A 72089-nucleotide genomic window follows, 5' to 3' on the forward strand; every position below is an offset into this window, starting at 1 on the left:
TGGACGAAACAATCAGGTATAAGTTAATAGATCTCGGATTTTAACGCGAAAGCCTTTCATTCATTTGGCTAAATAAACTCCTGGCATTATAGCTGATATCAGTTCGTGATGAAAACCCCATATATAATCCCTAAATAAGGCAAATTATGATAATTATTGCGAACTGGATAATAAAAGCACCAGTAACACTGGCTGCAACTAGGGACTACAATATATACGGATGATTGGAGAGCATACAGACTTCTACATAGGCTTGGTTATGTGCGTCGTGTCATTATCCACAAGTAGCATTTTGTGGACTCAAAAATCGGAGTGCACATAAACAATATTGAAGCTATGTGGTCGAGGCTGAAAAAGTTTTTCAGACTTTATCATGACTCCAGAGGCTGACTATTTTGTAGCCGTATGGATGATTTCCTCTACTGTATGCATTACGGTTATAGAACCCCTGAACCTCTTTCTAATCATGACAAGTTTTTGAACCACGTTAAAGAAATGTATCCACTTTATTTGCTTGGTTTTGTATAACATCTTTTTACTCTATACTGACTGTTTGCTGACTGGCTAATATTTCTCAAGGTCGATTAAGATTCGTTCAAAGGTCGTCCATAAATTAGAGTCTCGCCGCTTATTCTTTCAGGATGATAATACTTACAATAATAGTGATAATGAACTTTTGTTAGACATGATGACAGTAAAGTAGAATATCAAAAGTATCTTAAAAAATTTTAAACAGAGTTCGAATTGCTGAGGAGTCCCACAATAGGACGAAACAGCTATCCAGTGATTCCAGATTTTCAATAGTGATCTAGCTTCAATTGATTAATAAATTCAACTATTAAATGATTGAATTGTTTGTGCTAGTCTTCCCAAATTGTTTAATGAAATTATTCTGATCACGTATTGTAATGAACGAGAACACAAGTGGGGACAATCGAATATATTTGAATGTAATAATACAGAATTTCTTAGTCAAATCTTAGGACTATACATTAAATACTTCATTTGCAAAATATCCATCGATTGTCTCAGAATTTGTTGTTCATTCGCTTCCACAACAATCATTCTGTGTTCTCATTCTCTTCTATTCAATCTTTTTAACCTTCTGCCTCCAGGTAATTCACTTTTGGTTGATGATACATACTACTTATGTTTATCGACATCATTAGCACACACTACTATGTCACTATGAATCAAAATTTACATTAAAGAATATTTTATTTCGATTATATAGATTTGTAATTCAGTCACTTTCTATCGGATGATCTTACAACAGGAGATCAGATTCAGTATGTTTACATTTTATAGTCGGTTTGGTGCCATTGAAATAGAATTCGTCCTTCTAATTTAATACACTTAGTATGTGATACTTATAGTATTTAATATTACTTACTAAAAGTTACTTACGCCTGTTAGTCCTCGTGAAGGAGCATAGGCCGACCACCAGCATTCTCTATCTAACTCTGTCCTAGGTAATCCTTTCCAGCTCCTTCCAGTTTTTATTCATCCTTTTCATATCTACTTCTATTTCCCGACGTAATGTGTTCTTTGGCCTTCCTCTTTTCCGCCTTCCTTCAGGATCCCAAATTAGGGCTTGTCTCGTGATGCGGTTTGATGATTTCCGTAATATATGTCCTATCCACTTCCAACGTCTTTTCCTAATTTCTTCTCCAGCTGGAAGCTTGTTTGTTCTCTCCCACAGTGGGTTGTTGCTGATGGTATCCGGCCAATGGATGTTGAGTATCTTGCGTAGGCAGCTATTTATAAATACTTATACCTTCTTGATGGTGGTTGTATTCAATATAATTGACAAAGAACTGTCTCATTACAAATATGGTTGAACTCTTCTGATCTAAGTCTTCTGATACAATCATAAGTAATCTACCTTGAGACTAGTTGTTGATGAGATCTGTCTTCATCAACAACTGATGTTAACTCAAAAAACTATTTGTATCCAATAAGAATTGTATAACTATTTCATTATGGTTGTATAACTCTTCAATAATATTTACATTGATAACCTTATAAACTGGAATTAATCCAAAATTATTGATCATTTAAATGACAAACACAATCCTTCTAAGTCAAATCAAAGTTCTATTTATTTATTTGAACACATAAATACATAAGCGCCGCACAACTCACTTGATTTGTGTGTGTTGTATGTGATACTGCTCATGTGCCCAGATCGAAGAACGTGATTTTCTTAGGAGGCCACTACCGGAGTCTTCGATCTAAAGATCTGATCCACAAAGCAGTGGAGCAACGTCCGGAGATGTAGTGCCATGGTAGCTGGTAACTAACAATTAATTAATACGTCATTTATTCCCTTAGAATACTGGAGCCCATCAAGATTTTCCAACTGTTCTAGGTAAACCCTCTATGTTCACCAACCCGGTTAAAGCACCGGACATTCGACTTTTGTACTCTCAATTTTGTAAACAACAATAATGCCGCGAGAGGGCAGTGAATAAGACTTCCCTGATAGCGGTTGTATACGTGTGGCCATGTGAAAGCATTTTGAGAAGGAGATCTGACTCTCCCCCTCCCCCTCGGCCGTATCACAGTATTTGAGGGCCAATTCAAGTTCGAATGGGTTTTAATGATTTCCTTTTTTTTCGAAACTCAGAGTATATAGAATTCTACTTAAAATTAGTCAATTTTCATTAGAAAATGATTAACTCTTGAATATTTCACATATGATTTTGACATAAGTATCCATTGTAAGTGATTAATTTAATGTTAGACATATACAAATAAGGATGTGAATAACAATAATAATAATAATAATCGGTAATGAGTTGGATGGAGAATCTTAGTAAGTGGTCTATTGCCCCCCCATGAGGGGGTAATACGCATAATATATAAGAAGAATTCAATAAAGCTTTCAATAGAATACATTGAAAAGAACATTTCTACAATGAAACTCTTCATAATCTAATTATCACTTGAATTATAAATCATCTTCAGAATTCATGATTTTAACAAGTTGTATGAACAATATGAAGAAGAAGAAGAAAAAAGCAACATAAGTGTTCATTTGATTCATTGTGAATAACAAACAAACAGTCGAACACAAATAAACAATTTAGTCAATTTAAAAAAATATATTTCATGAATTCAAGTGGATAAATTGTAAAAGAAGCGTTCATGAGTGAGACTAAATGCTTTGGATTCGAATCCTGTTAGCGGGATCGTGAATACGCACTGCTGAGGAGTCTGATAATAAGACAAAACAACTGTCCAGTAATTCCAAGTTTTCAATGATGGTCTAACATCAATCGGTTCATGATCTCAATCAAAAACTTAATAATCTCCACAACCCCTATATTGATAATTAACATGTGCTCACTAATGCCTAGCTTCGTGAAGGAATTCTTGGAGTTCTTGTGCGAAGTCGTGACCAGTGGAGCTAATCCGTGTCGGGTAGAGACAGATATCTACCTCAGTACAATGGAAGATGGTTGTGCAATTTCGTGGATTGGTTGAAGCTAGATATTAACACCACTAGATGCCAGCTCAGTGGTTCAGTGAGTATAGCATTCGTTCCCAAGACCGAAGACCCTGGGTTCGAATCCCGCGGGTGAGATCGTGGGTGCGCACTGCTGAGGAGTCTCATGATAGGACGAAACGGCTATCCAGTAATTCAAAGTTTTCAATGGTGGCCTGACATCAGTCGGTTCATGATCTCAATCAAAAAGAAAAAGAACATTTTATAAGTAAGATAAGCATTAAACGGCCATTTCATCTTAGTATGGAACATTTCAATGATGCATATCTATGATTCCACACACAGAACTTGAACCTATGACTTTCTATTTTGTATGTGAATACTTAACATTTAGACCACTGAATCGGTATTCGATGGTATTATTGATGTTTAACTTCAATCGATCTATGATTTTGAACAATCTTTTATCCATTCTCTCAGATGGATAACTGTCTGAAACTCAACACAGATTGAACTCCACGGATGACGGCTTCTCACTAGAACTCCAAGAAATTCATGTTGAAGCTAGTCACTAGTGAGTACATGTTTATTATCAATATGGAAATTTGTGGAGATTGTCTCATACTAAGATGAAATGGCCGTCTAGCGCTTCCAGGTTTTTAATAATAGACTCGTCAATTCAATTGTTAAAATACTACAATCTTCACAAATCCCTATATTGATTCTATGATTTTCTTCGTAAATGTTGTTTGAAAATCTAACCGTCTATTCGGCAAGACTCTAATTTATGGACGACATTCAAACAAATCCTAAGTGATCTTGTGAAATATTAGCCAATCAGGAAACAGTTAGTATGGAGTAAAAATACATTATACAAAACTAAAGAATCCAAATGGATACATTTCTTTTACATGGTTCAAAAACTTGTCAAGGTTAGAAAGAGGTTCAGAAGTTCTAAAATCGTAATGAATACAGTAGAGGAAATCATCCATATTGACTCCATAATAATAGGCTTCTGAAGCCATGATGAGATCGGAGAAATTCTTCCAGCCTCTATCACATAGTTGCAATATTGTTTGTATGCACTACGATTGTGTAAGCTTGTCATTTTTATTTCGCATATATCTCTGTTGGAGACGTCAGATCCTCAGAACTCATTTGAGAAAGGACCTAATTTTGTAATTTTGTTTAGAAAATTTGAATTTCTTTGTTTTCGCGCCAAACGCGCTCTTGTCACCTTCATGTCGTATTTCCCACTGGGAAATATCTCAAATGCTATCGGTCCGTCTCGTCTTTTAGTATACTATTTGGTAGCTCTCCTCAAGGACAGTTTTGTACTGTATATATACGTTTTGAATTACGTTTGTTGTGATCGCTCGTTTCTGGCTGTTTGCAGAATATACTTCCCATTCCAAACTTGGACTTCTCCCTCTAGTTAGCGGGGGGGGACGCATCAATAGCTAACTTACTGGTTTTTGGTTATCGAGTTTTGTTTCCCGTTCGCAGATTAAGTGAACTCGTGATAGCTTCAAACCTAGCAAGCCTATCGAGTCTCTGAAACCTTGATTCTTCGTTCCGTTCCGAGTAAGACGAAACAATAGTAGCATTCAAGTTAACGAACATAACATCAAGATATATTTCTTTGATTTAAAATAGGCTGTTTTATTTATTGAAAGAATGTAATAGAAAACTACAACAGGGTCGGTTTTATCTTTTATTTTGAGCCATATTTAAAAATATCTCAACCCATTAAATTGCATGATCTCTGTTACCTCAACCGAGCAATCTTGATAAGTCAATAGATACTCTTCTTATACATCCATCTTTCATCTCATGGTACCATGTCCTCAACTCTTCTTAACTAGGGTATTCTGTTAAAAAGAATACTCGTTATGGAATCCTCTGATTCGATATTCGTCAAATATGTCACAGTTAACCAGGCTGTTCCTTCATGATTATGACGTCAAGTGAAATATCATCATCACATTCCAATATAGACACGATTTAAATGGTATCCTCCCTTATATTTAAGGAGCACTTTAAGAAACAAGTGATTGAACATAGATAAACATCGAATACCTTTCACATGGAGAAACCAAATATAGAACAAAAGTGTCCTGGCTGGCAACGTCTAAAAGTTCTCACAAACCCATTTAGGCAGTGATAAAAGTAATTCTCTTGAAGTAGATAGTTCAGTAGATAATCAACACTGACTTAGTTCATTTAAATGAACTTCACCAGCTAGATAAACACAGTCAATCACTCATGTCATTTCGTTCGTACTACTCAGTAAATGTGAGATGATTTATCAACCTACCCTACACCCAGAGTTATTAGTCTCACACCTTTTCATCTCTGCACATAACCAAGTATGCTATTCTATTCTAACAATATATTGTCTGTTTCTTGATTCACCGTTTAGTGTGTTAATGTGTATTATCTGACTATATAAAAGGTTACTATCAGTATCATCAGCTTCTACTGTATTTAGTAATTTAAATACATGCACTACTGAACATCAACGATAAATTAAGTATACATTACATCACTCGTTAGTTTTAGTTACATAACCACTAAAAACCATGGAGCATTGGATAGTTGTGTTCCCCCTAGTCTATGAATCCCCAGCAGTGCGCATATACGAATCTGACCACGAGCATTCGATTTCTTTAGTGAGTACTCAACCTCTGGACCAGAATCCAGTGATTTACACATCTGACTTCAATCAATTCACGAAACTAGGCGATGATCTTCCATAATTCAATCTTCGGGCTGTTGAACTGTTTCCTAGATATTGAATGCTAGACAAAAAGTTTATAAAACATTCGTCCTGAACGTTTTGCTACTTATAAGTAGCCTAACTGTTAGTTACGAAAAACTTCCTGAACTGACAACTATAAATGTATGACTATACAAGAATTGACAACCTACACAATAAAACCATGCTTACTTACTTACTTACGCCTGTTACTCCTCATAAAGGAGCATAGGCCGACCACCAGCATTCTCCATCCAACCCTGTCCTGGACAATCCTCTCCAGCTCCTTCCAGTTGTTATTCATCCTTTCCATATCTGATTCTATTTTCCTAGGTAATGTGTTCTTTGGCCTTCCTCTTTTACACTTCACTTCAGGATTCCAAGTTAGAGCTTGTCTCGTGATGCACTTTGGTGATTCCCACAATGTATGTCCTATCCATTTCCATCGTCTTTTCTTAATTTCTTCTTCAGCTGGAAGTTGGTTTGTTCTCTCCCACAAAAGGCTGTTGCTGATAGTATCCGGCCAGTGGATGTTGAGTATCTTGCGTAGACAGCTATTTATAAATACTTGTACCTTCTTGATGATGGTTGTTGTGGTTCTCCAATTTTCAGCTCCGTACAGTAGAACTGCCTTGACGTTCGTATTGAAGATCCTCACATTGGTATTGGTTGAAAGTTGTTTTGAGTTCCACACGTTCTTCAATTGTAGGAATGAGGCCCCTGCTTTGCCAATCCTCGCCTTTACGTCTGCATTTGAACCTCCTTGTTCATCGATGATGCTTCCCATGTATGTGAAGGATTCTACATCTTCCAGAGTTTCGCCATCAAGAGTGATTGGATTGCTGTTCTCCGTTTTGAATTTGAGGACCTTGGTTTTCCCCTTGTGTATTTTGAGGCCTACTGATGTAGAGACTGCTGCTAAACTGGCTGTCTTGATCTGCATTTGTTCATATGTAAGTGATAGGAGGGCAAGGTCATCTACGAAGTCCGAATCGTCTAATTGATTCTGAGATGTCCATTGTATTCCGTGTTTTCCCCCAGATGTCAAGGTCTTCATAATCCAGTCGACCACCAGAAGAAAGAGGAAGGGAGAGAGTAAACAGCCTTGTCTGACTCCGGTCCTTACTTGGAATGCATCTGTCAGCTGTCCTCCATGCACAACCTTGCACTGTAGTCCGTCATATGAGTTCCGGATAATATTGACAATCTTCTCAGGAACTCTGTAGTGTCGAAGAAGTTTCCATAACGTCCTCCTATCTACACTGTTAAATGCCTTTTCGTAGTCAATGAAGTTGATGTATAGTGACGAGTTCCACTCAATTGATTGTTCGACGATGAACCGTAGTGTCGCAATTTGGTCTGTGCACGACCGATCCTTACGGAATCCAGCTTGTTGATCTGGAAGTTGGGCGTCTACTGCATCTTTCGTCCGGTTCAGCAAAACTCTGTTAAAGACTTTTCCTGGTACTGACAGTAGTGTGATGCCTCTATAGTTTTCACATTTGCTCAGATCTCCTTTCTTTGGAATCTTGATGAGGTGTCCTTCTTTCTAGTCCATCGGCACTTGTTCCTCCTCTCAAATCTTTTTAAATAGAAGGTGAAGCATGTTTGTAGTTACTTCGATGTCTGACTTCAGTGCTTCAGCTGGTATATTGTCGGGTCCTGCTGCTTTCCCGCTCTTGATTTGTCTGATGGCCATTCTGATTTCTTTCGCCGTTGGTGGATTGTCAAGTATAGGAAGATCTGTGTGTGCTGCTTCGATGTCCGGTAGATTCATTGGAGCCGGCCTATTCAGGAGTTCCTCGAAGTACTCTACCCATCTGTTACGCTGTTGTTGAATTTCAGTGATTGGCTTGCCTTCTTTGTCTTTTACCGGTCTCTCTGGTTTACTATATTTCCTTGCTAGTTTCTTCGTTGTATCGTAAAGCTGTTTCACATTTCCTTCTCTAGCGGCTTTTTCCGCCATCGTTACTAGTTCTTCCACGTATTTCTTCTTGTCAGCTCTAATGCTCCTCTTCACTTGCTTGTTTGCTTCTATGTATCCAGCTTGTGCTTGGACTTTCTCCGCTCATGTTCAGCTGTTGTTAATTGATGTCTTCTTGTTCTTCCTTTCTTTGGTCTTGTCCAGTGTTTCTACAGAGATCCATTCCTCATGATGGTGCTTCTTGAGACCCAGAACCTCTTGACACGTTAAAATTAACGCTTCTTTGATACCTTTCCAGTTGTCTTTCATGGCAGTTTCTTCTTCTTTCAGTAGATCCTGTAAGGCTTGGAACCTGTTGTTGAGAGCTATCTTGAATTCACTGAGTTTGTCAGTATCTCAAAGGAAGGCTGTATTGAACCTTTTTGTAGTGCTGTTTGTCCAGTTGTCCAGTTCTTCTTTAGCTTCAGTTTTAAATTGGCTACAACTAGGTGGTGATCTGAAGCTATGCTAACACCTCTCCTGGTTCTCACATCTTCCATTGTCCTTCAGAACTTTTTATTTATGCAAATATGATCTATCTGGTTCTCTGTAGTGTGGTCCGGTGAGATCCATGTAGCCTTGTGTATACGCTTGTGTAGAAATATTGTGCCTCCTATGACGAATTTGTTGAATGCACACAAAATTGCAAATCTTTCTCCATTTTCGTTTCTTTCCCCCAGTCCATGTCGCCCCATGATATCTTCATATCCAGTGTTGTCTATCCCGACTTTGGCATTTAGATCTCCCATCAGAATGGTTAGGTCCTTTCTTGTGCATTTCTTTATGATTGACTGCAGCCGCTCGTAGAATTGATCTTTAATGTTGTTGTTGCTATCATTGGTGGGTGCTTAACATTGGATAATATTCATTGTGATCCCCTCCTTCTTTGTTTTGAATGATGCTTTGATGATTCTGGATCCACGAGATTCCCATCCTACAAGTGCATTTCGTGCTACTTTGGACAGCATTGGAGCGACTCCCTGGGTGTGCGGAGCATATTCCTCTTCGTGGCAGGAGTATAGCAGCATCTCTCCCGTATTTAGCCTTTTCTGTCCAGCTTGGGTCCAGTGGGTTTCGCTGATTCCCAGTACTTCCAATTTGTATCTCCTCATTTCCGTTGCTATTTGACTGGTCTTCCCGGTCTCCCACATTGTTCGGACGTTCCATGTACCTATAAAAATTGTTGCTCTGGTTGTTAGAAGGGGCATCGGTCTCGTAACTTCCGAAGGAGATCGGCTTTCACCATGAAGCGTCATAATTCTTCTAAATGAAGACCTTCTATCAGGGTAGAGTTAAAATGGTTTGAATTATTTTTTCTGGTTAACGTTTTTTTAGCGAGTTAGTTTCCTACGAGATGGGGACGCTAACCCCATGCCCAACCCTCCTCCTTTACCCGGGCTTGGGACCGGCAGTAACTCTAGAAGAGCTATAGGTGGAGTTCAAGATGGTGACACCAATTGGATTATCGTCTCTGCGCCCGAACACACTATGCCAAACCTCTGCATTACTAACATGGTGTTGCCACTGAATGTCAGCAATCCTTCGAAAACAACGATGATCAAACACTGAGTCGTCTAACATTCTTAACTCGAAGAGGCCAGATTTCACAAGCATATAGCAAAACTGCTCTCACCGACGCATTGTAGATCCGACCTTTTACAGCCAGACTAATATCACAAAGGCGCCAAAGATGGTCCAGATTGGCATAATCCGCTCTGGCTTTCACTATGTTGAAATATGTTTGAAATACATGATTCATATCGCGGAGCCTGGGATTGGTGTTCTGGACTCTAACAGGCAGGAAGAATCGATAGACTCTAGACTGCTCGTACAGGTTTACGCGTCATTGCTCCGGTCGACAAATCACTGTTCTCTAATTGGCGGTATCATCACGTCATATTATTAATACGGTTACACGATATAACAGTAACCTAATAGTATTTGTTAATAAAGCTTATTTTTCTTAATGCTTTCCAATTTGTTGTATCAGACCAGTCTTATTTCCAAAGGTGACAATTGGTATTGATAAGTTCATTCACTACTAACTAAATCCACAACTTCATATCCTATTTGAATTTCGCTAAGCAGCAATACAGGCAAACTGCTAAACTAAGGAATGTTTATAAATCCAAATTATTTGGTTAGTATCCTCATGATTACTGAAATCAGTGATTGCAGATATTGAGTGATATCGCTCGCAACTAGTCACAATGGTATATATATACATTCCCTCTTTATTTCTCTCCTAGTTTCTTTAGCACCAATATTCCTTCATACATCCATTCTTCTCACTTCGTCTTTTTAAACTATATGATTAATAAACTTTCTCACTATTATTGTTATTATGAGATTATTTCGACTCATTTTGTCTATTTCGTCATTCCAAGCAGGTACCAAATACATACGCGCCACATAAGTCACTTGATTTGTGTGTGGGCTGTGATACTGCCCGGGTGCCCAGACCGAAGCAGGTGGTTTTCTTACGGTATCACACTCGGAGCCTTCGACCTAAATGTCTGATCCACAAGGCAGTGGAGCAACGGTAGGAGGTGCAGTCTTATGGTAGTCGATCACCAATAATTGATTCATACGCCTTTTGTTGTTTCAGGATGACGGAGCCCATGTGCACCATCGATTTGGAACCCGAGTTTTCCAACAGCCCTAAGTAGATCCTCCATATTCACCAACCCGACTAACGCATCGGACATTCTCTTTTCATCCTCTCAATTTCGTAAACAGCACCCCCACTGCGAGAAGGCAGTGAGTAGGGCTTCCCTGACAGAGGCTATATACGCGTGACCAAGTGAGAGCATTTCGAGGGAGAGCGGACTCTCCCCACTCTCGGCCATACCAGGGCATTTGGGGGCAATTAATTAGTAAATTATAGTAACTTGTAGGTTAACATATATTTGTACCACGTCCGACGTTCATTAGGACTACTGACAGTCAGATGTATGGTAGAATGTAACAAATATCCAGGTGCATTATTATCATTATCATTATGTAATCAATGTCGAGCCCCCAAATGCCCTGGTACGGCCGAGAGTGGAGAGAGTCCGCTCTCCCTCTTGAAATACTCTCACATGGCCACGCGTATATAGCCTCTGCCAGGCAAGTCCTACTCACTTCCTTCACGTGGAAGGGTGTTGTTTACGAAAATGAGGGGACGAAAAGCGAATGTCCAGCGCTTTAACCGGATTCCAAACCAATGGTGCACATGGGCTCCAGTATCCTGCGGGAACAAATGGCGTATGAACCAATCGTTGGTCACCGGCCTCCATGTGACTACATCTCCTTACGATGCTCCACCGCCTTGTGGATCAGACCTTCAGGTCGAAGGCTCTGGGGTGGCCGCCCCTAAGAAAACCACCTGCTTCGGTTTGGGCACCTGGGCAGTATCACAGCCCTCACACATATCGAATGAGATTTGTGTAGAGATAGAAGAATAGGAGATTCATAATACATTTTATATTCCACAACAACAACAACAATCAAAAAATAACCAATAATGTTACTATTTACAATAAATAGTCAAAAATTGAGCTAATTATCTTTTACACAGCTAAATGTAAATTAATCCAATCACATCATATAGGATGTTTTTTTCCTTTTCTTCTTTTTTAAACTATCCGATTTTATATCCTCTAATAGTATACTGGATTCAGAAGCGGATCGTTTACGTTTAGATAATATTGATGTTTCTATTGTTTCTACACAAATATGATCACCATTTGTTAACATTGAATTTTCAACAAGATCAATCGATTCTGAATGATGACGTTTTTTCTTTTTCTTCATTGTTGTACTTTTCTCTCCTTTGTTATCATTTAATAGTTGATATTGATTCATTTCGGTTGTTTGTTGTTGTTGTTGTTGTTGTTGTTGATCTAATTCTCCTTCATCATGATTCACTATTTCATTCTGATCATTAGAAACACCATCCACAACAGTAGTAGTGGTGATGTTCCCATTTATTAAATTACGCTTTTTCTTACGTTTCTTTTTACTGTCTAATATAGGTGTTTCAAGTGTTGTGACAGCTGCTTCTTTTTCTTCTTGACTATCTGAATCTCTTTTATTCAGTGTTTTGATAGCTTTTTTCTTCATTCGTTGAATATATTTATTCACCTTGATAAAAAAAATATCCAAAGGAAAAAGTGGATAGGGACTGAATCATCTGAATATTAATTTTAAGCATAGAATATAAAATTGTTCAACAAAGCACTAATGAACATCAGATCCTACACATTATTATTGATAGACAATAGATGATTATTAGAATCAAAGTTATGCAATAATGTTGGAACGTTGACATTAACGTTCATTAAGGACATAAAAAGTCAATGAGACAACTATTGATAACTATATAGTGTGAAAAAGCTATCTTTTTTTTCAATTTCGAGAGTTCTCAACATTTCCGGTAATCCAGAATCTCCGAGTTCCACGATGAGTATGATGCTTATAGATGTCTGAATTGAAACACCACGAGGTTTACAGTTTCAGCTTTAATCAGTTAGTAACAGAATGCAACTATCATGCCAGTTCGTTGATGAAAGCTGTCTCACACTTCTTATATAGTATTACTCTACCGCCGTTAACTCTCACTATAACTTTAGGGGGCTCTTTATAAAGATAGTCACAAATGAGCATAGAGTCACTATTGCTTACTTTAAAGAGTCTTGTGGAGATTGATTTAATTTGTAGGTTGTATTCGTCACAGATTGATCTCAGTTGGAAAACCATTGAAAACCAACAAATAAATGACAGTTGTTTCGTCCCAACGAGAGACTCCTCAGAGGTGCGCACCTACAATGAAGATATTTGTGACCAGTCTACTCTGATTTTCTGGTGGATTTGGAGAAGTGGGAATTCAAGTTGAGTGTCAGTTGACAACGTGATAAATGTACGGAAAAAAGTCAGTAAATTCAGGTCTTGTAGTGAAAGCGAAAACACAACAACTATGACCTAAGGAGTTGTAATGATTCAGTTTTTCTTGTTTTCAGCACATTTTAAGACTGGTTCTGTACGAGGGGCATCCACTGAACTGATAGGTGCAAAGAAACGTATCCCTTCTGACTCTAGGCGCAATGAGAAGTGAATACAGCTTAAACGTATGGTAATAAAAAGCCTACGCAATGATCGTGAGCAGTGGTGGGTAGCGAAAGCGGAGGTGAAAAAGGTAGAAGCGATAGGTAGCAGTAGACAACTGTTCTGACTTATCAAGGAGAGGGGTATTAAAAATCCGGTTGTTAGTGAAACTATCTCGGGAAAAGATGGGACTATTATTCACTCTCAATCCTAGAGATTCAACTGAGGGGGAGAACTTTTTAGGGAACAGTTCGACAGGCTTTCAGCCACACCTCAGTTACTGTCATCAGAATTGGTTAATTCAAGTGTTCGTCAGGATTGTTCGTTTCCCTCATTTAACTTTGCCATAGACATGCTTATTGTCTAACTCTTCACGGATTGATCTTCTACTAGAAGATTCAATTGTTGGCTTAGGATACACAGAGAGCATAGTTTAGTCTGGTGAAAACGCTAACAAAATGTTGTGTTATGACTACTTTAAGCAAAAATGCAAGCATGTTTGGGATGTAGTTCTCTCTTTCCAAGTGTAAAATAGTTTTCGGATTGACTTTTGTCAGGGCCTGAAATAATGATCGAGAGTAAAGTAGTTGAGTGTATCAATAGTCTCAATTATATTGGAAATCTCATTAGTTCTGACGAAATCTTGGCACGGATTCAAAGGGACCAATTGGCTTGTGTTGACTTAGGCCACTTGTAGCCTGAGCGAGATATCCGCCAAGTAGGAACTGACAAATATGTGGACCGGTTCAAGCTGCAACACCATATCAACAGGAAAAATGCCAGAGAAGTAGTGACAGTATAAGTGGTTGGTAATATCTTTCAAGAATGAATCCGTGGGATAAGAAACAAGCCCCCAAATGCCCTGGTACGGCCGAGAGTGGAGAGAGTCCGCTCTCCCTCTTGAAATACTCTCACATGGCCACGCGTATATAGCCTCTGCCAGGCAAGTCCTACTCACTTCCTTCACGTGGAAGGGGTGTTGTTTACGAAAATGAGGGGACGAAAAGCGAATGTCCAGCGCTTTAACCGGATTCCAAACCAATGGTGCACATGGGCTCCAGTATCCTGCGGGAGCAAATGGCGTATGAACCAGTTGTTGGTCACCGGCCTCCATGTGACTACATCTCCTTACTTTGCTCCACTGCCTTGTGTATCAGACCTTCAGGTCGAAGGCTCTGGGGGTGGCCGCCCCCTAAGAAAACCACCTGCTTCGGTTTGGGCACCCGGGCAGTATCACAGCCTCCACACATATCGAATGATATTTGTGTGGCGCATATGTATTTGGTGCCTCTTTGTATCATTATCTATGTGTTGAAATAAATAAATAAATAAAACAAGAAACAAGAACTATAAGATAATTTTAAAACTTGAAATCTAATAGAAGACACATACTGAACTATTCTGACCCACTTTCACCGATTCTGAGCCACGTCAACTTTTAAAAGTTACGTTTCACAACAGAAAAGTAGAACAGAACGAATTGCTGAGGAGTATAGTTGTTTTTTAATATGCAGACAGACAACTTGCCTACACCATAAGTGATACAGGTTGGTAGAAGCTAACCAAACTTTTAGAGTTGGACAGTTATTCCGGCAACTGTAGAAAGAAACACGTCGAGCAAAATGGATTATTCAGCAGTACGGACATTTTCGTTTTGTTGATTATTCTTAGAATTTTTTATGGATTAATGCGTGAAACTAAAAGTTTATATTCTACGAAATTTAGTAAGTAAATAAATGAGTAACGCTTGATCAACGTGCTCAAAGTAAACTTTCTGTTTGCTACATCAACGGAGGTCAGATTAACTAACAGTTGAATAAATAATTAAAGACTAGTACACTAACCTCAGCAATTGCGCGCGCCATAGCTTCAGCATTTGTAGGGGGCGTAGTGCCAGTCTCAAAATAATTCAGTCTATCCTCAATTTGTTGCTTCAAATGTTTTCCATAGATATCACAAAGCACTTCACTAAAGCAGTCGATTCGAGAGGCTATAGCACATTTGGCAGCCAAAAATCTAGAGATCTTCCCCTTATTTTCTCGCGCAGCACGAGTGATAAATTGACTATGATAAATCAATCCATACTTTGGTGTAGCACCACGAGTTCGTAATGCTCTGAATAACGCTTTTTCCGCCCCCAATATCTGAATTGTCGAGGCAGGGAATTTAGCCAAGTTCGTAAGGGATCCCGCATGAGCAATTAGCCTTGCACTTACTCTGTCCCCAATCATTGTGCTCAAGTTTGGGGCAACACCAGCAAGTTTCTTTGCTAAATACTCTTGTGTTAGTCTTCTACGTTCAATTAATGCATTAATTTTTTCAGTGAATGTTGCCAAATTCTCAGCATCATCATCCGTAATATCAAAGCCTACATGCAATTAAAATCAGAAACACAATGTCAACATACCAACGGATGATTTAGCAGATTCAATGATATCTGAAGCAACTTGACTATTAGTTAAAGCCTCCAATGCTTCAAGATTTTCTTCTGTTGCACCAGCTCGGGTACGAATAAGACCGATTACTTTAACAAAAGTTGGATTGTCAGGAACAATTTTTGACAATTCCGGGAAATGATAAGAGAACCATTCTTTGACACGCATGCAAAAGTTATTCACATCTTTATCTAATTGGTCTAGTAAATTTATGGACTGAATAATCATATTGTCGTTTCTAAACAAATAGATAAGTAAAGGATAAAAATAAACAAACCTGTATATATTAAATTTCACTTTGGCTCTAGAGTAACTATGACCCAAACCTATTTGAGCTTTTGATTCATCGAAATGCGAAAATTCTTTGATGTATTTAGGAAAGTAAAATCGGAGAGCCCGAAAGACTTCGTGAAGAATGGATTCAGATGAACATGCAATAGTTTCAGGCAATCCAACTTCAGGCGCTTTAAGAGATTCAGCAAGTTTCCGGTCTGAGATGCACAGCAAAACATCGGAAGCCGGTAAATTCTCCTCTATGAACGTTTTAAGTTCCTGTGGAACAACACCTTCTGATATCCCATTACAATTTTGTAGAGCACTAGCTGAGGAGGAGAAAGGCACAAATGCGTGCAGTTTAAAACATTTCATAAACTCTTCTTCATCGTTTAACAGATCTGCAGCTAACTGTTGTAACGCAGCAACGGCATCTGAAGTTTCTAATGATTTGACTTTAACTCGGAACAGTGCATATCCTAACGCGTGCTCATACAGAATATAGACCTTCTGCAAAGAAAAAAGGCATCATAAAAATGTATACTACGAGATGAAATATTTTTAGTGAAAACATTACAATCAAATCAACGGATCAAAAGTATATTTATCCTGTGTGATTTACTTACCTACTTTGGGAAATATCCCAGCCCTCACACGAATCGAATGATGTGTGGCGTATATATATTTGGTGCCTCCTTGTACCAGTATCCGCGTTTAAATAAAAATAAAACTTGCCATGAGTGGTGCTTTCGTAACATAAAAACTTATTTCCGATTGATAAATTAGTTACGTTATCATTGGATTTTTAACTTTATTTTGACTGTTATACTGAATGGTGTTCTTTGCATTTAGTTAATAAATTCAAACAACCAGTTCATGTGATCTAACTGGAATCAGTTAGAGTTAGACACGCAAAATTTAATATTGCGTTTTATAATGAATGGAATAATATACCACCCCTTTGGTTGTATAATATGGAGTTTTTCGAAGTGTTTATAAACGTTAAGTGTATTGAGTTTCAAGAAACAATCACGAGACTTTGGTCTGACAGTCGACGAGTAAAAAGAAAACCGACTTGCCAGTAAAATCGGACGAAAAGTAGCTGCTAACACGAAATGAAAAACCCTTGCAAAATACAGATAAATGAAAACGTTGACTTCATGAGTTGTATATCGTTTGAGAAAATACCATAATTACCATGGCGATTTACTTTTGCAAAATACTAATGAGTAATCTTAACTTCCATGATAATTTAAATTACCTGACATTTAACAGACATATTAAAGAAATACTATTACTGTGCCATATGTTATCCCACTACATACAGTAGTGATGTGTGATTTACTTACCAAGTTGAGTGATGTACCTGAAATCAGATCACTATTTGTTAGAACTAGTCTTCACTGAACTGTGAAAATCGAAGACGGACAGTGGTTGAATGTGTAGATTAGCAAATTGTCTTTCAATTAATTTTGTGATTTTGCAAGTTAAAATAGGCAGAGACGGTAAGGCAAGAAATGGCCATGATGGACCTAGTAATAACTGAAACTTACACCATTCTGTGTGAACGCAATTGTATTACGCAAAGACTAATATAGGACATACTGTTAGGTACTTAGAACAAACAGCCTTAACAATATCAGGTCAGTACATTTTGAATCCGATGGTCGATAACACTCAACAAAGCGATATGCTGCTTAGACATTTTTGTGAAGTAGCAAGGCTCTCCCTCTACAAAAACCTTGGAATTTGTGATAAAGAGGCCACAAACTGTAATACTGGAATAAAATTGACGGGGCTAGACTCCAAAGTACATTGGATGAAAAACATTAAACTGGAATGTTTCACTAACATTCTACTGTTGTCAGAGGCTCCTGGAGTTCAACAGGACTGAAGTATTAATTTATATTTTTACAGAGTATGAAAAACCTCCATAATACCAAAAGATGTAGTTTTTCATCACGAGTTCGAACTTCCTGCACTAACCTTCGGTAAAACGTTTTTATTATTGACAAGGTCTCATTCTGTATCGCTACAATGACAAATAAATCGCTCATTTTAAATATTAAAACACGATAGCATCTTGGAGTCTTTCGGTACAGAACACAAAAACCACTTAGTGCTATTCATACGTTATGTAATGCACTACTTTTCTATAGATACGTACTCAAACTCCACCGATGGACATTACCATCTAATTGGAATAATCCTAGTTACTCCAATTAATAAACAAGATTTAAATCATGAGAATCGGATGGACCGTTTAGCTTCATAAGTACGACTTTCAGGATTCAAAGATATTTACACAAGTATGCAGACCGAAATGTTAGAAAATAGCCAAAGCCATCGCATAGCGTGCACGTACCGTCATGATCTCAAATCATCGCGCGTATGACCTACAAATTCCGATCTGGATTAAATATTTCAGTCTTCAGTAATGAGGATAGGAGGTCTATCAACCTATATTATTCCTTGCAGTTTGTAACACTGTGGAGGTTCAAACTCGTTTTGAATATATCAACAGAAGATGCCATGAGCCATGCTCAAGTGTATGCGTTTCTCCTGGTTCGCTTGTTTTTAAGGTGTTCAAATGGTTCAAAATGGTTCAAATTTCTAGATTAAGTAATATACCTCTATAAATAAGTGATCGAAAAAATATTCATAACCAGTTAGAACAGTTGGTACCAGTCATTCTGATACCACTAAGTGGGAACGGTTAGTCAGTCAGCATAGATAGTTGTGTTCTGGGAGAGAATTTCAGTAATTCACTACTTGCAGATTTTCACGATACGACGGGTCAGAATAGACAATGATGTGACTTCCACGCAAGGTCTTATAAAACAAACAGTCACATCATGACAAATCTACAAGTGTGGGTTTAGGCTTATTATTATAGTAACAAAGATAAACGTACGAATACCGATTTAGACCGCAATTATACCTACTCATGGAATAAGCTATCCTCATTTACGGAGTAAATGACTTTTGCCTCGTATTTTGCGTTTAAAGTTTTCTGGGACCCAGTTCATTGGAAAGCTGGAGAACTAAAGGTGGGTTAGATCAAAAACCGTTGCAAGTAATTTCGGCTGTGTTCAAATTATCTCTTTCCCTTTTGACATATGATTAGTTTGTATTCGTTTAGGATGTATGTACCAGTTATCGCATGGCCTTGATTATACCAAGCGTTTAGACACCAAACAGGCTTGGAAGTAAATTTGTACAGGTATTTTATGAGTTTTAAGCATCACTGCTATTACCGGATCGTCGCTCAACTTGTTGGTTCACAATACGTAGGGTTTATGAGCACGAAATTCCAGCAATCTGGATACCATAACTTTATTTGATCGTATCAAACCGTTTCTGTAGCTATTCACTTGTTGTACTAACCGCGAATTTCCGTTGAAAAAAATCAGGAACGCCCAATTCCATCGTCTGTATGAATGTTTTATAGAGAGCAAGTTGAGAAACAAGTAGTTGTGGTTGACAAACACGTGAGTCGCGTATTAATCAGAAGACGAAAGTAGGAAGTTCACTGTTTACATGAAATAAAACAGTAAACAACCAGTTTCAGTACTTTATCAGTACCTTTATCAGTAATTTTATCAGTTTCAGTACTTTTATCTTAACAGCAAGCTATGTAAAATGGTTCTTCCATTTGGTAGCATATAAGTGGTTACTGCAAACTAGACTAGATCCATGATTTTGGCTCCTTCATAATAGCGCAAACTGATTGTTCGAAATTTAACGTGCAAAAACATGTTTTTCGACGCCTCAATACGCTATCTTTTGCGGTTGATATGTGAACGGCTAATACTAGTCTGTAAACATATTCACTAAATTCTGAAACTAAAAAACAAACAAACGCGCTTGTGGTTTCAATATTCCTGATTCCCAAATAATTGAACAGATAAATGGTTGTGTTGATCACGTCGGGCTTACCAACGAAGGTCTCCAACGTAGGCGATCTGTAATCATGGTCTGGATGCCTACTTGCGTTGAACGGAACAGGCGAGACCAACCAGCTTACCTTACAGTTACACTTTCAGATTACTGCCCAACGTGGACCACCTTTTCATTGTAACCAAGTACTATGACTACTTTAGTGACCGTACGATACCAACAACGTTACTACAGAAATATATTGATGTGCGTACAAGAAGAAAAGGGTAACCACCTGCTAATGCCCGCCAGTCCACGGCGTGCAACTAATAATACGCGCTGATTTTCCTCAGTCTTGACGAGGATCGGTGAACTGTTCGATATTCAGCAACCCGACTGCCAGATGACTTGGCTAGGTCACAGTGACAGTTCACCGACCTTACAGCTTTCATTATCTAATACGTTATAGAGAAGTTCGCGAGTTAATTAAACTGATAAACATCACCAACACTTATTGTTTGCACGCACCTAACGCTCGCTACTTTGGGGACGATAAACATATCCGCATGTCAGCCGGAAACAAAACTGAGGGATCGACTGAAATGGTTGGACAAGCGTTACACAATCCAACCTCGGCATGAGCAGACAAACGTCAACCGTCCCAATACACCAACTTCATTGACAATGTTAGTCCACTCATTAGCCTAGGATGGAATTCACAAGGTGCTGTTAATTTTTTCAATAACAGAACCATTTAGTCGTTTGAAGACAGGACGTTCATAGGACAGAGCATCAGTCGGACGTTGACAAGGATTATCTGACTATTTCTGCAAGAAAAGCATCTCCATTGTGTCCCATTTGTTGAAATAATCAGGAAATAACTCATTTTTGTCTGGGTTACCATCCGATAGTGATGACCTGGGACCATTCTCACATAATTCTTGAAACATATACATCATGTTTAAATTCTAGTTCTCAAAAACGAACCGAAACATCTTTTGTGAAGTTTGTATCTCCAATCGCTTTGACTTGTAGTAGGCGTCGAGTCGCGATTGACTATGATCACCACTATAGGAAGATTACGTGCCAGATATTGGGCTTGACCCCTTCGTAGACCAAAAACTAAAAGACAAATGAGTGTCGTAATACAATATATTTTTAGCAATTTCGTGGTATCGAAATAATACCGAGATCGTGCCAAATAGTACAAGCGGGACTACGTAGCGTAAACGAAAGCGTGCGAGGTCACAGTTAACGAAAGAAGGTATGGTTTTAGTACAGTTAAACAAACAGGTACAGTAAAACAATCACTGGTACAATTGGTTTTAACAATAATTGTTCCCATTACACCAATCACGTTCTCTTCATAAAAGCAGGTCACTACAGTATCCTCTCGCTAGAAAGGGTTTACACTTTCGATACGTAGCGGTTTCGTTCGTGGGACTGATCAGCGAACGTGCGATTGTAGGACGAAAGGGTTGGCGGAACAGGAAGCGATCGTTGATCCTCGAGTTGCCTCTGAAATTCTTTCACGTAAAACAGTACCAAGAGAAACGTACTGTATTTGTTACTCGAGTTAGCATACCACACCAGAGTGGTTTATATCCAAGGTCTGAAGATTGCGTCCGTAGGGGTTCGGACCAGAAACGCAGCAGACGTAGGACGAAACCACGTTGAGTCAATAAACCAGAAGCGACCATAACAACCAAGTGCGAGTCCAAATGTATTCCAGACAATATTCGGAACAAGAAAATCGACTGACTGCGTTGACAGGAGCGTGAGTGATCAGGCCAGCTTTCGCCAAGGTTGACTGAAGTCGACGGTACCGAACGGGCGATGGTCAGAGGCGTGGGGTCAGGATTAAAAAAATCAAGGAAAAAGAAAAGGTGTAGCATGCATGTAGTATAGGTTGAGAGTTCTATATCGTATTCGTTGTTGATTAGGTGGTTAGCGCGAAAGCGTACGGGTAGGCGTACTCGGCGACTGGAACGTGAGACGCTAGTCTCGTTCGTACTTCATGAGCCTGCGATCGCACCCGAAGTCAAGGGCGGCGTGGTCTGCTGACCTGAACGTGAGATTGAAGTCTCGTCCATAGATGGTGCAGATGACACGCGCTATTGACTGGGACGTGAGAATGAGGTCTCTGATGTATCTGGCGTGGAATCTGAAATAGATGTAGAGATTTCGCTAGTAATTTTGACGGGTCTAACAATGAGTCTCAAGTTATCAGGTAGGTCACTGTCATCAATGTGTGCTGGTTTGAGACGATCAATGCTGACGATCTTGATGCGGCCATGTCGATCAACCTTGAAGGTCGTTTCGTGACGAGAAGTCATGTGAAAAGGGCCTTCGTAACGCTACCGCAAAGGTTTGCGTACCAAATCTACTTGAATGAAAACGTGTGAACAGTTAGATAACTCTCGAGGGAGAGCGACCTGTCGATGTTGTATTCTAGTTGACACCGAAGGCAGTGTTCGCATAATTCAGACAGTCGTCAGACGTAGTCTGATTTACCAAAGTCGTTACTGCTCCGTGATGTGAAGAATTCCACAGGCAGACGCAATGTCGTGCCGTATACAAGTTCAGCGGCGGAACATTGAATATCCGCCTTTAAGGACGAGCGGTAAGGTTTCGTACTAATTGATGGTTTCGTGTGCTCGAAGAGCACCTTTAAGTTGACGATGAGACCGTTCAACTAAACCAAGTGATGCTGGGTGGTGAGCGGCAGTGTGTATGTGTTCCGTGCCAAACAGTCAGGTCAGCGAGAAGAACGATCCGGACTCGAATTGTTGTCCTCGGTCGGTCGTGACAGTCGAAGTACAACCGTAAGGCGCTATCCATCGTTCTATGAAGCGGCGACCAACTGTCTTCGCCGTGATAGACGTGATGGGAATAGCTTCCGGCCATCTTGTAAAACGATCGATGAGTGTAAGTATGTGATTATACCCATGCGATGGTGGCAATGGTCCCACAATGTCTATATGAATGTGATCGAAGCGAACATCAGGCGTATCGAACGTGTGAATGGGGGCAACTACTTGCCTGTGCAATTTGATCGTTGACACTGTAAGTATTGCTTTACCCACATACGGACATCTTTATTCATGGACGGCCAGACGTAACGTGCAGCCAGGAGGTGTAATGTGGCTGTGATACCTGGATGAGAGAGTCCATGCAGGGCATCGAAGATGAGACGACGGTAAGCGGAGGGTATGATAAGTTGGGGAAAACCAGTAGAAGTATCACAAAGTATAGTAGCTGAGCTAGTAGCTAGGGCTACTTCCAGGCACTGACGAGATGTAGAATGTTGTGCTTCTGCGCAAGAGGGATCGCCTGCTTGGGCGGCTGCCATAGCAGGAAGATCGAGCACCGGTAAAGTAACTGCATTCACTTGAGTACGTGACAGAGCATCAGCAGCATGGTTGGACTCCCCTTTGATGTGACGAAGGTCTGTCGTGAAGTGAGATATATAGTCCAAATGTCTGCACTCTCGTGGTGAGTAGTGGTCAGACTTGGTATGCAGAGCATACGTTAAAGACCTATGGCCAGTGAACAAGACGAAACCGCGGCCTTCTACTGCCGGAAATGTTTGATGGCACAGTAGGCTGCTAGCAGTTCTCAACCTAAAGCGCTATATATCGTCTCCGTGGAATTGAGGCGTCGTGAGAAAAATTCGAGAGGTTTACAGCTTCCAGAGATTTTCTGTTGCATAACAGCTCCTATAGCAAAATCCGATGCATCAACCGCTATACTAGGCGTGGTTGATGGGTCAGGATGAGCGAGGAGTGTGACTTCAGCCAGGGCCGTTTTGATCTCTGAAAACGAAGTACGTGCAACATCGTTCAATTCTAATTTCCGTGGATCACCGCGAAGTAAGTCGGTTAATGGTCGTAACCGTTCTGCCGCGTGTGGGATGAAACGACGGTAGAAGTTAACCGAACCAAGCAATTCCTTCAGTTTTTTGGGTGTGGACGGTACGGTGTACTCCATTATTGTACGTACTTTGTCCTCACATGGTAAAATACCCTCTTACTTAATAATGTGACCTATGAATTTTAATCCCGTTTTGCCCAGTTCACACTTGTCCGGGTTGACTATTATTCCATTATCCGAAAGGCGCTGGAATAGGAGTGTTAGGTGCTGATAATGTTCATCTACGTTTGATGATGTGATTAACAGGTCATCAATAAAGACGTGAACAAAATCTAAGTCTCGTACTATGCTACCGATAAACCTTTGAAAAGTTTAAGCAGTATTCCGTAATCCAAATGGCATTCGTAGAAACTCAAACAAACAGAAAGGAGTCGTCATAGCAGTTTTCTCGATGTCTTCAAAGGCGACTAGGATCTGATGATATGCTCGTACCAGATTGACCTTAGAAAAGATAATCGTGCCCTTGAGCGATGCCGTGATGTCGTGTATGTGGGGGATGGAGTAGCTATCAAAGTGCGTAACTACGTTTAAAGCTCGGTAGTCGCCGCACGGTCTCCAACTAACCCCATGTTTTTTGCGCACCATATGAAGAGGAGAGGCCCATGGACTGTGAGAGGGACGAATAATACCAGTAGCTAGTAAACTGTCAAACTCATGTTTAGTGAAGGCTAATTTGTCCGGTGCCAGTCGGCGAGGTCGTGCCGTGACCGGCGGTCCGCGGGTGACTATGTGGTGTACCACACGACTGGTCACCGATAGAAGCTCCTCGAGTGGTTTAGTTAGTGTGGAGAATTTCTCGAATAGAGCGTGGAATTTGTCGTCACGCGAGTAAAAAGTGACGAGGATTCGGTCCGCGTTCATGTGGGCTTTGCAGCCCATGAATTTACTGCCTGACGAAATGTCGATTAGCTGCAGCTTACGTGAATCGGCAAGAAATTCGTAGTGCTGTAGGAAATCGATACCTAGTATGGCTGTGGGAACATCAGCAATGATGAACGTCCACAGATACCGTCGTCGGTTTCCCAGGTTGACCACGAGTTGTCACGTAACGTAGGTAGGATGGCTGAGTCATTCGCAGCGCGTAGTCGAAGCACCTTAGCTTGTGAATTACTGTTACCAATAGGTACGACAGAAACTTGAGCACTTGTATCCACTAGGTACCTAGCGTTAGTGCGATAATCGTGAACATAAAATAAACGCCCAACCTGGAGTAAGAGGCCGACGAGTGCGGCGGCTTTTACTCGTCGGCTCGGGAGTTTTCCGCGTCGTACGAGCAGGGAGCTCGACAACGGAGGGCACTGGACCCGAAAACACGGTGGAACCATCACCAACCCGCACTAGCTTCCGAAGCCACTTTTGGCGTGGCTTGGAAGATGCCTGCATTGTGCGAGTGGTTACGGCTTTACGAGAGCGTGATCTAGCTTTAGGGACGTGGGTTTCTGGTACATCGGAACGATCTCGAAAATCGAGACGTGTGTGAATACAGCCGCCCCTATCACCATGAGCGGGAAAGTGACGTCTAAGTTTGAACGTGATGTTGAGGCAACTATATAGCTGTCTCGGGTGCTGATCCGTGCCAATATTTTATCTGCATTGAGGGCCGCCTGCCTAAGCGGGGTGTACTCGAACAGAGCCGTAACTGTGGGTTGTATATTCACAGGTAGGGATGCGAACCACAGTTCTTTAGCTATTTCAGAGTCTACTGTCGTGTGTCCCATGAGAGATTGCGGGCGCATGAAGTGGTGGCTCGGCTTAGTGTCACCCAGGGAGTGACGTGATAAAAGCGCCCCCAAGCGTTCCTCCATCGACGGGAGGAATTGTCTAAAAATCGCCTCCTTGAGACGGTCGCTTATTCCTAGTTTAAAATGGCTCTAAAAAAATTCATACTTATCATTTGGTGTTAACTCAATAGCCTCCTGAAACTGAGAGATCACCATTTCTAAGACTAACACAGGCTACCCAGCCTCCTATCGTTCTGCTAACTGGCTTTTTGTCTGTACCGTTGATGAAGGTTGTGTTCTCATGCGCCTTTTGAACCTTCCGATTTTTCTCGTCTTGGGGTCGCTGTCTGGTCATAAAAATTCACTGAACACTGTTTTTTCTAATATCGGCAGAAGGATGTCGTCAGAAGTAGAAAAAGCCAGGACTTCTGTGCGTACTCAAGGACCTACAATTTTTTCAAAAATTATTGACAAAGAAATCCCAGCTGATATAATTTATGAAGATGATGATTGTCTTGCTTTTAGAGATATCAGTCCTCAAGCGCCAACACATTTCCTAGTTATTCCGAAAAAACAAATTCCGACACTTGATTCAGCGAGTTCAGAACACGAAAAGGTATTCCCGTTTCTCCGTTTTCATATGACTATATATGTTAAGCTCTTAGGCCACTTAATGCTTGTATGCAGTCAAGTTGCTCAAAAAGAAGGATTAGCTTCTGGTTATCGTGTTGTTGTGAATAACGGTCCTGATGGTGCACAATCTGTATATCACTTACATCTTCATGTCCTTGGAGGTCGACAAATGCAATGGCCACCTGGTTAGATCGCTATGGAATATATTGTTTATTACCATTGGAATTAAATACATTTTGACTTCCTATAGATATGGTTTTTGGGTCTTTTTTAACTTGTTCTTCAGTAATGAGAATGGTAGGTTGGTTAACCTTTGGTAATCTTCACAGTAAATGTAGATGTCAAGTTTCTTCCTAATATTCACTGATAAGGGTTGATAATACTTTTTGGATAGTGTCCCAGTTTTTGATTACTCAATAGAAAAACACAGAATCCAGACTGGAACCTTAAGGTTCGAAATTTCTGTGATAACTTATGGGATTATTAGTCTTCAAAAGAACAAAGAAGATAAGATAACGCTTAAATCATTACTTAAAACATAGGATCGCAGTAAGAAGTCACCTCTTTCTATAGCAAACTAATGGAAGACGATTTAGACGTTTCAATCGCTCCTCATGAGGGCGATTGCAGAGGTGTGTTGTAAACTTGATACCCGTTAATCAGCAACTTCGATTAGATATGGACTACCTAGTCGGGTGCAATACTCTTATTGGAATATCAGATAGAATTAAAATTCATGAACAACCGTAAACTACTTTTTGGTCTATGAAAAGACTTTAATTATGAAGCGATTTATGGTGAAGAAGTCATACAATTATAACTGATAAACAGTTTTAACATGAATAACGAACCTTTATGTATGAGTTGTAAGGTTTTCATCACAAGATAACATCGACCGTATTGTAGGAATAACGCTGAAATCCTATTGGTTCGTCCACGTAATTGACTTGTATTAGTTATCATGTAGGTGAGATATAAAATTTAAAACTCCGTCGAAACATCGAAGGGTCTGAGAAGTGTACAGGCGTTATTAAGTTATCGTTTACAATTATACCAGGAATTTTTTGATAGTGGACTTGTGGGAGCATTGTCTCCTTGTTAGCTTAATTGTAACTGTTATCGTGACCGATGTTCATTTCTTCACCCTTTCTGGAGTTTTCTAATCCAGATCGCAATTTCAGACAATCTAATTTTACTTAATCAACTTGAGGCTCAAGTTAATTGGGTTACTGCTTATTATTCTTCGAACTTTTATGTCATTTACAGATAGGAGTGCCAACCATTAAAATAGTTCGTTGCTCATTGATATAGAGTGGAAATAATAGAGGACTTCAGATCGTACCTTGCTGTATATCACTTTTTTAAAAAGCTTCGGTATGCTTTACGCTTAAAAAAATTCTGTTGTCTTCAAAACATAGTCCTGAATGAATAGAACAATTTCGAACTCTCAACTTGACTGCCTACTGTTCAACTTTAACGCGGTGCTCTTTTCTTAAGACTATCTTAATCATTTTTCCTGGTCTGATTATTATGTATGGGATGCCATGATTTCAGAAATAAAATGTCCTCTCCCTTAAGTATGTCAGAGGAACTCAACCGATACACCAGACAAATCCAAAAGGCAAGAACAAACTGTGCTTCCATGTAGTACAGGCTCTCTTATCTTTTAATCCATTAGAAGAATGTCTTTTATCTGTTGACTTGATTTAGTTTCTTTTCAAGAACGTTCGCCAGTCAGGAGGGCCTTATACTTGTTCAGGTGAACGTTTCCTGTTGTCGACTTCTACGTCAATAACAGAAGTTCTACGGATAATCATACTGGTTTTCAGTGAGGTATGCCTTATATATGTGATTCATTTGATAAATATTTCCGCTAATGACATATATATATATATATATATGCTGAAAACATAGCCAAGGAAATTAATGAAAACAAAGGTATTAAATTTCACTCATCCGTTATTCGTAGCAAGAAATGCAAAATTCCCCACTTCTAGGGTTACGTTGTAAGATTCATTGTCCCTTCAATGGAATGATTTCTGTGTTATTATTAAAAACATATTAAATATTTATCCTCTTCCCACTATTTTTGTGTTTTATTAATTTGATCTTTTGGGGTTGTTATCATGTGTTACAAATTGCGATGATTCATTAAGTCTAGTTTGTTGTAAGCTACAAATATTTTAAGTGAGGCTAACTATTTCATCCAATTAGTTGGAAACTGAAGTAAATAACTAGTTAAACCCTAAATCAAGTGTTTTTAGTTAGGTTAAGAGGCATTAAACATAGATTCGGGCATTTTCTGTGCAAATCAAACATAAATTACAGAAAATGTTGCAAGATTGGAGCCTACATCGGTTAACTTGGAAGAATGCATTGGTACGGCCGAAAGTGGGGAGAGTTAGCTCTACCTATCCAAATTCTCTCACATTACCACGCGTATACAACCACTGCCAGAGAAGTCCTACTCAGTGCTTTCTTGTGGAAGGGGTGTTGTTTGCGAAATTGAGAGGACGAAGGACGAATATCCAGCGCTTTAATCGGGTTGGTGAACACGAAGACTCCACTTAAAGAAATTGGAAAACCCTAATTCCAAACCAATGGTGCACACGGGCTCCAGGAACCTGAAGCGACAAATGGAGTATGGACCAATTATTGGTGACCGGCTACCATGGGACTGCATCTCCTGACGTTGCTCTATTGCCTTGTGGACCAGACATTTAGGTCGAAGGCTCCCTAAGAAAATCACCTGCTTCGGTTTGGGCACCCAAGCAGTATCACAGCCCACACAAATCAAGTGGTGCATATGTATTCAGTGCCCCTTTCTACCAATATCTGTGTGTTCAAATAAATAAATTCTAATCTGCACACTCAATTCAAGCGGACAATACGTCATTAATCCACCGGTAATGTTACCGGAATCTCTTAAGTTGATAGATTTCAAGAAATATCTATTAGACTCTTAGCTGTCGCCTTCAGAAAATCTTTCAAAACCAGAAGAACTAGAAATTTCAACTAGTTGAAATTTCTAAAATCTCCACAAAACTCCTTCGAATATTAGTTCGTCGGATTACTACGATCGCTTGTGTACGTGGTGAATATTGATACATGAATCCTGTAGTCGTACACACCATGCATGACCTGGATTTGTCTAACTTGTAGAAAATAATGATATGTTCAGAATTAATTATTTTCGTTCTCTCTTTGACCACTCAACATTCAATTCAAGATCGTCAAACAATCAACTAGTTGAAAACAATGAAATATCATCTTGAAACCTTATAACTATCCACAACCCTACATCACCCTCAAAACTATCAAGTCTTGCGATGAGTATACTACCCTTTTGTACATATTTACGACCCAACTATACAAAAAATCTTTACAAAGCCATTTAATGTAATGGTTCATTCATTCTTCAGTTTGTTGATGCCTTCCAACTAGCGTGAAATATCGATCACACAAGGTTTCCTACTAGCTACCTTCAATTACCTAACATCTGTCTCATATTCGACATATTCTAAACCTTAAATAAGTCTCAGTTCCTCCCTAATATTTCTAAGATTTCATTTCATCTAAACCATAAGGTTAATGATTGAATAAGAATTGAAAATCAACTAACATAAAGCCATAGATGGTCATGAAGAAGAACAATTAGATCTAGATATGTATTCATAAATAAGAAATGAATCAATAAACGATTGCATTTAGTGTACTCTGTGTTTGATCATTGTTGTCTCCGAAGGATTGCTGACATCCAGTGGCAACACTATGTTAGTAATGCAGATGTTCGGCATCGTGTGTTCCGGCGCAGAGACAATAATTCAATTGGTGTCACCATCTTGAAACATCGACTTCGGTGGCTTTGACATGTTCTATGAACGTCGTCCCAGAGAATTCCACGTCGTGCATTATTTGCCGACTTTGGGACTGGTTGGAAAAAGCGGAGAGGTGGTCAGTGTATGACATGGTGTCGTGCTATGAAAGAAAGCTGCAAAGGGCTGGCTTCTGTTAGTCCTTCACGACTCCTTGGCTAGGGTCCGAGAGATGGTACAACACAGTGGCTATAGACGTTATCAGATATGGCTCAGAATAGAAGCCAGTGGCGATCATGCTGAAACCTTCTTTTACTTTCTTCATAAAAAGTGTTTGTATCTTCCTTAACTAAAAGAATTCTTTCTCGTTGTACCTTTCCGTTTCCTCCACTATTATTATTATTTCATTACGATACACTAATCTATGGTCGTTATTATTCTTCTTTTTCTTACACGCACCCTACCTCCCTCCATATATATGGCACCCCCTTGTACCAATATTTACGTGTTCAAGTAAATAAATAATAAATAAATTGTATTTAGTGTAATATACATAATAAACTAAATAAAAATTTTATAAATTAACAAATGATTGTTTGTTTATTTTCTTAAAAAAAAAACGGAACTGTTAGCAACTACATTTCCATTGTATACAATGGAGTGTGTATATGAGGAGGGGTGTCTTATGTTTTTTTTCTTTTCTGTACAAGACGAACAAAAAAAACAGGATAGTGAAATAAGAATAAAATAAATGAAGATAATCATACATATTTAGACTGATGTATAAATGTACCTGGTCCTATGTTGTAACTGACTGTCTACATGGATACTTTCAAATGGATATATTCAAAGGATCCATGTTATTAAATGTCTATGATAGACATCTTGAATGTTAGAATCATACATCATTCAACCAATGCATGCATAGATGTGCCTAGTCCTATATATTTGTAGTTGACTGACGAACTTTCTACATAGATATTCTGTATGTTAAAATTAAATAATGATTCATTTGAATAAGATGTTACTTGCTGTATGGGGATGATTGATCTACAACATAGTCGTTCCATCATGAATGTTGTAATTGGCTTATGTATATTCATTTGAAGTCATGAATATATCATTCTGATGTTGATGATGATTATTATCATTCATTTGACTAGAGGTTCCAGATGAAATGGTATCATGTTCATGTATCATTTCAGGAACTTTATAAGGATCTATATTCAAATATTTTATAGATTCTTTATTTTGATTATTATTATTATTATCATTATTATTATTACTATTATTATATTGTAAATAAGATGTATTTGTAAAATAATTATTATTCTGTTGTTGTATTTCAGTAGTATAATCATAATCAATTAAATTTGTTTTTGTATTATAATATTGTAATGTATCTGTTAATTGTGATGTTAAATAATCATTTGTTGAATAAAATTCTAAATAATACGTTGAACAACATGGATAGGATGAATGAATCTCTTGTTGAATAGATTCATTATCTAACCATAAATGATGTAATGTATTAGTAGTAGTATTGAATTCAGAATAATTTCTTCTATCTATAGGAGGATATAATGAATCTTTTGTTATATGAAGTGAATCTATTGTAGAGTTAATTGATGAAGTGGGCGTTCTGTTAAATAAAAAAGGTAAACATGAAAAAAGAAAGTGATATGATTGTTAATATGTTTAAACTATCTATTGAAAATTTACGTACTTACGCCTGTTACTCCTCGTGAAGGAGCATTGACCGCCCACCAACACTTTCCATCCAACTCTGTCCTGGATAATCCTTTCCAGTTGTTATTCATCTTTTTCATATTTGGTTCTATTTCCCGACGTAATGTGTTCTTTGGCTTTCCTCTTTTCTTCTTCCTTTTACGATTCCATGTTAAGGCTTGCTTTGTGATAAACTTTGATGATTTGCGTAATGTATATCCTATCCACTACCGATGTCTTTTCCTAATTTCCTCCTTAGCTGGAAGTTGGTTTGTCCTCTCCTATAGTAGGCTGTTGCTGATGGTATACGGCCAATGGATGTTGAGTATGTTGCATAGACAACTATTTATAAATATCAGTATAGGGGTTGTGGAGATTGTTAAGTCTTTTGATTGAGATCATGAATCAATTGATGTTAGACCACCCTTGGAAACCTGGAAGCACTGGAAGGCCGTTTCGTCCTAGTGTGGGACTCCTCAGCAGTGTGCATCCACGATCCCGCAACCCGCGAGATTCGAACCCAGGACCTATTGGTCTCGCGTCAGGCGCTTAACCAACTAGACCACTGAGCCGGCATCCAATAGTGTTAGTGTCTGACATCAACCAATCCACGAAATTGCGCGACCAATTTCCATTGTACGAAGATAGATACCTGTCTCTACCCGACACGGATTAGTTCCACTGGTCACGACGCGAGACCGATAGGTCCTGGGTTCGAATCTCGCGGGGAGCGGGATCGTGGATGCACACTGCTGAGGAGTCCCATACTAGGACGAAACGGCCCTCCAGTGCATCCAGGTTTCCCACGGTGGTCTAACATTAATTGATTCATGATCTCAATCAGAAAAATATTTATAAATACTTGTACCTTCTTGATGATGATTGTAGTAGTTCATCAAGTTTCAGCTCCGTATAGTAGAACTATCTTGACGTTCATATTGAAGATTCTGACTTTGATATTGGTTAATAGTTATTTTGAGTTCCATATTAAAAACTGAGTTTCATTTTAGTTCTAGTAAGATCTATAACCACGTGTTCGCTTAACAAATTTATATTCTCATACTTATTAGGTTCTGTTATTTTCCATAAAAAATTGTCGAAATATTTATGTAAGAGGCGAATCGTTACACTGGATGATTTATAGGGATTAGGTGTATAACTCTCATCATGAATGAATGTCAATTAGAAGAATATTGCAATATTTTATTGATATTATGAACTAATTCAGAGTTAGAGAGCCATTAAAAATCTGGAAGCACTAAAGGCCATTTTGTCTTAGTACATAACTCCTCGACAGTGCATGTTTACAACTCTGAAGCCAGGAATCCAATCCATGATCGGTCTCAAGAGCGGAATTTTCACCTCTAGATCACTGATATCATACTCAACAACAATATTGTGTAAAAGTCGTGTTATATCACTGAAGTTTGTTTCATTCTGCGTTCCATGACCATCAACTCCCTTATGATTAATTGTATACCTTACTGATGAGTGTCAATCAGCACAAAATCTAATCAGAAACTGGAATTTCCCTCACCTTAATAACTAATCATTTCATCCCCCAATAAACTCAACATATATCTCATTTTATAACACTAGACCTTTTTTTTCAATTCATCAAATACTTGAGAAGTCTAAACAAAACAAAAAAGGTTATTGAAATATAACCATTTTGTTCGTCGAATAGTTATTTGTACAAATAAAATAACATCTAATTAATTTAGACAAAGATAGATAGTAGTTAGCAGTGGAATAAAGTTCGACGCGCGTTTTGTCCTATTTGGGACTCATCAACTGGATACACTTACATCCTAGAGTTGAGGATCACTATGGGACTCGAATCCAGTACCGTTCGCTTCAGACACCATCGCATTATCTACTTAGCTACCGAGTCGTGATAGCCACCTGCTTATGCAATTGGGTGTTGTTTTACTTATATCTTCTAATTGTGGATGATGCGATGGCGTTTGAAGCGAACGGTATTGAGTTCGAATCTCGGAGTGGACATCGACCCTAAGATGCAGGTACATCCAGCTGATGATTTTCAAATAGAACGAAACACACGTGAAAAAATGGATCCCACCACTGTTAGCCACTATCCATCTTTGTTCAAAAGAAAGCTTATGACTTAAGGCTATATCGAGGTAATCCTCACAGGATGCACATATACCAACATGAGACTGACCAATTGTAGTCCTAAATAACAATGGGAAGATACAAATAAAACAACAACACCAAATGAATCTAATGAATTTGCATAATAGAAAATGATGATTCAACTTACTTATCATATTTATTTGAATATTTCAATGAGAAATTTAGATCTTTTGAATTATCGTTTGAATGAATGTCAGATTCTATAGAAAATGATAGAAGAATTTATTCAATTACTTGAATAGTTAATTCTATTTAAAAAATTGAATTCACTAAAGGATACAAATAGTTGAACAAACTGTTAAGTTTGCTTGAGTATTGAGTTAACTTTAACTGTAAATGAACTGAAGGTTTTGATACTGTTGAAATGTCGTAGATAGATATCGTTAGTTATTGAATAAGAACCCTGGAGTTGACATCGTATAATTGGCCTTGTGCATACAACTACTTTCACAGAAGTCCTTTTCACTGTCTTCTCATGGCAGGGGTGTTGTTTACGAAAGTGAGAGAATGAAAAGCGAATGTTCGGCGCTTGAACCGGGTTGGTGGATATGGAGAGTCCACCTAGGGGAGTTGGAAAATCCTGATTCAAAACCAATAGTATATATGGGCTCTAGTATCCTTAGGAAACAAATGGTGTATGAACCTATTGTTGGTCACCGGTTATCATAGGACTGCATCTCCTGGCGTTGCTTTACTACCTTGTGGATCAGACCTTTAGGTTGAAGGTTCCGATTGTGGACCCCTAAGAAGATCACCAGTTTTGGTTTGGGCACCCGGGCAGTATCCCAGCCCTCACACAAATCGAATGATTTATGTAGTGCATATCTATTTGATACCTCCTTGTACCAATATTTATGTGTTTAACTAAATGAATATCAATATAACTTACATGTACGTCTGTATACATATACAATTATTACCATTCAATGTATATGGAAAAGTTTAAATTGTTCTTAGTGTTGAAAGACATCTATAGTTTCTTAAATCTACTTCCGGTCAATCAGTGCTTGTATAAATGTTTTCCTTATTCAATTGTCTATGATTATCACTATTAATTTCGGCATACTTTCTGGAAGCTTTTAGAACTTCAAGGTCACTTCTAACCCTAGAAATACCTTTTATTTCTTCTTTAACGGTGTGACTATAATTTATGGACAGCTTTTGAGCAACGCTAGACTGACCTTGATAGTGTCCACCTAATAACCAGGATCAAATGAAGGTTATAAACTTGTGTGACGAATTAGAATTATGATTTACAGTTGATGATTAAGGTTAGAAATTAGATTTAGACTTTTCATCACGAACTGAGATCAACTGAAATGCCAAAACTCTATTTAGCCGAATGAATCAATGAATTTTGCGCCAAAATTCGAGAACTGTTATCTAAAAGTAGATTTCAGGTGTGTGTGTGTGTGTATCTGTGCATGTATTTGAAGTGTTAGACGTGGTTACCTAGTACTATAACTCAAATCTCATCACTACTCATACAACCGTTTATTTACCAAAACTGTGACAACTTTGATCAGTCAGTCAGTAACAACGTGGAACTTCGTACGTACGTACATTAGTTCAGGTTGCCATATCACATTACCACAAAGATACAATTGTCGATTCAAATCCCATAGTGGTAGAGGTAGTAAAAGTATAGGCAGTAATCGAAAAGATTAGGGTTTGAAGATGTTATTCAAATAGTATAATCCAGTGAAATAAATTTGGAAAGAGAAAGAAGGGATAAGAATTCAGAAGACTAGAATTTTGACGAACACAAAGAGTGGATGCACCTGTGTCATTACAAACGATTTTGAGTCATGTCATTCAACGTCTCGAACCGTCGGTTGCTATCATCTCGCGGACCCCAACCAGGTAGTCTACACCTACCAATATTGCTCAGTCCATCTGTCAGTGACTTCATGGATTTGTTCCATGTTTTGGTCTGGCCACCCCTAGCTTTCTTCCAACCTACTCCTACACAATAAAACATCGCACATCGAGGCAGTCGGTGGTTGGGCATACTTGTAACACGTGTCCCAGACATCTGAACTGATGAAGTTTCACTATTTCATCAATTGATTTGCCATCCTTACCTAGTATCCGTTTCCTAACAACTCCCAGGATATACGAGCAATGCTTCGAAGACACCTATAATCGAATACTAGTAACCTACGAATGTCCTATACTCTTAACGGCCATGTTTCTCCTACTCCATGAATGACGCAAGTTGGCAAAAGCTAGTCGAGCTTTCTGTATCCGTGCTGAGATTTCGTCACACACCAGACCACAAGGGCTCATGAGACTTCCAAGATAAGTGAAGCGGTCGATACGCTCAACTACTTCACTCCCTATCATTAGTTCGGGTGTCAATGCAACCCAATCCTGAAGCAACACGTTGCATTTCGAGGGGGAGAATCGCATCCCGAACATGCTTGCATTGTTGCTTAGAGTGGTCAGAAGACTCTGCATTTTGTCAGCGTCTTCGCCAAATAAAACTATGTCACCAGCATATTCTAAGTCAACAAGTGAATCTCCTGGTAGAAGTTCAACCCCTGGAAATCTAGACGAGGGAAGTGGTATCTCTAAAAGTACGTCAACGACAAAGTTGAACAAGAATGGGGAGAGTGAACAGCCCTGAAGAACACAACTTGAGGTAATCAATTCTGATGACAGTTCGACATAAGCTCTCACTCGACCAGTTGTGTTCGAATAGAGAACCTTTACAAGGTTAATGTACTTCTTGGGTACTCCTTTCAGTGACAAACACTGCCATAGAACCTCACGATCAACAGAATCGAATGCCGCCTTAAGGTCGAGAAATACTACGATTGTGGGGCGTCTGAATGTGTGTCTGTGTTCTAGAACCTGACATAGTGTGAATATCTAGTCTATACAACCACGTCCAGGTCGAAAACCAGCCTGGTTTTCTCTAGTCTCTTCTTCACGATCTTTGATTAGGCGTCGAAGTATTATTGAAGCTAATATTTTAGACGCTATATTAGTCAAACTGATTCCTCTGTGATTGTCACAAGAGGACTTTTATCCTTTCTTATAGACTGGCACAATCAGTGATTGAGACCAGTTAGATGGGATTACGTCCAGTTCCCAGATTCTACCTAAGACCTCAGTCAATCTCGCTGCTAATACTGGACCACCATCCTTAAAAGTCTCAGGAGTAAACATGTCAGGGCCTTCTACTCCCCCAAGCTTCAGATTTTACATAGCTTTTTCAACTTCGTAAAGAGTTGGAGGACTTAAATCAACTTACCACTCAGGTCGACTGGAGATCGTGGGAAACCGAAGTGTGACTGAAGGCCAGTTGAACTGATCCCTAAAAAATTTCGTCACACACATACCAAACCACAAAGACTGATGAGACTTCTTACAGAATAGAACAACAATATAAACTTTAATTACAGGTTATAAAAGCAAAATTTACCATAATTTAAATCCACTAATGAATCTATTGCATAATCAACTTTCATTGACTTATTCATAGATTGTAATTGAGAATATGGATTTATACTAGAAGACTGAATAGAATTCAATTCTGTTGAATTATTCAATGTTAATAGATTACGATAAATTAGATTATTATTATTATTATTAAACTGTGAATATGGGAATGTAGTGGATTGATTCAAACTATACAATCGTTCATAATCTGATGTTGTCTTAGTAGTAGGTGTAGTTGTTGTTGTTGTCGTCGTTGTATCGATTTTATTCAAAGGAACAGTTGAATGACATAATCCATTTGATGTCATGTATTCATGTTCAAGATTTGTATCTAAGGTTTGTTGCATGTAATTACAATTATTATTATTATACATGTCATTGTTATTTGTATTATAGTTATTGTTATTATGATTAACCGGACACCATAATTCAGGGTTAACATATGAAGAATGTATTTTATGTAAATGGTAATTGTTACCGAGTATAGTAGAATTTGTTACTATTGTCGGTGTTGTTGTTGATGTCCTCATGATTGTCGTCGTCGTTGTCGTTGTCATCGTCGTTGTTGTTGTTGTCATTATAGTACGATTCATTTTAGTAGCACGACTACGTCGTTTTACTTGTGTAGCATAATTATCTCTAGCTGACCAACCAGGATATAAACGTTGATGTAATTCTTTTTCTTGTTTAGCTAATTTATAATATTTTGCTTGTGCTTCACTAGATAATGCATGCCATTTTCTACCTAATATTTGATTAATTGCAGCAGATTCTTTTAATGTACATTCAGCTATTACTTGTGAACGCATTTCTTTCATAAATAACATAAATGCATTTAATGGTTTTTTAATATGTCCATTATTATATTTCATTGTACGTTGATATGATTCTGTTTTATTATTTGTTAATTTGATACTTGCTTCTTCTGTATTCAATATTTGCTTACTACTTTTATTATTATTTAAGTAGTCAAATGATGATTTAATAAATTTATAATTCTGATGTGAATGTTGTGGTTGATTAAATAGGGTATTTTGTCGATGATTATTCTGATATTGTTTTAATTCACAATCATTAAAATGTTCTATATCATTGTTATTACTGATGGGTTTCATATTGATACATTCAATAGTGTTGGGAGAGATTGATGATGATGATTCTAATGGACTGAATATGATTCCATTTTTTGTTCCTACTGTCGATATGGTTGGTGGGATTGTTAATATCGATTCAGAATTCGTAGAATATGATCTATAATTAGGTAAAGAACACTATCAATGATTTATCTTCTTAGACGGGAGCACTTATTTTGAGATCCTAATGACAAAAGTTACAATTTTTTAATGATACTAGTCCACACTTACCTTCGAACAAAATTTCGTTTAATGAATGTTGTCATACAATTGGAAATATGGACTGATCTTAGTTATACATCTGTTGGAGACAAGGTAGAACTGAAAAGCCGTTTCGTCATCACTCAAAACCCCATCAAGCATTAAACCTAGAACCTTCATGGTATAAGTGATGGGTAATCACCTTATATACAACATGGTTGAACTCCACTGGTTATGGCTCCTCATTATAACTCTTGAAATTTCCTCTTAAAATCAGTCACTAGTAACCACGTGGTACTTAGAGGATAGAGAGTTTGTGACGATTGTTAAAATTCATAGTTCATATCACAAACTGAAGGAATACTATTCATTCACTTCTGGTTTTAAACGTGGAATAATCAAAATATCTGACTGGTAGATCAAATGGCGTCAACACCAGTCGCCATATTCAATAGCTCATGAAGATCCCTCTCAGCAGCGACAAAACCTCCTATGGTTACTTCATTTTTAGTGTAAAGTAGTGCAGATTAGTGAATGTTGTGGCTTTACATCATATTCTAGTGGGATATGTATCAGCAGTGAAAATTGAGATTTGCTACACAATATTGCGAATTGGCTGAAGTTAGACGGATTTAACTTCTACTAACATGAAACTTGGTTAGAAATAAGGGTTTATTGACTATCCCAATGGAAGGATTAAATTACCGTAACGTTCGTGTTCAACAGTGCCAAGTTTTCTTAAGTGCATTCTGACCCTGGCGGCGCCATATAATTTAACGAGGTAGACCTTGAATAAATCTCCATATTTCTTGGACCAGTATTTGAATGTGGTACCAGCCAACTCATCGAAATAAAATTTATGTATAGAATTGATAATGAAATCGGAATGCGGGCTACATGGTTCATCAGTTAGTCCTTTGTGATATGGGTTCGTTTGTTGCGTTATGATTTTCAGGATACTAACTTGGAACTGTTCATACCGTTTTTCATGACGTTCATGTAAAGATTCTATTTTTGTAAGAGTTATTAGCACTGTAATTAGTACACCTCGTCGTCACTGTCACGTCCTCTGCTTGACGACGGCAGAATACAATATACAACTATCGGTACTTGAACATGTAGAACCCCCATAGTCATGAATCAACAAACAGAAGTAGAGGAAGCGAATATTGGGTAAGAGTCAAAAACGTACAGAAAAACGGGGGTATTTATAGTTTTTAGTATTGACAATTGTATCATTCTAATCCAGCCAATGTGCAAGTAGCAAAGTTATACAATTTTCCAATCATACTATGCCACAGTGATATTCTAGTAGGCTGGACGAAATCTCTTCGACTTCTTTAGTGCCTCCGGAGACTTTGTCATGCTTTTCGGGGTCGTCCTAACAAATCTCAGTATGAATACCCACAATATTTGAACCCAGAAGCACACAGCTGATCAGCCGCTAATATGACAAAATGTAAATCCTGGATTCCAACACTAGCTGCAATCCAAATACAATCAATCACTTAACATTTATTCCAGAAGTTAATTTTTTTAACATACAAATCGATGTACGAAAAAATGATCAATAATTTCAATTTGCAATGATATAATTCTCCCTCTGTAATTGTGAATGTGTACCGCTAAAGAGTGTCATACTTGGGAGAAACAGTTACTGTTTGATTTTTAGTCTAACTTGGGTTGGAATTAAACCATGACAGGAAACATCTTAACAATGAACAATTTTCACAAAACTCTGGTCTCGTGTAAAAGCGTTTTTTTTCAGAAACTGAATGAGCCTTGAATTCATCCCAAATGTCCTGGTACGGCTGAGAGTGGGGAGAGTCCGCTCCGCCTCTCGTAATGCTCTCACATGGCCACGTGTATATAGCCTTTGCCAGGGAAGTCCTACTCACTACCTTACCGTGGCGGGGGTGTTGTTTACGAAATTGAAAGGACAAAAAGCGAATGTCAGGCTCTTTAACTGGGTTGGTGGACATGGAGAGTCTATACAGGGGGGTTGGAAATCGCTGATTCAAAACCAGTGGTGCACATCGGCTCCAGTATCCTGAAGGAACAAATGGCGTATGAACCAATCATTGGTCACCGGCTACCTTGGGACTGCATCTCCTGACGTTGTTCCACTGCCTTGTGGATCAGACATTTAGGTTGAAGGCTTCGGTTTTGGACCCCTAAGAAGATCACCTGCTTCGGTTTGGGCACCCGGGCAGTATCACAGCCTTCACACATATCAAATGGGATTTGTGTGGCGCATATGTATTCGGTGCCCTTTTGTACCAATATCTATCTGTTAAAATAAATAAATAAAATCATTTCAATGACTATTTACAAGTTCATGAACTCAATTTTGAATCCACAATCGAAAATACTACTCACAATTACATAAATATAAGTAGTAATAGATTGTTTCTCATCTTACTCCAGTAAGTATTATACTTATCATTTATATGACGGAAGATAATCGGTCTTTGAAATTGATCACTTTAATACATTAAATTCTGACGGACTATTCGTAAGAAAAGGGATAATTTATTATTTAAACTGATTAACCGGTACCCAAACAGGAAACAGTTCGAAAATTACTTTCTTATTACTAATAATTATTAAATATTTCAACATTCCCCCAAAATGTTCTTGATACGGTCGAAGGTGGGAAGAATCAGCTCTCCGTCTCCAAATGCTCTTACATGACCACGTGTATACAACCACTGCTAGAGAAGTCCTGCCTACTGCTTTCTCATGGTAGGGGGTGTTGTTTACGAAATTGAAAGGATGATGGGAGAATGTCCGATGGTTTGACCAGGTTGATGGATATGGGGGATCCCAGTTAGGGGAGTTGGATATTCACATTAAAATTTTACGAAATATCAGCACCCAAACTAACTTCAGTTCTAAGTAAAATGTTTGAGTGAATTGAATGTAACCGATTAATTCATAATTAAAGTACTTCATTTTCAACTCTTAAGTTGCATATTCCAAATTCAATTCACCAAATTAGAATTAAACAGTCAAACAACAGTATCAATAGCTTTCTTTTACACAATTACTTACTTACGCCTGTTACTCCTCGTGAAGGAGCATAGGCCGACCACCAGCATTCTCCATCCAACCCTGTCCTGAGTAATCCTTTCCAACTCCTTCCAGTTGCAATTCACCCTTTTCATATCTGCTTTTATTTCTTGACGTAATGTGTTATTTGGCCTTCCTCTTTTCGGCCTTCCTTCAAGATTCCAAGTTAGGGCTTGTCTCGTGATGCACTTTGATGATTTGCGTAGTGTATGTCCTATCCATTTCCATCGTCTTTTCCTAATTTCCTCTTCAGCTGGAAGCTGGTTTGTTCTCTCCCACAAAATGCTGTTGCTGATGGTATCCAGTCAACGGACATTGAGTATCTGGAGTAGACAACTATTTATAAATACTTGTGCCTTCTTGATGATTGTTGTTGTAGTTCTCCCAGTTTCAGCTCCGTACAGTAGAACTGCCTTGACGTTGGTATTGAAGATTCTCACTTTGATATTGGTTGAAAGTTGTTTTAAGTTCCATATGTTCTTCAATTGTAGGAATGCGGACCTTGCTATGCCAATCCTCGCCTTTACGTCTGCGTCTGAACTTCCTTGTGCATCGATGATGCTTCCCATGTATGTGAAGGATTCTACATCTTCCAGAGTTTCGCCATGCAGAGTGATTGGATTGTTGTTCTCCGTGTTGTATTTGAGGACCTTGGTTTTCCCCTTGTGTATGTTGAGACCTACTGATGCAAAGACTGCTGTTACACTGGCTGTCTTTATATTCTTTTACACAATACTTGTGAATAAACTTTAAGTAAATTAATGTGTATTTAATTACTAAAATTTACATTTCATTTTGAATGTATTACAAATTTAATTGTAGTATGATGGAAGGAGCTAGAAAGGATTGCCCAGGATAGGGTTGGATGGAGAATGCTGGTGAGCGGCCTATCCACCTTCACGAGGAGTAACAGGCGTAAGTAAGTAATTATGATCATCCCACAGCAATGAGTATCCAGAAGTTTTTACAGGAAGCCAACTAATATCAATCTGTAACGAATACAACCTATGTATAAACTAAGGATATTTAACACTATTCTATCTGATAATTATCATGTACTCACTAGTGACTAGCTTTTTCAGGGAATTCTAGTGAGAAGCCTTGACTAGTGGAGTTAATCCATGTCAGATAGAGACAGGTATCTACTTCAGTACAATAGAAGATGGTCGCACAATTTTGTGGACTAGTTAAAGTTAGACATTAACACAGTTGAACTCTGGTCGACTCAATAATCTACAGATTAATCGTTCGCACACAAGACTGAAGGCCCTGGGTTCGAATCCTACAGGTGAGATCATGAATGCACCCTATCACTGAGAAGTCCTATAATAGAACAAAATGGCCATCCAAGTTTTCCATCATGATCTAACATCAATCAGTTCATGATCTCAATCATATATAATAAGATCATTTTTTTCTAAAATCAGATCAATAACTTACCCTTTTGATGCTTTCATTGTATTACATAACAATTGTGAATTCCATCTTAGATTATCATATTCATCAAAAGGATGTTTTAACCATGCTTGTAATCTATTCAATTGATTATTAGTATTATTATATGTATCCTCATTGAATGTTTCATTAGATTGTTGCCATAGTTTATTATAATATGGTTGAGTATCATATTGATTAGATTGAAATGTATTGGTTAAATGTTTATCATTCATATTGTAATGATTAAATGATGATGATGATGATGATGTAATCATTTGATGATTGTGTTGATAAGGCTGAATGTAATCATCTGTGGTATTTATAGGATTATTATTATTACTATTAGATGAAATGGAAGGTGATATTGAATAATAACAACATGATGATGATGAAGATGACGACGACGATGACGACGATGAGGATAAAGATATCGGACATGATGTACATGGTAAACTTGTTATTGATGATTTCGTTTGTACTCTTGATGATATTGAAGGAATTAATGTAGAATATATAGAATCTTCATGATTCAATAAAGGAGATTTCATTGTGGAAGTATATGTAAAAGATAATGATGTATTAGGTGAATTAATTTTATTTGAAGGATCAATATTATTGATCTCATCCAGAGTATCATTGTTTATTATATTTTGATGATGTTGATGAACTAAAAAGTAAAAATAAAAACTACATAAACAAATGATGATTGTAATTTCCATTTGCGAGATTCGAACCCAGGGCCTTCAATCTCGCGCGAGCGAGCGATCGCTTAATCACTAGATCACTGAGCTGGTCGACATCCAACGGTGTTAATGTTTAACTTCAACTATTCCAAGAAATTGAGCGATACCTTTCTGATATTAAATTAATTATTATACGACTAATGAAAAAAAAACCTGAATTCACTTGGTATTGTTTGGCTTGTATCTTCCCATTGAGGTTTAACACTGCAATTGATCAGTCTGTTATTGGCATATGTGTATACTGTGCGTATGCTTCGATATTACCTTAATTCACAAGCTATTTGTAAGCAATGATGGATAGTGGCTAGCAGTGGAATCCTGATTTAAAGAGTCAATCAAGTTTCAATATAATCGAATGAAAATCGGTCTGTATCATGCATGAAATGATTAAAGTTTTTAAAAAAGGCAAGGAGACACATACTAAGATATGAAACTTAGATGCCATGGTAGTATGCTTCTGATGAAGTGTAATGTTAGATGAAACAGTTATTCATTGATTAGACTAATCTGTCGGGAAACATTGTTTAGTGACGATGGAATTCATATTACATAAACTGTTACTGTTATTTCAAACGATATAAGTAGTATTCACTGGTGGTGGAGAAGATTTGTAGCTCAGGTAAATGATTTTGATGGAGTTTTGTTCTCTGAGCTGGATGGTTTAGTCGTGGAGCTTTCATCGTTCTTCTGAACGACATCATCAGCACAAACTTCAGATAGAAGTCTGAGAACAAAACTCCATCAAAAGTATTCACCGGTATAATTGTATTGTATGCTACTTACATCTATCAACATAAGTTTAGTCACCTATAATTTTATTTACGAATCAAATGTTTAGAATAGGCAAAAGCTATATAATTAGCAATTGAGAAAAAAAACGGTAAGACTATAATTTATAAACGACCTTTGGGCAACACCTAATAAGTAAGATCAAATGAGGGTTAGAAATCAGTGTGTGAGGAATTAGAATTATGATTTGCAGTGGATGATTAAGGTTACAAATTCCATGTATAGGTTTCATCACGAACTCAATTTAACTAAATGGATGAATGAATTTCGCGCCAAAATTCAAGACCTTCTAACGTAAATCTGATTGGTTCGTTCATGAATTATAGTTTCGCCGAAGAAAAACTACCGTTGTTGATATATAGATATATACTGTAACCAACACCAACTTTTGATAACATATAACTTGTTGGGACCCGAGAAACATAATAAATGGTAACCATTATTATACGTTTTACCATTCTTGAGTTATACCCAGTATATGGATTACTACCTCCCTCATTCACAGCCACATCTGGCTAATTCTTGTACAAATATTGTTTCATATTTTATTGGTACGTTGTGGTCAGTTTGATTAGTATATAAATTCAGTATACTTGAAATATATAATGATTCATATCTCAGAGGCTGAGACTTGCGTTCTGGATTTAACTAGCTGGGCTAGGTGGAAAGCAGGACCAATCAAGACTATAGGTTGTTCTCACGTGTTTTACGCGTCATTGATCCAATCGATAGTTCGCTGCTAACTAATCGGCGCACAAGTTATAACATAACTAAATACGCATAGATTAGGCAATAGGACATAAATGAGTTCAAATAAAGACGTTTAAATTATTTACTTCATTATTTAATGTATCCACAAATCAATTTGATTGTTATTCATAGAACAGTTCAAGATCTTCTAAAGTGTACATCTTAGACTTCTTTAAACTCTACAACTGTTGATATAATAATTGTTTCCATTCAATTTGTTAATTAATCTTTACTCCATCTCCTTTAATCTTTACGTTCATTATAAATGTTTCGTGACACTGATGAATTACATTATGATGTAATAATGAACTGTAACCATTATTTATAGATCTTTAAAGAATCATGTATCACTATACTGAATACTACTTATACCATTATTAGTAATCAGTAATGGCTAGTAGTGGAATCCAGGACATGCGTTTCGTCCTATTTGAGACTCATCAACCGAATATATCTGCATCTCAGAGTTGATGTTCACTCTGAGATTTGAACCTAGTACCGTTCGTTTCAAACACTATGGTGGTATCCACTTAGCTACTGAGTTCTGATAACCATCTGCTTTTGTAATGGGAACGTGGATGCACACTACTGAGGAGTCCCACAATAGGACGAAACGGCCGTCCAGTGCTTTCAGGTTTCCAAAGGTGGTGATCTAACATCAATCGGTTCATGGTCTCAATCAAAAAGTTTAAATCCACTTAGTTTTGTTTAACAATATTATCCTTGTAGAGACTGGACCCACTTTCTTTTTTTTTAGTTTATCCAGTTAAAAATTCCTGAGGTTTACATTTTTAGCTTAAATAAATTTTTTATAGACAGAGAACTGTTACTAAATATTATCAATATTATTAGTATTGGAAGTTTGTGAAGATTACATGCTTTTTAAGCAAAGATGGATAGTGGCTAGTGGTGGAATCCAGTTTGACGCGCGTTTTGCCTATTTGGGACTCGTTAGCTGGATTTACCTGCATATTAGAGTTGATTTTCAATCTGGAACTCAAACCTACTACCGTTCGCTTTAAATGTCATCGTGTTATCCATTTACTTTTGTGAAGATGAATTGAATTTTTATAAATTAATTCCTTGAGTTCTAGTGAGAAGCCATGACCAGTGAAATTCATTAGTTTTTAGTGTAAACCAGCTGCTTTCATTTAGATTCAAAGTGATTACGTAGTATCATGAATTAGTCTATTTACGAATGTAAAAGATTGAATGGTGATTCAGTACTCTGAAAGTTAAACGCTTACCATGAGTTGAATTCTATCTCAAGTGGGGCAATGGATACATATCGATGAGGATGAAACAGCTATCCAATGTTTTCTCATTTTCATTGGTTGTCTAACTAGAACCAGTCCATGATTTAACAATAAGAATTTAAAGTTTGATCTTGATTATACACTTGAGATTAAGTTGAAATATTAACCTTATTCTTTTCGATATTTTGTATAAAATAGTAAAAGGTTATATACTAAGGTTTATTGAAGCCTTAGCCATACGAAAATTCAAACCCCTTTTGTGTGTTCAAAAACAGTTTGTTCTTACTTTAAACCTACCCTGGTAATATTGACTTATTATCCAGAGCGATTAGGTTTCGAATAGTGTTTACATTATTATTACTCTTATTATTGACAATACTCCTCATACTCTTATTTAGATAAAGTGTGTTTTAATGATATCTTGGTTCTATAATGAAAGAATTATGAAGGGAATGATTCCAAAAATTAAGAAAGAACCTAATGTTTTTAACATCATTGATGGTTATCATCATAAACGTTGATTATGTGAGATGATGAAGAAGATTTGTAGCTCAGTTGCATGATTCTAATGAGGTTTTGTTTTCTGAGATGGATGGTTTGATCAGGGAGCTTTCATTGTTTTTCTGAACAACATCATCAGCATAAACTTCTACCTCAAGTTGATTATCTACTCACTTAGACATATAACTCTGAATAACAAATGAAAATAACACTTAGAATCACTGAAAGTCTACCGTCTATAATTTTTCATGGTTTAGTTGGAAATGAATTACCTTTAACAAATATAGGAAACCTCAACAATGCACATCCACAATCCCGCATCGATCAGGTTTGAATCCAGGATCTATCGGTTTCGCACGCGAACGCTTAACTACTAGACCACTAAGCCGGTATCCGATGGTGTTAGGCGAAACATCAACCATTTTCTTCAGTGAGTTACTATCTCACAACAGACCCGGTTGAACTCCACGCGAGTCCGGATCATGGATGAGCACTGCTGAGGAGTTCCGCAATAGGACGAAACGGCCATCCAGTGCTTCCAGGCGGTCTAGCTTCAATTGAATCATGATCTCAATTGTTGAAATTACTATGATATCCAGAAAACCCTTCTAATACAAATATAGGAAAGTTTAGAATTGTACTATAACCAATTTCATAGACACAATTAGTCAAAGTTAATTTAATTCATTTCATTAGATTATGAAGACTAGATTCCATGTAAAGAGATAAAAGACAGATTGACAGGTATTGGAAAATTATTGAAAATCAAAGAATAATAAACAGATTTCCTATCCTAATACAAGATTATTCAATGATCCCCAATCATAACCTCATCTAGAGACAAGTCAAAGTTATTTAGGTGTTACAGTGATCATATTTTTTTCATTACCTTTCGACTATTAAGTTTCAAATCCAATTGTCTAAAGTTCTATTTTTAGTCAATTTGTTGTACAACACTACCGATAGTCAATACGATCGCTAGTGACTATTTTCCATTTCTCACATGACATCGTTTTGTAAACTATTTGTGAATTAAAATTAGTATTGCAAAAATAGACAAAAATATATTAAATAGATGAAGTATGAAAGTAATCAATTCAGATCTCTAAAGTAGAAATAAGCAAACACCTTTTATAATCAATGGGGTTACATTAAAGCGGATATTATTACATCAATTAGACTGAACACAAAATGCTTTAATTACCATATAATTTGTATTATTTATAAAATTGTCCCCAAATGCCCTGGTACAGCTGAGAGTGGGTAGAGTCCGCTCCGCCTCTCGAAATTCTCTCACATGGCCACGTGTATATAGCCTTTGCCAGGGAAGTCCTACTCACTACCTTACCGTGGCGGGGGTGTTGTTTACGAAATTGAAAGGACAAAAAGCGAATGTTCGGTGCTTTAACCGGATTCCAAACCAAACCAATGGTGCACATGGGCTCAAGTATCCTGAGGGAACAAATGGCGTATGAACCAATTGTTGGTCACCGGCTTCCATGGGACTGCATCTCCTTACGATGCTCCACTGCCTTGTGGTCAGACCTTCAGGTCGAAGGCCCCAGAGTTGGTCCCCTAAGGAAACCACCTGCTTCGGTTTGGGCACCGGAGCAGTATCACAGCCCTCACACATATCAAACGAGATTTGTGTGGCGTATATGTATTTGGTGCCTCTTTTTTTATTTATAAAATTAAGATTGTTGTATTACATTGTCAATCAGATCAATGTAACTGTGATACAGTGGTGAGACTTTAATTTATTAATGACCTTTGAGTGACGTTAAAGAGACCTTGAGAACGTCCACCTACATGCTATGGCTAAATGAGGGTTAGAAACCAGTGTGAGGAATTAGATTTAAGGTTTTCATCACGAACTGACATCAGGTATAATGCCGAATGAATGAATTTCGCGGCAAAATTCAAGACCTGTTATCTTAAATCTGTTTGATTCGTCCATAAATTATAGTCTCACCGTTTGTGTCCATGAAGTAAGATTTGAATTTCAATTTACTGAAGTTCATATTATGAAAATGTTTCTTTAGAAATTTAATTTAACTCTAAAAGAGGACTTTTATCAGACTGTTACATTTATTGTATGTTAATGATGAATCTAATTTACTTATTGTTGTATACTTTACGAATCGACATGAATTGTTGTTCACATTACAAGTGGAGCTAATCCATGTCAGGTAGAGACAGGTATCTACTTCAGTACAATGGAAGATGGTCGCGTAATTTCTTGGATTGGTTGGAGTTAGACATTAACACCTTTGGATGCCGGCCGGCTCAGTGATCTAGAGGTTAAGCGTTCGTGCGCGAGACCAAAGGTCTTGGGTTCATATCATTCGTATCACTTTCTCCTAACGTCATATCCATAAAATTTAGACAACAAGTATTCACAAAAAGATTTTGAGTACTATATGAAATTATCTATAACGTTATATAAGATTCGAATAGTCAATGATCTACATTCGATTGGATGAGTCTCTAGATTAATAATTATGTGATGTCCAAATGGAGAAAATGATTGTAAAGAGTGAAAATTTTCTAAATTAGATTATTTTTTAGTCTATTTGAAGTGTGTTTAACAATAGAATCCAAGAGTCACCTTACAGCCACTTTTAGGACCCATCGACTGGAAATACCTGTATCCCGATATTGATGTTTACACTGGAATTCTAACCTAGTACTATGCACTTTAAAGATCAACACATTATCCATTAGGTTATTAAGTGCAACTACTTACTGACTTGTGTAACTAGTATGAATTTTATTTATAATATTCAGTATTTTACTTTCTTTGATATTAGAGATTGAAATTAGTCAGTCTCTGCTGGCATACGGCGATCCCAAATAGATGATCTTAACATGTCCATATTATAACAGGCTTTAAAAATACACAAATTTCACCTAGTAGTTGAATTCAGGATACATATTTATTGCTATTTGAGATTCGTCAGCTGGATGCACCTAAACTGTAGTATTATTGATGTTTACAGTAAGATTCGAAGTTTATAACTATCTTCCCAATGTTCAACTCATTATCCACTAAGCTACATTATAAGCAATCATATATTTAAAAAGTACGAAGTTGTTTTTAAAGCTTTGTATTTCTTCATTATTGATATTTGTAAGGATTGGTTCAAATTAAATCTAGTCTTGGTCAAAAGTTAATATCAAATGGGAAATTATTGAAAACCAAGATGCAGTTAGGGTTAGTTGATATTGTGCCATATAACAGAATGCCTAGAGTTAGTACTTATATCAACTATAATAATCAGGTGATTGTGATAACAACTGTAAGTTCTCAGTTCCATCCATGATAAGAGTAGACTATGAATTACTAAAAATAATTTCCTAAGATTAGAATAAAATAGCTATACAATACTGTCTTATTTCCAATAATTGTCTATGATATGGATTACGAATTCAGAAATGTAATCACTCTTAGACTGAAGCTCCTGGATTTGACTCTTGCAAGCCGGATTTGGGATACGTACTCCTCAGGAGTCCCATACCAGGACAAAATGCCCTTTCCAATGCTTCTAGGTTTTCAATAGTGGTCAAACATCAATCGATTCATGATCTCAATCAAAAACTTAACAATCTCTACAACCTTATACTTTAAGAAAAATTGTTTGATAATAATTATAAGGTGTGATAAATCCAACAGACATTTCCATCAATGAAAGAGGAAATCCTACAGTTTATGAAATAGATTACACTTTACAGTTATTATGAATATAAACTAGTTTCTCTGGATGATAATGGAACGTCACTTACTATTTAGTGAATGAAAATAAAGTTTTTTCTTTAAATACTGAGCATCAATTAATATAATCTTTACTAGACCTCCAAATGCCCTGGTACGGCTGAGAGTGGGGTGGACCCACCCTCCTTCTCCAAATGCTCTCACATGGCTACACGTATATAGCCTCTGCCAGAGAAGTCCTACTCACTACCTTACCGTGGCGGGGGTGTTGTTTACGAAAATGAGAGGACGAAAAGCGAATGTTCGGTGCTTTAACCGGATTCCAAACCAAACCAATGGTGCACATGGGCTCAAGTATCCTGAGGGAACAAATGGCGTATGAACCAATTGTTGGTCACCGGCTTCCATGGGACTGCATCTCCTTACGATGCTCCACTGCCTTGTGGATCAGACCTTCATGTCGAAGGCTCAGGGTATAGCCTCCTAGGAAGTCCACCTGCTTTGGTTTGGGCACCCGGGTCGTATCACAGCCCACGTACACAAATATGGTGTGGCGCATATATATTTGGTACCCTCTTGTACCAATATTTATGTGTTCAAATAAATAAATAATAAAGACTCTAATATTAATTGAATTTTTAATGACTAAGTCACAGAGTAAGTCACTAGTCTAAGTAACTGGACATCATAGTGTAACGTTTTTGACGTAAGTGTTATGTAATCCTTAACCGGGAGGAGGGGATTTAGTTTCTGGATTGTATCTATCATGCAATTATATCTATGACTTTGACACAACTAAATGTATACCATGTGAGTTTCACTTACATATGGTCGTCATCAATTGAATTACCACATTTTTATTCAAAAAAAAAAGAAACAATATTTAAAAAGAGAAGAAAAGAAAAAAAATCAAACTTACCTTCTTCAGTTCTAGTTGTATTCATCATCATCATATAAAACACAGTGAAAATTTCACAGGAATAAATAAAGAAATGAAATAAATTTCCTCAATATTGTTAGCTTATACAAAATAAATGAATACAAGAAGTAAAGTTGATTATTTTGGTTTGTTTTGTATTTTTAATCACCCCCTCACCCCCCCCTCCAAAAAAACCCCCGCAAACTATCAATCTATAACAAATCTGTTAGTATAAATCAACGAAATAATTTAACCAATCAAATCTCTTAAAAATCAACATTCACTATTGAAGAGCGTCATTTAATTCTGATTGGTTGAAAGACAGAAAAATAAGAAATAATATAGACAAAGCAACAAAAACAACAACAACAATAACAGGAGCAGCAGCAGCAGCAGCAGTAAAAAGGAGAGAAGTAGAAAGGGAAGAGAAGGGAAGAAGTCAATTGAATTAATAATAGATGTTACTATCCTACCTTTCAGATAAAAATAACTAATATATGTGTATATGATGTGATGTTGTTTATGAATGAAAAGACAATTTAGATGTAATTGTTCCCCATTCTTATTTAAGTTCAGAATTAATGTTTTTGTTTCGTCAGTAGAATTATATTTGAGGGAAAGAAATGTTTGTGATGATAATGATGATGATGATGATGACTACATCTAAAATGAATGAAAGTAATATAGAAAGAATGAAAGAAAGAAAGAGTAATTTTAGACTCACAAACACATACGCACACACACACACATCCATGTTCACACTTCTATATGGTCTGAATAATTAAGTTGCTTCTAGCTTACCCAGAACTTTCTTACAGATCAATATTAATAAGAGAGCTAAATGGAACATTTCAATCATCCTTATATTCCATTTATATTTTACTTAGATGAGTTTTTTTATTTTCAATATTTTAATCATTAACATAACTAGATCTTTCAGTGAGCAGGATACTTTAGATTAAAGAGTCGGTTCATATGGTTCACTTTCATAAAATGACACTGATAAGATTTGTCTCATTCTGGAATTGATTACCTTCCAGGGAATCCATCTCTACTAGTTAGTCAACTGATGTGATCAGAATTATCATTATTTAGTTATATTAGTAATGTGAAGATAAGAAAATGTTGAGTTTAGTTATGAGTAGGGTAGTATCGTTAGTTCTTCTCAGTTATGTATCACTGTTGTAAAAATCAGAAAACTTTTAAATCTTTTTTCCATTTAGGTTAAAAAAAATTTTTATGATCAGAATAGGGTTTTCTGTGGAGATTGTAGTAATTTTAATAGTTGAATTTATGAGTTGATCTAAGTTAGACCACGGTAAAAAACCTGAAATCGCTGGACGGCCGTCTCTTCTTGGTATAGGACTCCTCTTCCTCCTCCTCCTCCTCCACGATTTCTCGAGCGAGACTCGAACCCAGGACCTTCGATGTCGTGCTCGAACGCTTAACCTCTAAACCACTGGGCCAGCATCCAATGCTTCCAGGTTTTTCATGATGGTCTAGCTTACATCGACACTTGAGTTCAACCATTTAAAAAAATCTTTAATCAGTACATAACTTTTGACTATAAGTCATCATTTTATTGAAGTGATGTATTTACTTTGGAGAGAATTCTATTCAAACCTTCTTCATTATCATCCTCGTAAAATAGGATGATATCAACCATAAATTCTCTGAGACTTATTGCAATTTTATAATTACTGGAATAAACATGTTAACTTTCTCGAGATAAGAGGTTACTTATACAGAGTTATATCGCCCAACTACTGATTTTACAGAGTACAAATAGTCTCTATTGGGAAACATGAGTCCTGAACTAATTGCTATGAAATTATTATTTTTGTAATAAATTCTTAACAATATTCCCTTGTGACTGACAATGGAAATCATGACAACCATAAAATATGAGGGATTACACAGAATTTCATACCTATCGAACAAGTTATTGGATTTTTGAACATAATGGCTTAATGGTAAACGAATTAACATTTTAAAAAATGTAAATGTTGAGTCTGAATTTCACTGTAAACACCAAATGAGGAATACTGATATATTTAGGTGGTGAATACCAATTAGAGTTAAACACACATGCATATACATTCCACTACTAGCTATAATTCAGTGTTAATAAGTATTCACACGAATATAATAAAAGTCCCACTAATAAAGATGATTTTATAGTTGAATTCATTAGTCGATTAAAGCTAAACCATCATTGAAGACTTGGAAGCATTGGATGGCCATTTTGTCTTTGTATTGGACTCCTAAGGAGTGTGCATCTATGATCCCGGACTAAGGGGACTCGAACCTAGAATGCCGGCTCAGTGATCTAGAAGTTAGGCGTTCGTGTGCGAAATTGACCGTCTTTGGTGCGAGATCGTTCATGCACATTCCTCAGGAGTCCCATATTAGAACAAGACAACCTTTCAATGCCTTCAGATTTTTCAATGGTAGTCTAGCTTAAATCAATTCATGAATTCAACTGTCAAAATACTACAATCTCCACAAACCTCCCATTCTGATAATTCATTCGTCATCTTGAATTATGTCTGTGTTATCATTATGGGTTTATGAAGGTTTTTGAAATTTATCGAGAATACTAATTGATTTAAGCTAGGTAATCATTGAAAACCTGAAAGCACTTGATAGCTATTTCGTCCTAGTATAGGGCTCCTCACTGGGAATCAGAATCTGAACTTTCTTTCTCGCAAGCGAGCTTTCAACCAGTATTCAATGGTATACAATCCTAACTTCAATGCATCCGTGAAATGAAGTGACTATCTTTCATTGTCTTCAATGGGTAACTTCCTCGCATCTGATACAGTTGGACGCCACTAGTAATGGCTTCTTACTAGAGCTTCAAAGATTTCCTCTCTAAGTTAGTCACCAGTTAGCACATAAGAATTATCAGTTTAGGTTTGTATAGATTATTAACTGACGTGAAATTCACATCCATAATGTTCAATGAAGTCGATTTTTTCAATTGATTGATTGTTTTGAGTTTTTATCATCTGTGTCATTCTAGTGCTCCATATACAATCACTTTGTATTTTAAGAACGAAATAAAGTGCTCATGAGTTAAGTTTGATGAACAGAGAGAGTGATTTAGCTTGGTGAAATTTGTTGCGAGGTCAATATTGAATGTTCAGATAAATTGTCACAAAATAAAAGACATCGATCAGCATTTCATGATTGAATAACGTTGAGAGACGGAGGTCAAATTAATTCAAGGTGATAAATATTTAATTAAAATGAGTTCAATCAACTATTTAATCACGTTCATAAATAATAGTTCGTGTATTTATCGGGTAGTCAGTCATTCAGCAACAATGTAGAACTTTGTACGTACGTACGTACGTACATCAGTTCAGGTTGCCATATCACATTACCACAAAGATACAATTGTCGATTCAAATCCCATAGTGGTAGAGGTAGTAAAAGTATAGGCAGTAATCGAAAAGATTAGGGTTTGAAGATGTTATTCAAGGAGTATAATACAGTGAAATAGATTTCGGAAGGGAAAAGAAGGGACAAGAAGAATTCAGATTAGAATTTGAACGGACACAAAGAGTGGATGCACCTGTGTCATTACAAACGATTTTGAGCCATGTCATTCAACGTCTCGAACCGTCGGTTGCTATCATCTCGGGGACCCCAACCAGGTAGTCTACACCTACCAATATTGCTCAGTCCATCTGTCAGTGACTTCATGGATTTGTTCCATGTTTTGGTCTGGCCACCCTTAGCTTTCTTCCAACCTACTCCTACACAATAAAACATCGCACATCAAGGCAGTCGGTGGTTGGGCATAAGTAACACGTGTCCCAGACATCTGAACTGATGAAGTTTCAATACTTCATCAATTGATTTGCCATCCTTACCTAGTATCCGTTTCCTAACAATGCATTACTTACTCGGTGATCCCAGGATATACGAACAATGCTTCGAAGACATCTATGATCGAATACTAGTAATATACTCAATCGTTTAACCAGTTAGTTTATATTCTAATCAATAGTTTTTCAATTATTTCATCCATTTTATTAATTTTATGAAAGAAATTGGATTTTTATAAATTGCAGTTCATCGCTCTTTAAAGAAGAAAAACGAAAACAGTAATCCAGAGTCTCTAACATGATTATCGAAAAGATTGGACTATAACGATTTAATTATTGGGATGGAAGTTTGAGTTGTTAATTAACTCCTGTTTCAACATGAACAGTATTCAGTAGTATGGGTCTGCATTTATTCATATTCGCAATTCTAATTAACCAAAAAAGATATTCCTGGCAAGACTTTATTCTAGCAAGTTTCTCTTCTAAGAAATAGGATTGCTAACCCTATCTCCAACCGTCCTCCTTTATCCGTGTTTGAGACTGACGGTAAGTCCAGAACGGCTTCAGGTGGAGTTATAATTATATGTTTACACATGATACCTCAGATTCTCCTAACAAACACCATCAGAAATAACCTACCGTAATAGACAACAGACCAGATGTTAGCTCAGCAGCAAACTAAGAAGAGACTCTGTAGATCTATAGAATGCACTATTCATGAGCCATTAGACTGCATCACAAATCAAATCCTAACTTGGAATCCTCGTGATGAAACGAAAATGGGCGGACCAAAGAATATATGGTTCTGTAAATCGGGGGTTTTGGAAGATATAAAAACCTTTACATATTTGGGCAGCATCATTGATGAACATGGTGGATCTGATGCAGATGTGAAGGCGCGGATTGGCAAAGCAAGAGCAGCATATTTACAACTGAAGAACATCTGGAACTCAAAGCAACTGTCAACCAACACCAAGGTCAGGATTTTCAATACAAATGTCAAGACAGTTCTACTGTATGGGGCAGAAACCTGGAGAACTACGAAATCCATCATCCAGAAAATACAGGTATTTATTAACAATTGTCTACGCAAACTACTTCAGATCCATTGGCCGGACACTATTAGCAACAACCAACTGTGGGAGAGAACAAACCAGATCCCAGCGGAGGAAGAAATCAGGAAGAAGCGCTGGAAGTGGATAGGACACACATTGAGGAAGGCACCCAACTGCGTCACAAGACAATCCCCCACGTGGAATCCTCCAGGTCAAAGGAAAAGAGGAAGATCAAAGAACACATTACGCCGGGAAATGAAGATAGTTATGAGAAAAATGAACAAGAATAGGATGGAATTAGAAAAGAAGGTGGAGGACAGATTGGGTTGGAGAATGCTGGTCAGCGGCCTATGCTCCATTATGAGTAACAGGAGTAAGTAAGTAAGTAAGTAAGTAAGTAAGTAAGTAAGTAAGTAAGTAAGTAAGTAAGTAAGTAAATAAGTAAGTAAGTAAGTAAGTAAGTAAGTAAGTAAGTAAGTAAATCGGAGGTAGATATCACAACCGCGAATAGTACACAGTAACATCTATAAAAAGAGGTCATGACAGAATTGTATAGCGATGCCTGATCAGTGGCCAATGCCTCAAGTGAGGTAACAGGCGTTAGTAAGTAAATGAACATATTGGCTTCTTAAGGAAACTTCAGGGAACTATTCTTTTGATGTTGCTGAATTATACTTAATATGCTGTCCTGTGAGTTCGATGGTTTAATGCATTTGAGACAAAAAATCTCATCATTAAATAAATTAACGTTAAAGTAATTTGTTTATTGGTTTCTACTGCTAGCCATAATCCATCTTTGCTTATAATACTCGTGACTTAAGGTAATATTGAGGCAATCCACACAGGATGCAGATAAATTTATTTTGTATTGTTTGTTTGAATATTTCCATTGCAGTCCTGAATATCAGTGGGAGGATTCAAACAAACAATATTAAATGAATTAAAACTTCACCTTATTGCACAAGCTAATGGTTATCTGGATTCAGTAGATAAGTGGATGTAAGTATTAATTGCGTAACCAATTATATGTCATTTAATAATCATAACTCATTTTAGTTACTATTCTACATGAGGTTGAATTTAGAATTTTTTTAGTTGTTTTTACAACTAATACAACATCTTAATAGTTGAGATCATGAGTCACCATGGAAAACCTGGAAGCACTGGATGGCCGTTTCATCCTACTGTAGGTCTCCACAGTAGTGTGTATCCACGATCCCGCCTCGTGAGATTCGAACCGAAGACCTATCTGTCTCTCACGCGAACACTTAACCTCTAAACCACAGATAGTCACACAATAGGACAAAACGACTGTTCAGTACTTTCAGACTTTATATGATGGTCTAGCTTCAATTGAATCATGATCTCAACTACTAAAATTACTATAATATTCACAAAATCTTTTCTGATGCTAATACAATATTATTCAGCTACTTGATAAATATGATCTAACTTAAGTCGTTTTGTATTCTGGTGGAACACCGTGAAATATCAGCTTCACATCAGATGAAACTAAACAATAGTTTACTGTTTAACATTTTGTTGCAAATTGAAATGGAGTTATTAAATATACATAAATCAGTAAATATAAACTTAGCTAACTAAAAAGTTGAATTCATAAAAATCTGGAAGCATTGGACAACTATTTCGTTCACTTCAGAAAATGAATTAAGGGTTGCGTAAGATCATAGATCCATTGAAGTTAGATAATAACATGGTTGAATGCCATCTCAGTAGTCTAGGGGTTAAGTGTTTACATGCAAAACTGAAGGTTATAGGTCCTAATCCTTTGTGCGGAATCGTAGATTCCCATGGCTCAGGAGTCCTAGGTGGTCTAGCTTAAATCAACTCATAAATTCAACCATTTCCATTACTATAATCTTCACAATTCTTCATTCTGATCACTGAGAGAGAAATATTAAGCCAATGATAAAATCCTTAAAGAATCCTAAATGTCCTATTCCCTTTTTTACTTATTTTAAATGTTGTTGTTTTTATTTTATTCAACTATTATCATTTCGTGATATGTATATTCTATATTGCTCTATTTCAATGCAAATTATTATTGAGTAGGTTATTTGATTAAATGAATGGTTGGATAAACTTTCTTTGATCTAAAGATGTTTTTTTTCCTTCTTCTTCTCCTTCTTCTTCTTCCCTTTCTTCTTTTTTTCTTTTTCTTCTTCCTTTACATAATGAATTATGACAAAATTATGGATAGAATTCTTATTTCTGCCTCTTTTTTTGATTGTCATCAGGATGGTAAGACAGTGAACTAGGTAACAAATAAGGAAACTAAAGTGAAACAGATAGATAGATAGATAGTGAGGGAGAGAGCGAGAGAGAGAGGGGATGGAGAGAGATAGAAAAGGAAGTAGGAAACAATTAAGGTAAAGTCTATTAGAGTTCAATGCCTTTGTAGATATGACACATTTATACATGTACATAATTATGTATGATACATGTGTATATACTTATAGGCATATTGATAACACATGCTTACTATATGGTAGAAATGCTCAAAAATTGTAGGTTTTGTAAGAATAATATTAATGTATGTATATGTATGTGTGTGTGTGCGTTCATATTATCACGGTATAATCGAATAACATGATGAAAAACTTATTTATGAATCGGAATATAATACAAAATAGACTTATATTAGATAAAATGAGAAAATTATTTAGAGTTAATGAACTTAGAATAAGTTAATTTATCAAGAATTTCAATCGTTGAAATCATGAATCAGTTGAAGTTAGACCACTATGGAATACCTGGAAGCACTAGACGGCCGTTTTGTCCTACTGTGGGACTCCTCAGCAATGTGCATCCACAATCTCACCTAGCGAGCACTTAACCATTAGACCACTGAGACTGATAAGTTCTGGGTTCAAATCTCGCGAGGCGCGGGATCAAGGGTGCGCATTGTTCAGGAGCCCCAAATTAGGACGGAACGGCCATCCAGTGCTTCTAGGTTTTCCATGGTGGTTTAGTTTCGATTGACTCATGATTTCAACTATTGAAATGACTAAAACCTCCACAAACCCCTCCTGATAATTCTTGATAATAAGATGGCTATTTTGTCCTTGTATGGGACTTTTCAATATCAGTGAGCATACACGATCTCAGACTAAAGGGACTCGAACCCATGACCTTCAGTCACGTATGTGAACGTTTAACCTCTAAACCACTGAGATGTTATTCAACAGTGTTAATATCTAACTTTAATCAATCCACGATATTGCACTACTGTTCACTATGGTCTTCAGTGAGTCACTGCCTCACAACAGACACGACTGTATTATATATTAGTCTTATATGTTACTATGTCACTATCAGTAATTTATTCTAGAATCGTTATTTATCTATTAGGTTCCTTAAGAAACAAACATTGAAATATATAAACTGCATGTATCATTTACACTAAAACAAAGGGGTATTAGAAGACTGTTAAATTTCAAATTAATTGGAAATGTAGTTTAAAAGTATTGTACTAATCTCATATAATGAAACTTGTGAGTTCGATCACATATATGATCACAGGGTTGTACTATTGAGAAGTCTCCAGATTTAAAATCAAATAGATCCTCACAATCACTTGGTATTGTTTATTTGAATTTTCCTATTAAGGACTGCAATTGATTAGTTTCCTATTACCATATGTACATACTGTGCTTAGTGTCTCGATATTGCCTTGATTCATAAGCATTCTAAGCAAAGATGGATAGTGGCTAGCAGTGGAATCCAAGATGCTTCTTACGTCTTATTTTGGGATTCGTCAGCTAAATGTACCTGCATCCCAGAGTTGATGATCACTCTAGGACTCGAACCCAGTGCCATTCACTTCAAACGCTATCGCGTTGAATTTAAACTTCACCCCGCTACACAAACAAGTGCTTATATGGGCTCAGTAGCTAAATGGATAACTCGATGGTGTTTAACGTGAACGGCATTGGGTTCGAGTCCCATAGTGAACATCAACTCTGAGATGCAAGTATATCCATCTGACAAGTCCTAAATAGAACGAAACACGGGTCCTGGATTCCACTACTAGCCATTATCCATCTTTGCTTATAATTTCCACAATCTTCTTAACTTTTAAAATGAATTTGAAAAGTCCTACATGAAAGTCTTGACTAGTTGAAAGTCGCTTATGCCATTAATAAGATAATCATCATCAATTACATTACATGAATGTCATTATATTTCATAAAATTATGTTAGAATTAGCAATTTATAGTAATTTGATTATAATTCAAAGTACTATGTTACTAGTGCATACTTTTTACTAATCTCAGATAAAGATGAAATACCTGTCTAATCTTCCCTAGTTTTAAATAGTATTGGCTCATTTACAATTGATTGATGACCAATTGAGTGATGACCAATGTCATGGATGTCAGGTCCTTTTTAGTGCAGACTGAATCCTATCAACCAAGTTGCAATGTGGCCACCAATCTAGGTGACTTGACACTGTGTGCACTATGTTGACACTAGATGGTGGTTGAAGGTAGTCAACAGGAAACCCTAGACCTAGGTTTCGTGTTAATTGCCACTTGTCAGCAAGGTGTACCTGTAATCTTAGGGGAATTGATGCTCCTTGACGGACTCGATTCTGTATCACCCAGCTTCACAGTCAGAGACGTTACCAATGAGCTATCCAGTCTGTGACTGACCTCTTGTAGGACTGAGATGTATTTATAATTGATTGACTAATGGGTGATGATCAATGTCATGAATGTCAGATCCTTCTTAATGAAGATCGGATTCTATCGACCATCATCTTATCTTATGAATAATATCAACTACCGATAGACAAACTGTTCATCAATGATGTAAGTGTTGTTACATCCTCTTGAACAAAATGAATTCCTCATAAATTCAACCATTTTAATTAGAGAATTCACTTTCAATGTTATTAATTCCTCATACTATTTCATCAGTGTTATATCTTATATAGCGTGTAAGAACTAGAAAAGAAGAGATCTTGCTTTCTTAATTAGTTATCCTATTTTAACAATATCAGTCCATTTAAAAAGTGATATGCATCAATAATTCTGTTTCATCACTAAATATACATTAACTATGTTATTTAATGGAGCATAATCCATTAATCAGGAGGCAATTCAACATTTTAATCACACGAAACATGTCAGTTTAAAAATTTCCTCTATCATAGTCTCCTAGATGAGTTGGTTAAATCTATCCAAATGAATTATATACTTGCAATTGTTTGTCTATGATGAGAATGTATTCTTACTTCAGGCTAACTGGTTATTGACTAGTGACTATTGTTACGTTTGTCTAATTCTTGTTGATGTTGTTAGAATTTCATCGATTAGGTAATAATATGGTCATAGTTCTAAGTGATTCAATACAGCGCAGTTTTTTGTTGTTGTTGTTGATTTGTTTTAAATGGTTAGATGGAGGTGAAGGAGACTTTAAACTTAATTTTCGTGATAGTTTTAACTCGTCAGTAAGTCGACTCTGTAATCTTTGAAGGATTGATATTCCCTGTATGATTCGAACCCACATAAATCTTTGTTATAGTCAGTGATTTATCAGTATAAAGATTTCAGTCTTGTAGGAGGTTAGTCATATTTCTGAATAGTCCACTGATAATATGCCAGTGGTTCAAACACTATAAGGTGAATCAGTTTCTTTAATACTGGAAACAGTCTATACTGACAAGTATTCACTAATATGAAGGTTTAGTCAAGTGGAAATTTCTACTGATTACTTTTGAACACCTTACAAATCTACCATTCAAAAATAGAAATTGCCGGTAATTCTATTATGTTTGTTTGAGTTATACAGATTATTTTCATACTCATAAACTAAATCTACACAAAGATTTAGTGTTAAGCTATTGAGCCAGATTATAATTTTATTGTATTTAAGAATAAGCTATCAAGAAGATTTGGACCTCGCAAGTGACCTGACCCTTCAATCACATACACACCACCAAATACAAATGAAGACAAGTAGTGTAGCAGAAGCCTATGTATCAGTAGGACTCAACGTACACAAGGAAAAAAGAAAAGCTCCTTAAACACAACACGGAAAATATCAACCCAATTACAATTGATGGAAAAGCTCTGGAAAAAAGTGGAAACTTTCACTTATCTGTGCAGCATCATCGATGAAAGTGGAGGATCTGATGCAGACGTAAAGGCGAGGACAACATTCCTACAATTGAAGAACATATGGAAATCAAGACAAGTGTCAACCAATATCAAAGTCACAATCTTCAATACGAAAGTCAAGACAGTTCTACTGTATGGAGTTGAAACTTGGAGAACTACTACGGTTATCATCAAAAAGATAAAAGTATTTACCAACAATTGTCTACGTAAGATGCTCAATATCGGTTGACCGGATATCATCAGCAACAGCCTTCAGTGGGAAAGAACAAAGAAGCTTCTATCTGAAGAGAAATTTAGGAGAAAACTCTGGAAGCGGATAAGGCATATATTAAAAAAACCATCAAACAGCAAACGGTAACTTAGAATTCTGAACAGAAACGGAAAGGAGGAATGCTGAAGAACACACTACGTCGGGAAATGGAAGCAGATATGAAAAGGATGATTAACAACCGGATTAACCAGAATGAGGAAATGCTAATGGGCGGCGTATCCTCCTCCATGAAGGGTAATCATACTCTAGGATATCAATATATTTCATTGAGTGTGTTGTTGTTAGATTACTAAACATACTGATTTGAATTTACATTATCCTAAGGCTGGATATAGTTAACCTTAAATACTATCAGCATGAATTTAAAGTAATTTAAGCGAAAAAATTTCTAAATCACAATATGTGACTATAGAGAATAGTCTGGAATTAATTCACACATGAATTATGAACTTGTCTATGAGTAGTATATATACAAAGGAGGGGGGGAAGGTTAAAATGGGAGTGGTCTACATGATTCACTCAACAGGCCCTCAAACTAACAATAAATCAATGAATTGACTTTCATTTATTTTGTTGTCACCTTAAAAACAAATTACATACATATATACCTACATATGTATAGTAGATAGAATATACTACTCATAATTACATCATTCAATGAATTATCTATCAACAAAAAGAAAAAAAAAAAACTAACCCCAATTAAATTTGATCCGTATCATGGATACACATAACAATGAGTTCAATGTTATCTTGTATGTAATAGGTGTTAGTAATATGTGCGTGTACACGTGTTCATATTTACTATTAAAAGTAGAAATTGTAATAAATAAAAGAAAAGAAATGAGTTAAACAGGGTTACGATTAGAAAAATAATAATAAAGAAAATAATTAGATCTAATTAACTCATTGGAAAAATCCTGATCATTTCTAACCCGAGAGAAAGAGAAAGGGGGAGAGAGAGGAAGAGAGGGGGAGGGAAGAGAGAGTACTAAAACAACAGCGGTATACACGGAATAGAATTAGTTCTTTTTATTTATTCAAATAATAACACGCAATGATGGGAATGGTTGAATGATTATTTTCCATAGGTGAAAATCCGAATTAAATTAATTACCCTATAGGGAATTTATTGATTAAAAATAAAATAACTTTATTTATTGTGTTATGATATGACTGGTAAAATTGTATGTTATAAACATATTGAATAGTAATATGCACTAAAATTACTTACTTACTCCTGTTACCCTTCGTCGAAGAGCATAGGCTGACCACCAGTCATTCAGTCAGTCAGTCAGTCAGTAACAACGTAGAACTTCGTACGTACGTACATCAGTTCGAGTTGCCACACCACATTAGCACAGAGATGCAGTGATCGATTCAAATCCCATAGTGGTAGAGGTAATAAGAGTATAAGCAGTAATCGGGAAGATTAGTGTTTGGAGATGTTACTTAAAGAGTATAATCCAGTGAAATAAATTTGAAAAGAGAAAAAAAAGAGACAAGGAGGAATAAGGAGACCAAAATTTGGGAGAACACAAAGAGTGTATGCACCTGCGCCATTGCCCACCAGTATTCTACATCGAACTCTGTCCTAGATAATCCTTTCCAAGTGTTTGCAGTTCCTATTCATCCTTTTCATGTCTGTTTCTAATTCTCAGTGCAATGTGTTCTTTAGTTTTCCTCGTCTTAGTTTCCCTTTAGAATTTAAAGTTAACGATTGCTTTGTGATGCAATTTGATAATTTTTGTAATATATATTCTATCCGCTTCCAGAGTTTTTTCCTCATATCAGTAAACACTGGATTTCTGTTTCACTCTTATATGTATGTCTTCAAAACAAACCACCTATGACTTTTGAATTAGTCAGTGAAGATAACGTTTAATGATCAGAACTTTTTTAGATTTAAACTCATCTAGTGGTATTCACTGGTATGTTGTTTTGATTTTCCACTTCTCTGACGGTAAAATTCATGATGTCACAATGATGACCTAGATGAGTTTATTAATTAAAATGTGTTTAATCCAAATGATGCCATTTGTAACAGAATTTTATATAATCAGTTTATATAGAAGACATGGTTTATGGTATCTTCAATAGTGTTTATCATTATTGTTAACTAATAAACTGTACAGAACACATAACAAGTTTTTAGTGAATTACCTAAAGGTGAGTTATAACTGAAAACCATGGAGGATTAGGAAGTTGTTTTATTTTAGTACAAGACATTTTAACAACACATATATTCAATCCATCAACAGAGATATAACGTAGGATGTTTAGGTTTGTTAACTGGTATGTTCATATATTTCCAACTTCAATCGATCTGTAGTTTAGTTCAATATTACTCGGTATCGTTACTGTGTAACTGTCTTAATTCTGACATGGTTTAAAGTTTTTCAAAACTATGGATAACACGATGTCATTTAAAGCGAACGTTACTAGGTTCGAGTCCCAAAGTAAATATCAACTCTGTGATGCAGGTATATCCGGTTGACGAGTCCTAAATAAAATAGAACACACATCCTGGATTTCACTGTTAGTCACCATCCATTTCTTCTTATAAAAGATTATAAGTTCAAAAGTTTTCCTATGGTAATCACATGTATACAACTACATGGTGAGAGGGCTAGCATCTTCTGATATTTTTTCATTAATCAGTGGTGAATACGATTGTGGGAAGACATTTTAATTTCCATCCACTTGCTGAATACCATAAGCAACAACCCACTGTGGAAAAGAGAACAAACCACATTCCAGCTGAAAAGGGAATAAGCAAAAGACGTTTGGAAGTGGATAGGATACATATTGAAGGAATCATCAAACTGCATCACGAGGCATGCGTTAACTTGGAATTCGAAGGGAAACTAAAAGAGGAAGGCCGAAGAACACATAACGTCGGGAAGTAAAATCAGATGTGAAAAGGATGATTAACAACTGGAAAGAACTTGAAGGGATTGCCGAGGACAGGGTTGGATGGAGAGTGCTAGTGGGTGGCCTATGCTCCTCCACGAGGGGTAACAAGAGTAAGTAAGTAAGTAGTTCTAATTTCCAAATAACAGCATATATTTGTTCTTATATTTAGTGATTATGTAATAATGATCTGACTAACTGTCAAGGTCTACCTTATAATTTATCACAAAAAAAACACGCTGCTGTATAATAGGTAATCATAAAAACTGTCCTTGACAATATTCAAAAGTTATCCTGCTAATAGACAGTTACTTTCAATGATTTACTGATTAGTACAATTGAATACTTCAAAAACCTGTAATTTTATCTATAGAAGTTGAAATAAGTTAGAATACCAATAGTGAATGAATGAAGTGTGCTTTGTAAGAAAATCATTTTGTGGACAACCTTCTTTATGTGTATATCCATCTAGTATTGGTGCTTGTATACATATATATTGTGTATATGTGTGTGTGAGTATCTATGACAAAAGGACAGTTAATTAACTAATAAGTTTCTAGTAATTTGAATAAGTAAAATCAATTTTTGAAACAACCCCTAGGGTGTGTTTAGTTGTGCATTCTATATATATATAGGCACAACAACCTATTTTATAATTAGAGACTAGGAACCAAGTGAAGCGTAAGAAAAAAACCGAAAGAAATCTCTCCGTTATTTATTTAAATCAATATTTGTTTCATTCATTAATTTCTAACAATCTAAGAGTTAATTGAGAGGGAGACAGAGAGAGTAAGAGACAGGGAGAGAGCGAGAGAGAGAGGGGGAGAGTAAGAGACACACACAGAGAGAGGGTAACACCATTCTTATTGATAAAAAAATTGTGTTAAAATTTTACACCCTTCCTACTAATAAGAGAAAAGCGAATTAATTACACGCGATATTCAATAAATTTTATTTTACAATGAAAAGATACAAATGTCATTGATTAACATGTAATGAGAAGCTGTGACACAATTGGAATCAAGTAAAATCAATAGTTAGATATTAGTATCCGAAGGGGTTTTTGTGGATATTATCATCATTTCGATAATTGATATTATGAGTTAATTGAAGCTAGACCATCATGGAAAAACTGGAAGTATTGGATGTATGTTTCATTCTATTGTGAGACTTGTCAGGAATGCGCATTCACGACATCGCCTCCCAAGATTCGAACTCAGGAACTATCAGTCTCATGTGTGAGCGCTTAACCTCTAGACTAGTGAACCGGTCGAGATCCAACAGTTTTAATGTCTAACTTCAACTAATCCACAAAATTGAGCGACACATCCACCATTATCTTCAGTGAGCTACTATCTCACAATAAACACGGTCGAACTCCACTGATCACTGCTTCTTACTAGAACTCCAGGAAATATCTCTTAAAGCCAGTCACTAGTGAGCCTATGTTGAGTATTATCAGAAGGGGTTTTTGTGGATATTATAGTACATTTAATATTTGAGATCATGAGTCGATTGAAGTTAGACTACCATCCAAAACCCGGAAGCACGGAATGGCTGACCACTTCGTCCTATTGTGAGACACTTCAACAGTGCGTAGCTACGTTATTGACTGATAGATTTCAGTGATACTGAACCCACTTTGATTTACATATCTTAGGTTCGTGGATATAATCAATTGATAAGTTCCAAGTATGGATAAACACAACTATGTTCAGTTATACTGTAGCTTGTTCATAGTAATACTCTAAGCATTGGAATAATTATTGAATATGATAAAATTGTCAATTCTTTCTACGACGATATTATAGTTGCACTATATGGATTTGTATCCACATTCCTAACTTTAGTATCATTATGATAGTTTACCGTTTTTAATTCAATGTTTTTAATGACAATGATTGATCTCGATTGGTTAGGGTTTGGAGCCTTGGTAACATCGTGGGTGTGTATTGATGAAGAATCCAATACTAGGACATAACAATTGCCCAATGCAACCTCGTTTTCAATGGTTACTTAACTGAAGACTACCAACTGAACGATCCTCACACTAATATTGCACTAAGTAATGCCTTTTTCAGAAGGTTTTTTTATTCGATGTATTTGACACTTTACAACGAATCATAGATACTGTGTATTATCACAAGTCTGCTTTAATCATAGGTTGTTAATAGTAAATTATAGCTCAGTGGTATTATCTTTTGTACTATGAAACCAAATCATTCAGCTTAGTTCACTTCTCTAGAATCTTCAACTATACCTTACTTTGGAATGCTAACTAGTAGACAAAGTTAGGGTATAGGAAGGACAACATGTTGATTGTATCCATTGCCATAACATCGAATAAAATGTACCAACAGATCGGATTATTTAGTTGAATGCAAACAGCCACTATTAGTCAGCCACCTTCGATCAGCCCTAGGAATTAGATATTATTAAATTAGTCATTATAACTTAGTACTCAGTAAGCATATAACTATAAGTTGCTAGGATCTTATAGAAATTCATTGTTTGAACACCAAAAGTATAAGACTAGTTGAATACAGTTAGAGTAGCATTCCATCCAATCACGAATGTAGACACTAAAAGAATACAATACGGTAATTGAAGGAGTAAATTAGTGTAACGAATGTATAAAAAACGAATGGCGGAATATGTGTCACGTAGGATGGGCTAGCAAAAGGTTAAATCATGCATCATCAACATCATCATCATCATCATCATCATCATCATCATCATCATCATCATCATCATCATCATCATCATCATCATCATCATCATCATCATCATCATCATCATCATCATCATCATCATCATCATCATCATCATCATCATCATCATCATCATCATCATCATCATCATCATCATCATCATCATCATCATCATCATCATCATCATCATCATCATCATCATCATCATCATCATCATCATCATCATCATCATCATCATCATCATCATCATCATCATCATCATCATCATCATCATCATCATCATCATCATCATCATCATCATCATCATCATCATCATCATCATCATCATCATCATCATCATCATCATCATCATCATCATCATCATCATCATCATCATCATCATCATCATCATCATCATCATCATCATCATCATCATCATCATCATCATCATCATCATCATCATCATCATCATCATCATCATCATCATCATCATCATCATCATCATCATCATCATCATCATCATCATCATCATCATCATCATCATCATCATCATCATCATCATCATCATCATCATCATCATCATCATCATCATCATCATCATCATCATCATCATCATCATCATCATCATCATCATCATCATCATCATCATCATCATCATCATCATCATCATCATCATCATCATCATCATCATCATCATCATCATCATCATCATCATCATCATCATCATCATCATCATCATCATCATCATCATCATCATCATCATCATCATCATCATCATCATCATCATCATCATCATCATCATCATCATCATCATCATCATCATCATCATCATCATCATCATCATCATCATCATCATCATCATCATCATCATCATCATCATCATCATCATCATCATCATCATCATCATCATCATCATCATCATCATCATCATCATCATCATCATCATCATCATCATCATCATCATCATCATCATCATCATCATCATCATCATCATCATCATCATCATCATCATCATCATCATCATCATCATCATCATCATCATCATCATCATCATCATCATCATCATCATCATCATCATCATCATCATCATCATCATCATCATCATCATCATCATCATCATCATCATCATCATCATCATCATCATCATCATCATCATCATCATCATCATCATCATCATCATCATCATCATCATCATCATCATCATCATCATCATCATCATCATCATCATCATCATCATCATCATCATCATCATCATCATCATCATCATCATCATCATCATCATCATCATCATCATCATCATCATCATCATCATCATCATCATCATCATCATCATCATCATCATCATCATCATCATCATCATCATCATCATCATCATCATCATCATCATCATCATCATCATCATCATCATCATCATCATCATCATCATCATCATCATCATCATCATCATCATCATCATCATCATCATCATCATCATCATCATCATCATCATCATCATCATCATCATCATCATCATCATCATCATCATCATCATCATCATCATCATCATCATCATCATCATCATCATCATCATCATCATCATCATCATCATCATCATCATCATCATCATCATCATCATCATCATCATCATCATCATCATCATCATCATCATCATCATCATCATCATCATCATCATCATCATCATCATCATCATCATCATCATCATCATCATCATCATCATCATCATCATCATCATCATCATCATCATCATCATCATCATCATCATCATCATCATCATCATCATCATCATCATCATCATCATCATCATCATCATCATCATCATCATCATCATCATCATCATCATCATCATCATCATCATCATCATCATCATCATCATCATCATCATCATCATCATCATCATCATCATCATCATCATCATCATCATCATCATCATCATCATCATCATCATCATCATCATCATCATCATCATCATCATCATCATCATCATCATCATCATCATCATCATCATCATCATCATCATCATCATCATCATCATCATCATCATCATCATCATCATCATCATCATCATCATCATCATCATCATCATCATCATCATCATCATCATCATCATCATCATCATCATCATCATCATCATCATCATCATCATCATCATCATCATCATCATCATCATCATCATCATCATCATCATCATCATCATCATCATCATCATCATCATCATCATCATCATCATCATCATCATCATCATCATCATCATCATCATCATCATCATCATCATCATCATCATCATCATCATCATCATCATCATCATCATCATCATCATCATCATCATCATCATCATCATCATCATCATCATCATCATCATCATCATCATCATCATCATCATCATCATCATCATCATCATCATCATCATCATCATCATCATCATCATCATCATCATCATCATCATCATCATCATCATCATCATCATCATCATCATCATCATCATCATCATCATCATCATCATCATCATCATCATCATCATCATCATCATCATCATCATCATCATCATCATCACATCACATCATCATCATCACATCATCACATCATCATCATCATCATCATCATCATCATCATCATCATCATCATCATCATCATCATCATCATCATCATCATCATCATCATCATCATCATCATCATCATCATCATCATCATCATCATCATCATCATCATCATCATCATCATCATCATCATCATCATCATCATCATCATCATCATCATCATCATCATCATCATCATCATCATCATCATCATCATCATCATCATCATCATCATCATCATCATCATCATCATCATCATCATCATCATCATCATCATCATCATCATCATCATCATCATCATCATCATCATCATCATCATCATCATCATCATCATCATCATCATCATCATCATCATCATCATCATCATCATCATCATCATCATCATCATCATCATCATCATCATCATCATCATCATCATCATCATCATCATCATCATCATCATCATCATCATCATCATCATCATCATCATCATCATCATCATCATCATCATCATCATCATCATCATCATCATCATCATCATCATCATCATCATCATCATCATCATCATCATCATCATCATCATCATCATCATCATCATCATCATCATCATCATCATCATCATCATCATCATCATCATCATCATCATCATCATCATCATCATCATCATCATCATCATCATCATCATCATCATCATCATCATCATCATCATCATCATCATCATCATCATCATCATCATCATCATCATCATCATCATCATCATCATCATCATCATCATCATCATCATCATCATCATCATCATCATCATCATCATCATCATCATCATCATCATCAT

At 36.7% G+C, this 72089-nt stretch overlaps 4 protein-coding genes across 7 annotated transcripts; 1 reads left to right on the plus strand and 3 right to left on the minus strand.

Moving 5' to 3' along the window:
• Nucleotides 1–2823: 2823 nt before the first annotated feature.
• Nucleotides 2824–7891, minus strand: MS3_00001034 (uncharacterized protein). Its single transcript, XM_051208566.1, has 2 exons — nt 6406–7891; nt 2824–2964 (listed from the first exon to the last, which is right to left on the minus strand). The coding sequence occupies exon 1, from the start codon at nt 7264–7266 to the stop codon at nt 6406–6408; it is 861 nt and encodes a 286-aa protein (XP_051070115.1). The 5' UTR covers nt 7267–7891; the 3' UTR covers nt 2824–2964.
• A 3680-nt stretch (nt 7892–11571) lies between these two features.
• Nucleotides 11572–18376, minus strand: NOP56_1 (snoRNP complex protein nop56). 3 transcript variants are annotated; one of them, XM_051210148.1, is made up of 5 exons: nt 18334–18376; nt 15973–16478; nt 15668–15933; nt 15105–15628; nt 11572–12300 (listed from the first exon to the last, which is right to left on the minus strand). In XM_051210148.1, the coding sequence occupies exons 1-5, from the start codon at nt 18337–18339 to the stop codon at nt 11755–11757; spliced, it is 1848 nt and encodes a 615-aa protein (XP_051070116.1). In that variant the 5' UTR covers nt 18340–18376; the 3' UTR covers nt 11572–11754. The 3 variants fall into 3 exon arrangements, with proteins under 3 accessions (XP_051070116.1, XP_051070117.1, XP_051070118.1); XM_051210149.1 differs by having other exon boundaries at nt 11626–12300; nt 15668–16478; XM_051210150.1 differs by lacking the exons at nt 15105–15628; nt 15668–15933 and having other exon boundaries at nt 11626–12300.
• Nucleotides 18377–25802: 7426 nt separating this feature from the next.
• On the plus strand, nt 25803–27151 carry HINT2_1 (Histidine triad nucleotide-binding protein 2, mitochondrial; the record flags this gene model as incomplete). 2 transcript variants are annotated; one of them, XM_051210152.1, is made up of 3 exons in its annotated part: nt 25803–26117; nt 26160–26431; nt 26473–27151. In XM_051210152.1, the coding sequence occupies 2 exons, from the start codon at nt 25803–25805 to the stop codon at nt 26322–26324; spliced, it is 480 nt and encodes a 159-aa protein (XP_051070119.1). In that variant the 3' UTR covers nt 26325–26431; nt 26473–27151. The 2 variants fall into 2 exon arrangements, with proteins under 2 accessions (XP_051070119.1, XP_012800739.1); XM_012945285.2 differs by lacking the exon at nt 26473–27151 and having other exon boundaries at nt 25803–26431.
• Nucleotides 27152–31038: 3887 nt separating this feature from the next.
• MS3_00002557 (uncharacterized protein) lies at nt 31039–51221 on the minus strand (the record flags this gene model as incomplete). Its single annotated transcript, XM_035731852.2, has 6 exons — nt 31039–31591; nt 33962–34034; nt 37265–38532; nt 43128–43744; nt 48512–48615; nt 51131–51221. The coding sequence occupies 6 exons, from the start codon at nt 51219–51221 to the stop codon at nt 31039–31041; spliced, it is 2706 nt and encodes a 901-aa protein (XP_035589818.1).
• Nucleotides 51222–72089: the final 20868 nt, after the last annotated feature.

This window comes from Schistosoma haematobium, chromosome ZW, assembly GCF_000699445.3.
Source record: "Schistosoma haematobium chromosome ZW, whole genome shotgun sequence".
Lineage (NCBI taxonomy): Eukaryota > Metazoa > Platyhelminthes > Trematoda > Strigeidida > Schistosomatidae > Schistosoma > Schistosoma haematobium.

Bases quoted from the DNA above. Each gene is read 5' to 3' on its own strand.
- MS3_00001034 (XM_051208566.1), bottom strand. From the start codon at position 7,266: ATGAAGACCTTGACATCTGGGGGAAAACACGGAATACAATGGACATCT.
- NOP56_1 (XM_051210149.1), bottom strand. The intron at 15,629-15,667 runs GTATGTTGACAT...AATTGCATGTAG, and splicing joins ATCTGCTAAATCATCCGTTG to GCTTTGATATTACGGATGAT. The intron at 12,301-15,104 runs GTTAGTGTACTA...TTTTTTATCAAG, and splicing joins TGGCGCGCGCAATTGCTGAG to GTGAATAAATATATTCAACG.